This window comes from Gavia stellata, chromosome 1 (assembly GCF_030936135.1).
Source record: "Gavia stellata isolate bGavSte3 chromosome 1, bGavSte3.hap2, whole genome shotgun sequence".
Lineage (NCBI taxonomy): Eukaryota > Metazoa > Chordata > Aves > Gaviiformes > Gaviidae > Gavia > Gavia stellata.
In genome coordinates, this window is record NC_082594.1 from 116,728,793 (window position 1) to 116,800,881 (window position 72,089).

General features: G+C 44.2%; 1 protein-coding gene across 1 annotated transcript; it reads right to left on the bottom strand.

Annotated features, from left to right (window-relative positions):
* Window positions 1-12,158: 12,158 nt before the first annotated feature.
* On the bottom strand, window positions 12,159-51,087 carry PTGFRN (prostaglandin F2 receptor inhibitor). The gene is made up of 9 exons (XM_059820937.1): window positions 51,054-51,087; window positions 49,603-50,082; window positions 48,311-48,730; window positions 45,926-46,309; window positions 41,081-41,506; window positions 33,679-34,098; window positions 21,462-21,569; window positions 13,977-14,282; window positions 12,159-12,725 (listed from the first exon to the last, which is right to left on the bottom strand). The coding sequence occupies exons 1-9, from the start codon at window positions 51,085-51,087 to the stop codon at window positions 12,559-12,561; spliced, it is 2,745 nt and encodes a 914-aa protein (XP_059676920.1). The 3' UTR covers window positions 12,159-12,558.
* Window positions 51,088-72,089: the final 21,002 nt, after the last annotated feature.

Genomic DNA, 72,089 nt, shown 5'->3' on the forward strand with positions numbered 1-72,089 from the left:
AGACAACTCCCCCTGCACACTGCAAGGAGCCTGGGGAGGGATGGGGATAAGGCAGGATCACTCCCACAGCAAGGCAGAAATGCTATGGTGGAAGCTGTTGAGGATGAAGGAAGAGACCCTATGGTCAGTGTTGGTTTTTAGGGGGAACAGACTGCTGAGACCCAAAAGCAATTAGGCAAGCATAGGGGAAAGGCTACAGCCCAGATCCCCTGTCTGGCTATATGGCCCCCAGGAGCTCCCTCACCCTATTTGGGTGCCTTGGGTTGGGCAGCTGTGGTTTCCTCTGTCCACAGCCATCACATTCATTGCTGGCTTCTACCTATTGCAGCAGAGGGCACAGCCTACCCCACCTTCTGAAAAGTAGCAATGAACCCCACCTTCCAAAGGAAACCAGACCTCAAACCACATCTTGGGCAAATCCAGCTTTGCACAGGAACGGTTTTCAGGCACTGCCAAGGTTGCTTGCTCTGGGGAAAAAAAAACCCCAACTCTTAAAAGGGAGGGTTCCCCTATGAGCTTTTGGCATTGCTATGCAACATCCCATGTGAAAGCAAACTGCTCTGGGAGGAGCACGAGCTCTGGGGCCTCTGCTCAGCCTCATGGCTCTACCATCTCCTCACCCCACCCGAGCCAGCCCTCAGCAATGACCTACCTTCCACATCTCTACTCACACAGACAGCACCCTGGGGCTCCCTGAGCACTGAAGCACAGGTGGCAAAGGAGCTAGAGACTAATTTGAGGCAGCAAGGTCCCAGCAGAGAGGCTGAAGGAGGCAAAGACAACACAGCCCTCTCCTCCCAGCCCCTCCTTACCCTTCAGCTGGCATGACCTGTCCTGGAGCAGCGTGGATGGGAGGCCTGCTCCCCAAAGGCTTTTTGGAGGGGAAAGGCACATGGTGCCTGCTTGGCTGTAAACACCTCAGTGCCTTGCAAAGGGCAGCCACAGAGAGCTCCCTGCATTTCAGGCTGTTCTTGAGAGCGAACGGGGAGGGGGAATACAGCCCAGGGGTGCAGGCTATTAAGCAAGCTCTCCAAAAATGCCTCCTCTGCCTTTGCTTCACAGATCTGAGGAGGCATGTCCCCTGCCCAGAAATGCCATTGCCATATATCCACAGTGACCGGCGAGGGGGCAGAAGGACAGGCAGGGATGGAGACTGCAGCCTTGAAAGAGAGGGGCTGGCACCAGGCAGGATGGCAGGATGTTGGGAAGAGTACAGCATTAGCTGGGATAATCTGTCAGTCTTGGGGGACATGCCAGAAGCCTACAGATAATCAGGGGAGCTGGCGCAACAGACTTTGAAGTCTGCTGTCAGGTTTTCTCAGCCCAGCTCAGACATCAAAGGCAGCTGGTTACTTCCCCCAATTACGGAGTGGGAGCTGGCCGACTGCCTGGCTTCCCCAAGGCCGGTCAGCTCAGCCGCAATCTCCCAGGCATGCTCTCATGGGCAGAAACCTCCTGACAGAGCACAAATGCCCAAATCCTCCAGCTCCTGCCAGAGCCAGACTTGCTTTGCTGGGATCTTCCCTCGCAGCTACATGGGCTTTCACCTTGGGCTGCTGGAGCCGAGCGAGATCTCGGTGGATAAAGATCTCCCCACTGACATGCTGTCGAACCAAACCACCCACCAGTCGCAGGGAAACCAGACAGCCATGAAAACAGGGGGATGCCTAGCAAAGGTGAAGAAAACAGTGACCTTTTCTCATGGTGGTGGGACGGACTGCTTCCGTTACTCAAATCCTGCATGTCCTGGGCCCTTGGGGGACACAGCTCCAATGCATGGCAAGGACAGGGTCTTCATGAGCAAAACCCACAGCAGCACAGAAAGGTTGTTGCGCCTGTTTCGCACTGAAAAACACAGTATCGTTGGTACCGGAACTGAAACAAAGTAAAAAAAGCAACTGAAATCTAAGAGCCAAACAGGCTGGGAAGCAGAGAAACACCTGTCCTGTGCAACTGCAGCTTTCTAGGACTCTAGCCACTCTCAGCAGTGAGCAGACAGGGCTGGCCGAGAACGCCCACAGCTCTTTTTTGGTGAACTGGTGTTCACTCACGTTTACACCATCATTTCTACTGCAAAAAGCCAAACAAGAACAAAATTGGCCAGGGTACTGCAGAGACACCGAAAGTCCTTCAGGATAGTGGGATGGGTTATTCCTGCTTCACTGCCACAGCAGCGGGCAAACACACTTTGTTTTGAATCGGCTCTGCCAGCGGGACATAAGCAGAGCCTGAACCACATGCCTCATATACCTTATCCTATTAAAAAGTGCTCTTTAGGCCCCCCTCCTTAATTATTTTTTTTTTTTTAAATCTTCTACCCACAGGAAAGGGCTGAAAAGCCTCACTCCTCTATAGCCATAGCTCCACCAGTCTTTGTAGTTTGGGCCAACAATGCATTTCAGACATAAATCTCCTGGACATCTCACCTTCGCTGCAGGTGGCAGAAAGCTCAGGGAGGGACACAATGTGCCGCTGGGTGCAGCATTCCTCCTGGGCCCAAGGGAGCCAATTCATCTCCTCCCTGCCAGCTCCTCACAGCACCCCAGGAAGGAGCCAGCTTGTGTGGCACCTTAGCAAAGAGGCATCGCTCAGCAGCTGCCCTTTCCTGCACTGCATCAGACCATGCTCCTCTGGCTGCGGGGCTTGGCTCTGAGACGGCGCAGCCTGCCCTCCGTAAATCCTGGCACTCCCCTGCCGCAACACACGCAGGGCTCAATCACATCACTGAGCAGCTGGCAAGCGCAGCCGCCCTGCCCGGCTCCCGCATGGCACCAGGAGCTGCTACGTAACGCCCCTGGACCTCTCTGCTCTGGCATTCAAAGCAGCATCAGCATCTTTTAAGCAAGCATCATGGAAGACTGACTGAAGCAGAGCAGCAGAGGGCTGTGCCTGGTTGTTTCAGTTCCTCATGGACACAGCGAGGGCAGAGGCCAGGGAAGAGAAGAGGGAGGTTAAGAGAAGAAAAGAGGGAGAGCAATTGCAGCGGCCTGTTGTTCAGTAGGAACTTCTGGGGAGGAACACAGAACAGTATTACGTGTTGGAAGAGAAGCTAGGTTTTAATATTAAGCTGCTTATTTAGGTCTCTAAGTTACGGAGATGCTGCACTTCAAAACTAATTAGATTGACAGAGCTTGGATTCGATTACAGGATTTCTAGAAGCAAGTGGGTTTTTAAAAAAAAAAAATTAAATAGCTGCCCTGGAAATGTTAGCAAGGGAATTAAACAGCCATTCCTGCAGCCAATTGTTAAATATATCTAAGTTGGGAAAAATGACAACTCCAGCTGCCAAAACCCACTGCCCCAGTGGCTGCAGTAGGGAGCTGCTCTCTTAACAGGCCTGAGTGGAAGATGCACAAAATATATGCTTCCCAGTACTAAAGGTAGGAAGAGGGTCTCCAAGGCCCTTTTCAGGAAGCATAGGCCTGCCTCTGATGGCAGCGTGTGAATCTGAAAGCGCATGGATTTTTCCCCACCCTGAACCGGCTGCAGTGAGCAGAGCACCTGGGAGCCATAGGCAGGCAACTGCGGGGCTGGGGCTGAAGAGGGAGAGACTGCAGGTCCCACAGAGCAGCACAATGGTGGGGTTTGCCTGGGTAGTCCCCTACATAGACTGAAAGCCCCATCCTTACCCGCCAGGACACTAAGGCTATGTTTGCACAGGCAGAGTGGGGCCACCCCGGCACTAAGAACATGGGAGTGACACACAGCTATGCTCCTGAGGTGATAAAGCAAGGTAGCAATGGCAGAACTACACTTACAGCTCACCTAGCATCAATGCCTTTGCTCATCTACCCGAAACAATTCCCCCTTTCCCATTTCTCTGAGATCATGGGAACAGCAGCAGTTTCACAAGGTCCGATAGCAGAGCCAGAGCGGCCCTTCTTAAAATCCCAGAACTGCTAACTTCACTTCCTCTTGAAGTGCCTAAAGAATCCTTCATCTGTGAATACGAAGCTGCTCCAAGGACACGTACGCAGGTGTCCAAAGAAATTCAGCTTGGGGCCTGAGGTGTTGCCAGAGTGGGACCTTGACTCAAAATTGAGCATTAACATGCTGTTTAGTTGCCTGGATGCGTTTAGCTACCAGACAGCTGTACCTGGCCATGAAGTAGGTGTTCTGTTCCTATATGCCACCTTTTCACCCTCCTCAGCAATGGTTTGGGTAGAGCACTCTGGACACCACCATCCCATGTTGCCCTCATTGCCCCACAAGCATCCCAGGAGCCGAAAAGCAGAACACAGTGTAGGCAATACTGATGTTGTTGCTGCTGGTATCCTCCATTTGCACTAAAGGAGGATGTCTTGCCTATACTCACAGAAAGGCTAAGTTATATTTATGCTAAGCCAAACAAATTTCCTTCAAACAAAAGGCAGGAGCTGCAGTGAACTGCAGGGAAAGCCTGCGGGGCGCACAGCTTTGATTGAACATAGACGTCAGGAAGAGTTGCAAACGTACAAGCTAGATCTCACTTCTTTGTGCTCGGATTGTCAGTCTCAGTGTGAAAGCAACTCCTCCTTAATTGTTGCCTCTGAAGGGCTTGATAAAGGATGCACCCAGTACTGCAACATGGCAGCAGTTATCTCACTTCAGCCTGACACCTTCCATCTAAGAGAGCCTGCAGCATCTCCCCTGCTACTCCCAGAGACTTGGAGAACATCTCTCACCACTGAAACGTGGGTCTCAGTCAAGTTGGGAAGAGGTGACACTCAGATGACAGGCTGCTGCCACCACTGATGCAAGGTAAGGGAGGGTTTAAACACAGCAGCGCCATGCCCAAGGGTCCCGAGAGCCATCTTGTTAACATTATATACAATCAGGTCAAGGAAGGGGAAGTTAATGAATAGCAACTTACAAAAGACCTTTCTGGGTGAATGCAGGGGACTGTGGGAGACAGAAAAGAAAGAAAGAAAGAAAGAAAGAAAAAGATAATGGCACCAGGCAAGGACACCTCAGCACACACATGAAAGGCTACAGAAGAGCCATCAGCTTCAAAAGGACCTTAACATCTTATTTCTAAAGAAAACATATACTTCTGCCATGCTGGGACCTCAGAGCTCAGCTTCTGAAGGGGCTTTCCCTGAAACATCAGAGATGGACATTTCTGAGCTAGGGGACAAGGGGGCTAGCCCACAGTGATGGGGTGCTGGGGGGAAGAGAGTGGGCAGTGGCAGAAAATGGCTGGTAAGGTCTGTCCCTGTGGAAGAAGGCCCAACACCCAATAAAGTAAAGAGACATATTATTCTTTTCATTGCTGGAAGATTCACCTTATGGCAATGATTTTGCTCTAAATAAATACTTCAGGAAGCCTGGTGATTCACTATTCGCACAGCTATTAGAAGAGACAGCTTCAGAGGGACTGGACATTGTGGATAACACACCAGGGACCTCAGTATGAGACTTGGTTGACTCTACTAGTCACACATCAGAAAAGCTGCATGGCTGAAGACTAGGAGCCTGTGCAAGGATATAAACCACAATTAGAGTGGTTTGGATCCATCCTGACAACTGTAATCCAAGGACTATTCTTATGCAAAGGCACGAGATGTTATACAAGTAACAAAATAGAGAATAAAATCCATCCTAGAACTGTTTTCACAAAAACGTAAGTTACATGAGAATGGTTGTTACAGAGGTATTGAGGACCCACCATCTGTCTCTTGGTTGAATAATGACTACAGGTATCTGCTGTGGCTTCCTCCCTCCTTTCCTAGTCCATCACTAGAGCGAGCTGCCACTACCTCATTTCTCTCAGCCCCTACCTGCCTGGCCAATATTTTATACGTTTATCTTGCCTAATTCTCACGTCTTAGGTGAGCTGCGCTTTCCTTTACAGCTAATGGTGAGAAATGGGTACCTTCAGTTCTCCTTATGCTAAAATGCATGTCTCAAGTAGGTCAGATAAATCGCATTCTTTAGGTACCTGTTTCTCAAGTCTAGGGTGGCTAGTCCAGCTGTTAAAGATGAATCCCATCACAGTCACCTTGAGAAATTACTTTGCTTCGTACTAGGTACAATGTTCAGTACAGTGGTTGCTTGTCTGGAACTCATAGACACTGAGCAGCATTTGTGTTATGATAGCAAGCAGCCGCTCAGGAGAAAGTGGACCAAAACCATCTGATTTAGAAAGAAAATCTGTCCCTTCTGCTTTGGAAAGGGAATCCGAATGTCTCTTTGGAATCACTTCCCCATCACAGATGCTTAGTTTCCTCGCATATTATCTGGAGTCCTCATGAGGGAAGAGACTACAGAACATTTGTGTGCATGTGTGTCTGGTGCCAGCCTTCCAGATGACCTGTAGTGGGCACTGGCCTGGAGTTCTGCAGCTTGAGGTCTCAGCAGATGATTCAAGGATGCACGTCAACAACATACCCCTGCTCTCCCTCAGAGATGAACACAGAAGAGCATGGTCCTTTAGAGATGCAGAGACAAACATTGGTCTAGATAGCAAAGGCAAGAAGAGACTCCTGAAGGAAAGAATGGGAAATGAAAGAGGGGAGGGCAAAGCGAACAAAACATGAAGGAAATGAGCAAAGAAGGTTGGGCACAGAAAGAAAGAGGATGTACCTAAACACCAAAGGGGAGGTTAGTACTTGCATTCAGAACCTGCATTTGGCTGTAGCCATGTACAGCTTTCATGTATCCAGGCAGATGCTAAGCAGCATGGATATTTTCCCAGTTTACCATAGCCCTAACATCCCAGCTGCTGCACACCATGCCCAGGACCTTTGTAGAGCTGAAGTCAGCACAGGGGCAACGAAAGCCACAAAGGCAACACCAGTCCTGTCCTCTCAGACATCGCTGTGGGTTCTTGGATGCCCAGTAACTGGTATGTTCATATTGCTGGCTCTGCTGGAGCAGCTCTGGAAGCATCCTCCCTCCTCTCTAGCCCCACCCTTTAAGAAACTTTTGGGAACTTATTATCTTTGAGACTCTTTGCCATCTGTTGAATATGCCAAATGATTGGCAGGATCATACAAAAAAGGAACCAGAGGGCATGAGCCAGGTTAAGTTGCCAACAAGAAATAGAACTTAACGTCCATCTATCTGAAGCTTCATTATTCCCTTCTAAAGCCAGCAGAGGTGCACTCAGACTAAGTCTGTGGTCTAGTCTAAGGCCCAGTACATGCTGGAGTTTATAAAATCCCACATGAACAAAGTATGATATAATACTAACTTGCTTTCACAAAGTCTGCTTTGGAAAGTCCTGCCTTTCTACCCCCTTGGCAGAGGTCAAAGCAGACATGCACTTACACTTCTGGTACTTTGTGGAATGCAACTCAGCTGCCAGGGAGAAGAGAACAGTTTGTCTTTGTGGCAGCTCTTCTGAGGGACCTGGAAATCCACAGAACCTTCCTTAATAACCCAGGCATTCCCCTAGAGCTCAGTATCAATCATCTGCTGGCTGCAGCCTAATGCCATTTTCCCTGGTAACGGAAGGAGATCCCTGGCAAAGAGCTGTCCAATAGAAGGCTCCGTGCTGTATTTAATGTGTATTTACCTCGCACAAGAATGAGCAGTAGCTTTTTCTTCAGTTAGCATGTCCCACAGCTTGGATCAGTTGCTAAAGGCTCTTTCTTAAAACACCATCTCTGCTGTACAGACCTGCAATCATAGAAATGTAGAAAGTCCCACTGAAAAGGCAAAAGCCATACATTTCCTTGGAACATTTGCATGACGAGCTTCACCTTCACATGACAAAGAGGAGGCAGGTCTTCTCATGCATCCTACTCAACTCCAGTCAGCTTCAGCCCAGTAGAGGTGTTAGGACAGGCCTGGGTTCTGCCGTGGAACAAGCACAGCCAAAAGCATATTGCCTGAGCCCAGTGCTATAGAAGCAACTGAACACCCAGGCTCTGGCACAAAAGTGTTTTTCAGGCTGTCTCTATGACACTAGGCAGCTAGGTACCTCTATAGGCAGGTAGCTGAGTTGAACCCATGGCAGATACAAGGTGATACTGCAGACTTGGTAACTCCCATCATTGACTGCAACAACTCAGGCAGTTACTTGAAAGTATCCCCCTTCATCTCCAGACTTCAAACTTTGGCTTTTATTTTCTTAATGATAAAATCCTAGCATGCTTTGAAGAACTGTATTAAGATCCAGGTCATCCCAGGGGGTGTGGGAGGCAAGAGGATTTCATAAAGCTAATCCAAACTTACCAGCAAGCTGTAACCTGCACAGCTAGAGGCCAACAGCTGCTGTCCCACAAGCATGCGACTCATGACTTGTGGGCCCGTATGTGTTAAACATCTGCAGCTGCCAAAGGCTCTGCTGAGGGATCAGAGACCATTTATGACATTTATCTGTCTCAGCTGATGGTCTCTGTCACCCCTTAAGAACTTACAGCTTGGTGCCACCTCCCAGCTTCCTGTAAGCACACTCTACAGAGGATATCTTTCCATGCCAGCTGCAACACCACCGTCTGGAAAGAAGCCAAAGGTACACACTTGGCTGTCAACTGGCCTGCACTGTAACCATCTCGGACAGAGCATACACCAGTTTGATCACAAACCAACCTTGCCAAAGCCTGTCTTAGCCTCCCAAACCCACTTCTGCCTCAAGCAACTTCTTGTTGGAAAGCAAGTCACCTCTTTGCTGTACTATCGTGGTGTCCTTACATGGTTGCTGGAGGGAAAAAAAATTCAGCCATTGGCAAGGTAAGCAGGAAATTTACTTCCAACACTACTGATTTTCCTCCTGGTACCTTGGAAATGAGAAACCTCAGGAAGGGTTCAAAGAAGACTCAACATCTAATGCCCAGGTTTTACAGCAGATATTGAACATGCACTCCTAACTGTGACTCCTGGCTCTAGGTAATCAAAAGGAAACTTGCCCAACAAAAAGGTTGACTTACAGTGGGGTAGAAACAGGACAGACTCAGAAAACAATTACATTACTCAATTCATCACACTAATGTAGGCAAATATTTAAAACTTACTCTAAAATAGGGCTCATGCTTATTTTACATGGTAAGCCGTGCTGGAAACAGGACTGTAAGGTTTACCTTTGATATCCTTGCTTCAACAATAGCGTCTGCATACATGCAAGGTACAAGGAAAGAATGGCCCATAGCTCAAACATCCAGACACACAGCACAGACATAATCAAAAAGGCTCGCTCTTTATTTTAAACATAAAAAGAAACATTTTACACAGCATTGTTAGAACTATTCGGTACCTGCATTCCAGAATTGTGCCAAACATTTTATTTTGTAACTTTGAAATTAAAACAAAAGAAAGAAAATATCTTGCCCTTCTGCTATTTGATGTTCAAGCTTGTCCTGGATTGTGCCTGGAGGAATTTACCAGCTTAACCAGGAGATGTGGCAATGCGAACAGAGGAAGATCAATGTGAGCCCTTAGGATACTTTGACCATACCACAGGTTGCAGCAGGGAGGATACGGATGCTTGCACTGCATCTCGGGCAGCTTACTCTCCTGATACTCTGCAGGTTTAATAGACAACCAGATGCACACACACCCCCACTCACACAAACCCCGGTCACACAGGAAATAATAATAATACTAAAAAACATGAAAAGTGACCTAGATTATTTTTTTTCGTTAGAGATAAGATTCCCACTCTATTTTAAAAAAAGGGGATAATACAAAATTGGCACAAGTAGAAGGAAACCTGGGGGGTAGGTCTAGTCCCTCAGCTTCTAGCCTTCCAACTACAGCAAATACAGGGTGGAAGGGGATGCAGCATTGCCTTCCAAGGGGCTGGCAGCAGTACTAGCTAGCAGCGAACTTGCTTCACTTGGAATGACAAAGATGGTTTGTTATGGGCCATGAAGGAAGGTCAGCATTAGCTAAGGACATGGGGACCTTTCACTAGAGCAGGGAGCTCTGACCAAAATAACCCTGAGATTTTTCCAGCAGGGAGAAAGTGTGCTATGTTGTGTGCTTGGGAAGAGCTGGCAGTTCCCTGCTCATTCATTCCCTAATTATTGCATTACAGTCATGATCCTCTCTCCCTAAAACTTAACCAAGAGCACATAAACAAGGAGTCAGTCTGTAAGGACAGAAAGTGACTAATGCTGTGCTTCAAACTTCACCACCACTACCACCCCTCCCAAGATGCCCCAATGCCACAGGCCTTCCGTGAAAAAAGCAGATGTTAATACAGGGAAGAAGCTGCTAGATCAGTGTGGGAAGGACAGCCAGCATCCCAAACATCAGAATGGTGTTTCATAACATCCAAGGAAAAAGCAAGATATCACTACAGCAGACAGGAGAGGAAGAAAAATTCTTACTGTCAAAGTAGTATCTGAGGGAATCCTTTCCTCAACTTGCTTCCTTTGGAAAGCATCGCTACAGATCTCTGGCCTTTCACAGCAGAAGCTAGAGACTGCTTCTGCCCTATTCCTCAGCAGAGACAGATATGTCTGCCTGCAACATAGGCCTTGTCAGAGCTCCTCCAGAAAGGAAAACATCAGGCCAGAAAGAAAAGTTGCTACGAATGTTCACACCAGTCTTCCAGAGGTTTATAGGTTTTGGGTGTCCCAGTTTTGGAACTCTACATGAAATGTCTTAGAGAGTCAAATAAGTTGCAAGCCCCAACTCTGCAAATCAAGTCCATTTTGAAGATGTCTCACATTCAGCTTCCAAAAATCACTGGACACCTCTACGCATACATATATATACATATATGACTGCAGGAGTGTTCACATGTGGGAAGCAGAACAGCCTTCTAGAAAAAAACCTCATGTCAGCCTCGGAACAAAGGTCACAATGCAAGACAGGAAAAAAAACCCACACAAAGAAAACTTACCGCAAAAAAACCTGAATTTGGAATAGTGACCGCGTTGAATGCAAACTTCCACAAACACTAATGTGAAATGAAGCCTTCATAGCACAGATACTAGACCTGCAGCTCCCCTGGAATGTGCAGTGGGATGAGCTATTAGTGAAGCAGACCGAATATGTAATGAATGTCTAGATTGGCAACAGCACACCACAGCCACTACCTTCCGTGGATATTCTCCTTTAGCATCTTTTCTTTTATCTTAAAAAAAGTTTGGAAAGCGTTGATCCCTGGCCTCAACTGTACATTTCTCACCCTTCTTGATGTAAGCCAAACCCTGGCTGTGACGTCAGGTTGCGGTACAGTCCTACTTCATTGTTTGTTTATACACAGTATCTTCATTCTGACTTTTATTGCTTAAAACACCAGCTGTGCTGGGAAGACAGAACTGCCTGGAAAAGGAGCTGCTCCCACTCAGGAGCCAGGTCAGTGTATGTGGAAGACCAAAGCAGGACTTCTATACTATAGCACCTAGGAATAGGTCTCAAACCCATGGGGAAAGCCCTGCTGCAGGCCCATGCACAAGACCAGGATCATTGGAACCTGAAGGATTCTTGCTGCCCTCTTGGGCTTGCTCCTATTCCTACCCTGAGCTGCACTTCAGCCACTGCAGATCTCAGACTCTGCTTACAGGTTCAAGGGTTACCACTGAGTGACTGGCAGAAGCAGCACTGGAGTGTGATCTGTGAATTTGGTAATTCATACTTTACAAGTCTTCTCTAAACATGATCAGTTGGTCAACTGCAGATAAAGATCCATCTCATTTTTATTTTTTTTTTTCCCCAAAAGTCACACCATGACCAGTGGGGCAAGGTCTCTCACCTCTCTGCCGAAGCCAGCAGAAGGCTGGGCCTTGTCCCTAGACACCATGTGCCCCCCTGCCACAAGCAGAACAGGGTCTCAGGCACAACGTGAGCAGCTGTAATGGGGAGAAAAGAAGGTAGAAGGGTGGGGGAGAAGGTGGCCATAAAGCAGACATCCAACAAATGCTTGTCTGAGGATTGACTCTTCAGGGTTGCCAAGTTACCCCCTATTCAGCACAGCTAAGAGCTCTGATCACTGAAAATAAAATAAAAAAAAGTTTTTTAAAAAAAGTGTCTCAAAGACCTCCAGGCAAGTTATGTTTGGGGTTAACTGCAAACTCCTTGAAAGCCGTGGAAGAGAAGGTATGCTGACAACTATAAACCAATTCTTTGCTGGAACAGTCTCATGAGGCACCAGCAGAGGAACCTTCTCCAGCCTTCAATCCAACACAGAGAAGTCTGTGAGATACCAAGTTGGACAGAAGAAGGGAACAGGATGCTGTGATGGGGGTAGAGGGGAAAAGTAGATTGGTTAATACAATGAAAGTTTAACACGTCTACCAGTCCCTCTCACACCCATCGCCCTGCCCATCATGCTTTCATACAGGGACATCTTTTCAAAACCAAGGCAGGGGGAGAAACACCAAACAAAACCAAAAAAACTTTACTGAATTTTGTCACAGGGCCCTGCTGAAAGAAGGCTCAACAGTTTGCACATTAGAAGGACATGATCCCTATGCAGAAAGTGCTGCTGGAAAAGAACTCCGAGTCGCTAAATACGGCCTGAATTCTCTCAGGACATGACGTGTAACAAGAAGCAGCTTGAGGTCCAGGCTGAAATCAGAGAGGAAATGCACTGTCTTGTCTGGGCCTGTGAGCAAGTGTCTCAGCACAATCCAAGAGCCCTGTGAGTCTCTCCCAAAATGCAAATGTGGCTGGCTCCCATGCTCAGTCCATCTCCATCGACATTAGCCGGCGACGCTCTCGTCTTGTTTCCTGCACTTCCTTCTTGCAACACCAACGGGAGCTGCAGTAGCCAATGAGGCAGGATAAGAGTCCAATGACAGTGGCCAGACCAATGCCAATCAACAGGGGATACTTGAAAGCATTCAGAACTGAAAGAGGAAGGCAAAGTCATTAGATATCACTGAGAAATTCAGAGATCCCCTTTATTTGTTCTTGCCTAAAAAAGGAGAAAACTCCACATTATTCAGTCATGGGCAGATTAATTATTTCAGAAGGAAATTACACTAATTTTTGTTCTTGATTTCTGTTTTTTGAGGTTTGGAAAATTAGTCTCTTACTGGACTCCCTTACCTCCTCACCCTAATTCTTCCTCCACCATTTCAAAGCCTTAGGGACGCTGGAAGCACCAGAGGAACCTTGGGGTGAGACAGCAAAGTAGAGCTAGTTCCAAGAGGTATTCCATTACCTGTTCCTCCAAACAAAAGCCTTGCAAAGTTTCCCCATCAGAGGCAGACTGTGGCTGCAATCTTTATAATATGTTTCCAAATGGCAACGAGTGGACTCCTTTATGCTTTGCTCAGTTAGAACTATTTATACAGTATATTCACTGCCACTTGTCAACCCTGCCTAATCAACCTCCAAAGTTAGTACCTAAACAAGAAATTTGATTTGTAGGCACCTACTGCTCAGTTAAAAGGCAAGGTCAAGAATAGTAAGGAGTTTGGAAATTACAGTTATAATAGTTATCTGCACAGTAGGGAGAACAAAAACTTCTGATTCCTTTCAAGTTCATGGAACCTCCCAGTATGACCTTTCCTGGAAATACTGCAAAGCAAGCAACTAGTTCAAAACCCCTCCTGCATTAATCTTCCTCCTTAGCTACGTGCTGAATGCAGCATCTAGCGTGCAACTTACTTCTTACGAAGACTAGCAACACTTGCAACTCAGGTTGGAAAGCAGACAAGGCATTAAGTGCAAGAAGCAGCATGTCTTGTGGGTAGGAGAGGGAGGAAGGAGTCAGAGCTCTGACCTTCTGTTCTCAGCTTTGACATCAACCACAAAGTGACTCTACTTCAGCATGCCCCATCTGCAAACCAAGGCTTCCTCCTGCAGGCAGCAGAAGGGTTAACACTTGGAGAGAATACTATGCCTTGATTGAAAGATGTCCCATCACCAAGAGATGATCAGGAAAAAGAACACTCCAGTCTTAAGAGTATGATCTGTTCAGGCCTACCTAGTCTACAGAATCTGGAATCAGAAGTTGCAAACAATAGAAAAGGATAACAAAAGCTAATGAGATTATCACAGGCACCTTTAAAAATAGCCATGGGGAATATTTGTCATGCAAAGACATAACAAGATTAAAAAAATGTTGCATAACACATGTTGCAATCTCTTACCATCCATTTTCACAGATAGAAAGATGGGTTTGGCTTTGATGTCAGGTTCCCGCTGCCATATGCCGGTGGCAGATCGCACCCACGGGGTCACTACGCAGTAGTGGTTCCCAAAGTCGTGGTCCTCACAGCCATGCACGCGGAGCCGGAATTCCAGCGGGCTGATTCTCTCCAGGCTGAGATCACTGCTCCCATTTCTCCTGCTCTGTGTGACAATCCCTCTCCGGTCCAGTGAGGCCAGGAAGACAGGCTCTCTGTCCAATGCAAAGGAGCGCACAGCAAACCAGGAGACATCAAAGGACATATCATCTGCATTTGTGGACAAAGAAGAATTTGGACATGTTGGTGAGCTCCGAAGAGTATTCATAGTGCCACTTCTCAGCAGAAAGATTAATCTGCAAGCAGCATAGCCAACACTGGTCTGACAGTGGGGAAAAAAAAAAGAAAAGAAAGGAAAAAAAAAAGAAAAGAAAGAAAAAAAAAAGAAAAAAGTAAAAAAGAGTGCCCGGAACATGTCTTTTCTAGGAGGATTCAAGCAGTGAACTGCAATGAAATGCACTGGCATAAAGAATGCAGCCGTACAGAAAGGGTGACTTACTACAGAGATGACAAAGAGGAGATTTCTTGCTATCCTGCCTGCCATTCTAAAATTTGTATTTCATCTCTGATCTCAGTTTTCACCCAGCAGGCCTAGTGTCATAGTAAGTTCTATAACTATGCTGAACCTACACTGAAAAGGGATTGGAAGTGCTAGGTATTTGCTAGCAGAGAGTGATTTGCAATCACTATCTTCATGCAGGGCCTACACAACCACGAAGTCAGAAGGCTTTCCTGAAGACTCCTTCCTTACATTTTGTCTGCCTAAACAAATACAGAGATTCTATACAGAGCACAAAAAAATTACCTACAAAAATACAAAGCATTCAGGAGCAAAGCCTGACCACGATGATTTTATACATTTTTTCCAGAGTTGTGGGTTACTGTCACGCATCATCAAGCATCACGCCTTGTACAAGTTTTACCACCCAAGGAAACAGTCTATAAAATGCATTTACAACACCTTTAACATTTAACATGGCTGACAGGTAGTCAGAGTTCATCAACACATCTAGCTCTTTCTACGTTCATGCAAGATCCTATTGATCCCATTAGCAGATCTCAGTCTTAACCCTATTAGGCTGATGTAGCTGAGTATCTACTTTAAAAATCACTGCTATTCTTTACTAGCATGAGCCCAGCAACACCTGTCAGAGTCTGAAACCTGGCATGACCTAGAGCACAGACAGGAAAGCCTGCTCACTTGTTTCATCAACAAATCTTCCTTCCTGGCACATGAGCAAACTGATGGGCCCAAACTGGAAACAGAGGTTACTACCGCTGTCCTGAGTTCCGGGTACTGGTAGAATGTGTGCACAGGGCTTAACCTTTTCACACCTAAGACAGTCCCAGGGATTTTGGTGATGTATCAAACCTCCATTTGCTAGTATTGAGATCTCTGAAAAATACAATATTAGCAACCTGAAATTTAAAACTGATCTTTCGTCTAATTGAGTTTGCCCTTCTTTAAACTTCCACATTTGATCTCCAGGCTAACGGAAAAATAAAAGCCCTAAACCTGCTGCTGTACTCAAACTCTTTGCAGATATAAGTGAAGACAATTTTTAAGCCTCTATCAGGCAAGCTAACACTTCAGGAAGGAAGGGAACCTTAAAATAATATTTTAAAGTAAAGTGAAGTAAAGGGACATCCTCAGCTCTGCTACTTGAAGTATAGCATCAGCTGGCCAGGTAGAACATTCCCCCTTACTGCAGACAAAAACCACCCACTGTTTGGGGTATAATTAACTCCCCTGTAAGGTGCACTGGTTTTACACACATCTTCAAAAACAAAACAAGAATATGAGAAAGCAGATGTTACTACCAGAGACACTGGCTGATCAAACTGTTTTGAGACATCAGCCAGTTTCCTGCCCTGTCTGCCATGGCCAGCTGCTCTGGGTGACAGTACAGAACCTCAAGAGAGCACTTGGCCTGTTTTGCAGCCCTACAGCAGGAGTAGGTTTCCCAGTTCTACGTGGGAGTCAGCATAGGTCATATGGACCAGAAGCCTTCACAACAATCACTCTTGCCTATCATACTACAAATACTACTATTAGTTACTTGGCATAGCACTCGGACCACTTCCCTTGAAAGCAAAGTTAATAAAAATTACCATAAACACATGTTCCGCTAATGGGACCAAACTTTGACCTCTGCTTTGTGTACTCATCTAACTGTCTGTGGAAAACAGGGCCTCTCCTGGAGAGAGCTCTGTTTCTATAAACTACTCTTCTCTGCCTGTTTATGCCAAATACCATAACAGCACCGGTCCACAGGCAGTCACGCTGCGAATGACCAATTCCTTCCAAAGATCATCAAGACTGCCATTAGCTCTTGTGTTTCCAGGTACTGTAGGAGCATATGGGCACCTTCCAGGATAAGTCCAACTTCTCTGAACACACCATTGCACTTGCTAAAAAAGGTTTAAACAATAAATTTAGATATAAAAAAAAAAATCTATTCGTCAGTTTCCCAGGCATCTTGCTACCTTTGAAGAATTCCTTCTCTTCAGTATCAGTTAATTTGAGGTTCCCTTCCCTCCACATACAAAGATGAGTGCAGGCACTTGCTGTCATTTTGAAATAGCTGAATCTATCTTCTGTAATTACAACATGGGACAACAGTATTATGCCAACATATTTCATTAGTCAGTATACACAGTGTGCAATTAGTGACTCACTACAGACAGTCAGAGGGAGGATTTGGCTCTGAGTACTCTCTCACTATCCTCCTTGAAATAGCTTAATACAGCAAAGTGATCTGATCCATTTCTGTGTATCTGTTTTTCATGCAATAAAAACACAGGGAAATTTAGCAAAACCAGGACATAAATCAGGTGCTCTCTAAAGATCAGTGATGAACATGCCTAACAGCTCCCAAGTACTAATAAATATGTAGTTTTACTGACATAAAATGGGTCACACACTAGGCTTCCCAAAAGCATCTGTACCATTCCACACACACCTTGCATCAATGTTGACAAGTGACTCTCACAATTTTTGTCCCCAATCTACAAAAAACAAACCCAACCACAAGAACCACACTCACACTTAACACTACAAAGGTTTCTTTCACTGGTTCCTTCTGTGTTCCACAATGTTGTAAGCGGTGTGGGACATCTGGACAAGGTACCCCACATTAGAGGAAAGCATAACATCCCAGTGCCAAGTTCAGAAGGCCATCAAGGACCTCAGTGCCCCCAGGTCATGCAACTCAGCTGCTTTCACAAAGGAACACAAAATACTGGGAGCTGGACGCTTCAGAGCTCTGTGAGCAGAGTAATAGTGATGCTATGCTTCCTCCCCATCCTTAGTGAGGATCATCAACATGTAAAGCACATCTTTATGCACATTTCAATTTGACACACAGGACTAAGCTGTCTGGGTCTTAGCTGCTTCCCTGGCCAATCACTCCTCATAACAGGGAATCCTATTTCTAGACCAGCTCTTAGGAACCATACACTTCCACTGCTTAGAATGGAGCTCTCTCAGCATCTTGTTACAGTGCTGAATCACAATTTTGAGACCCTTTTTGTTTACTACATTTAAATGAGGTTGAACAGGGCTTCCTAGAGAGCTGAGCAAACCACTTCAAGCCGTACAAGAAGTAAACAAGCTGGTTTTGTTAAATTCTCCAGAGTGCCCACTGGGTCTGTCTGGAGCAGATAAAAAAACATCTCCTTTTAGGCACAGTAAGTAATACTTTTAAATCCCTAAGCACATAGCCCAAGAAGGGGTGATCTGGGAAGTCTAGAGAGATCATTTGTGAAAATGTGTATTCAACAGAAATATCAGAAACAGCTTTTATATCTTCAGGGCACAGAAGAACTACTATTCCCCCTGACACACACATACTCCCCTCATATCAATTCAAAACACTAACTGCAGCTGCCAAGCCAAAGGAGCACTTCTTTAGATGGAGCAGTTGCTGCCATGTACTGAGCTTAGTAATACACACTCCATTTCAGCAGGGTCTCAAAGAAGCAGAGGAAATTAAAGCACGCAGCAGTCATGCCAAAAGCTTTTCCACCCTTTTGAAAATTTCCCACAGGATGGGTACACACAAACACACACATAGAGTATTGTGAATTGCCTCTACCAGACCAGAGTCCAACCCATAAGTAACGCTTCTAGAGACAAATGGATCAATCTAATAAAGAAGGGCACTGATAAAGATCATTGGTCATTTAACTTTTCCTCAGCTCCTTGGAAGTACTTTATTTTTCTGATTGTACATACAAAGAGGGAGAAGAGGTGGCACCTGACACCTCAACTTATTACAGGAAGCATACATACTAATTCACATGCATGCTTGCAAAGTTGAGTGCCTACGTGTACAAAAGCAGAGCTGGCTGGCATACCAAGTGTGTTCAAAGTGTTCTGGATGCACATTTAACAAGACATCCTATCAAACTCCTCGATCCTTCTTTGTTCACAAGAGGGCCCAAAACACAACCCTGCAGCAGGTCTGACACCAGAAGAGTAGATGGCCTTTGAAAGCCACCATGCCCCTCAGAAGAGAGTCAAATGCAATTGCTCTGCTCTCCTTTCTCATCACATTCCCAAATGGAAAGACCATGTCTGTAGTGCTGTCATCTGTTTTCTTCTAGGAGATGCTGGCAACTCTTGCTCTATTTATCTGATTACCTGGTGTAGGCTTTCCCTAACCACATGCCTTATTTCCCCACTGAGGTGAGAAAGCCCTCTTATTTTCAGTCTGCCTAATGTTTGGCACTCATTTAAAAAGCAAGTTCTCCATTCCAGTTGTGAATTAAACTGTGATACGGACTCAGCATAGAGACAGATCAGAGATGGGATACAGGGGAATAAGGTTACTACTGAGGAACTACATCTGTTTGTTATCATATGAGCCCTTAAGGCCCTTCTTCACCTAATCTGCTCCATTACCCCATCGTTCTAGTCCCTTCCATCTCTCAAGGCCAAGAAGGCAGACTGACAAGGGAAATCTGCACACCCCACAGCTGTTGCATAGATTCCAGCTGTTCCCTGCAGCTCTTCTGCCAGTCTCATCCAGAGGACCAGCAAGGACTGGAGAGGGGCCAGCTTCTCAGGCTCATATGAAAGGCCCAGATGGGGTTTGTCCACACAGCATGGCTGGTTAGACCCCAAATCCTGCTCATTCAGCAACTGGAGGCTCAGAGCATGGACTGAAAGGTTCCTTCAAAACCTGCCACAATGCCACACTTTACTCCATTCTAGGTGTATCTGTTGCCTGTGCCTCATCTGCCCCATTACGGACTCAAAAAAACCCCAAACAACCCAAAACAAAAAAAATAAAACCACTGAGGCAGAGATCTGCCATGTTCCAGATGACATTACCCAGCTATGGAACAGATTACAGTGCTGACATTTAAAACCCTGCACTGGCTGCTCATGACCGCTGGAAACAGCATCATTTGCAACTCCAGGCATCATCTATGAATTCAACAGACATCCATGAACACTTATGAAGTTGCCCAGTTAAAATTTAATTGTGCTGATGAGCAGCTCCTTGAAGAGGACACCTTTTTACTTCGATCATTTTGATTACCCTTATCCTGTCAGTGCTTCTCCCAGTCTCAAGCTACCAAACACACAAAAAACGATCACGAACCCAACTGCAGCAGAGCACTGACAGGAGAGCCCCGCTGTTACTACTGAGCACTGTTACTTAGCATCCCAGTCTGTTTTTGACATCTTGCTGACATGAAGGAGCAAGTACACAGTAAAGCAGCTGTTTGCATAAGAAAATCTACTCTTCCTTTGCACAGCTAATTGATAATCTTTGTCATGATATTTTTTACTGTTGAATAACCCATAGTTGATAGTTTAAAATCAAGCTTCTCTTTTTGCAGCCATCCTTTCTTTTTCTTTTGGCTTACAGCAGAGCTTTGTTCAAAAGACACCCCTATTTGTTAAATCCTGTCTATCTTGCTGCTCTTGTCGAAGGTTGTGTGAAATTTGCTGTCTCTTGCCTCTTTTCAAGTTTTAAGTGAGTCAGGGATGCTGAGGCCTTTTTCACAAGGCAACCCCAAGCTTATTTTAGTTGTCGAACACCAGCAGCAGCAGCTGCTGCTCCCTGCCAGCAATTACTGCTTTGCAAAGGAAGCCAGCTGCTTTGGGTACTGCCTCACAACAATACCTGTAAGAGCTTGGGCACACCTCAACTTAGAAGAGGCTTCCTGCTGAGCAGAAACCGCAGGACAAACTGAGGTATACATACAGGCATATGTCACTGCTTACTGTGTCCAATATCCCAGGCTATGAATCTTTTGACAGCAATAAAGTTTACTCAGTTCTTCCTCCCTACCAAGCATTTCAATAATACAATCTACATGTTTCTATCAGGCAGCACACAACTGTAATCTAGCAAATTGCTTCCCTGCTACACTCAGATTTAATGTAGGACAGACATCTTGGAATTTCAAAGTGATGAGCCTTTACTAAGCTTGGTTATTTCATCTCATCAGCTACTACATTGTCAGTAATATTTTCTGCACAGCACCTGTTTTGTAGTGCCTTATGAGTAGATTTCTAAGTTTCGCATGAATCATGACATCTCCATACTTAGGTATATACATTTATATATTTATATTTACATACATATTTATAGATGTATTTTAAATAAATTTTTATATTCATATATATAGAATGACTTTTAAAAAAGCCAAACTCACTCCAAATGCAAATTTTGCATATAATAACCAGAGTTATTCTCACAGCATTTTGACGAAAAGCAGCTCAGGCAATGCCTGGCAAGCAACTAGGTTTTGAGCAATTCTCTGAACTTTTCAGCTCTTCAGAAAAATTTGCCTTTAAAATGTCTGCTATCCTTTTCACAGCAATTAGGTACTGTGTCTCTTTCTTCTTCCACACAAAAAAGGAGGCTCACTTCTGAAGGCATCAGCAATAAACATTAATTTTTGGCATTTAGGCTGCAGTAGTCCATTACTGTGATTTTTTAGATTTACATTAAGCCTTAAATTCACTCTGAAGTGTGAAGCTGACCAGGCAGGTGACTTCAACATTTATTTACAGATAACCATTTTCTCCTAACAGGTTTTGCCAATGGATCTCCTTTCCAATTAAAGGAAACAGGAACAGTTTTCATGGCCCATCTACTGGTTGTAGGGTGAGATTGCCAGCACTGGGGGGTTTAGCAGTAAGAACACTTTTTTCCCCTCCCCTCAAAATGTGAAACAAAAAACCTTGTTTTAAATTGGGCTGCGTAAAGCAAACATGCTCTCCTGTATTTATCTAGTTCTATAGGATTTTCAATGCTGGTTCTCAATTCTCCAGCCTCACTCAAAGGACATAGGGTTGTAACTTCTGGTATTATTCTGCCTGGTGAAGGCAAATGAGTTACAAGTAAAATAATGTTTCCAAAATACCTGGCTCAAGTGCCATTCCTTCCATTGTGATGATACACAGCAAATCTGCCAGTTCACCCTGGTAAATCGTCGGGTTGTCAGAATGCACCGAGACATTAAACACAGGACCTAGAAAAGAGTAACCACAATTATTCATGACAGGCTTTTCTTCAGTGTCCAAAACATTTCTTGCATGTTTTTGAAGTATTCTCTGCTAGTTTGTGGAGACAGAGCTCTGAAGTAGGGATAAGCAATCATGTAAGTTCTTGCAAAATAGTTATCCATTTTTAGCCATTAATTCCTGCACTAAGACAAAGTACCCAAACTGCCAGACCTGTCCTAACACGGAGACTGCTGAGCAAGTCTGCCTTGTACTGTCCTGCACAAAAGGAGCCGGTCCTCCACCGGTGACTCCTCTAAGAGCACAAGAGTTCAGGTCTTCAGGCTAATTCGGCATGGATCTTTTTGGCTAAGGCTGTCAATAGGAATTCAAGTTAGAGCAAACCAGTATTTTAACAATACAGATGGTTCTGTTACAGAACTGAAACACAGACAATACAAGAAATGCATCTGGTAACACTTTTCTGGGGGTTTTCCTTCAGGCTCTGCCAGAGATAGCTTCTTCTGTAGAAGATGTCTCAAAGCCCAAGGGTACAGTAACTCCTTCAGTTGCAAAGTGGTAATGATATTGATGAAAACCACTAGGCTGTTATGAAATGCTCAGACACCATGATATGTGGTGTTTGACTTCTGAGGTACATAAGTTAAAAAATAAAACTTCACAGAATCACAGAATCATTAAGGTTGGAAGAGACCTGTAAGATCATCAAGTCCAACCATCAACATAACACCACCATGCCCACTAAACCGTGTCCCACAATGCCACGTCTACACATTTTTTGAACACCTCCAGTGATGGCGACTCCACCATCTCCCTGAGCAGCCTGTTCCAATGCTTCACCACTCTCTCGGTAAAGAAATTTTTCCTAATATCCAGCCTAAACCTGCCCTGGCGCAACTTGAGGCCATTTCCTCTTGTCCTGTCATTAGTCACACGGGAGAAGAGACCAACACCCACCTCACCACAACCCCCTTTCAGGTAATTGTAGAGAGCAATAAGAACTTCCCCAAATTTTGACATCATCTATACATCTCTGCTGCAAAATTAACAAAACCACAACTCCTCAGATATGCCAACATTGCTAGTACTCTCTACTTCACTGGGCGGAAACTGAAGAATGTGTCAAAATACCCTTAGTGATTTCTCTACTAAACAAGGCAAAGGAGATGAGTAGGAGGAAAGCTGATGCTAATGATGGCCTCTGGGATGGCTTTGGGGGAAGGGGCCAGAGAACCCAAGAAGGAACCTGGGATTCAGATTAAGTAGTCACCCTTTTTACCCTGCCTGGACTCCATTAGTTGCTATCATTACCTCGCTCAGCTACCTCTAGGACAGCAGCAGCAACAACAAGCATAGAAAGGTGGTTTGGAAGGAAAGAAAAGCTGTTGGAAGATTTGCCCTCCTCCACTCTTACATGCTACTGTTTCAGTACAGGAACTGTAAATTTCAAATCCACTGAAGATCAGTGGCAAACAATGCTTTTGATGGCGAACATTGAAGGAAATCATCCAAGACAACCCACTTGTCCCTTGCCCTCCCAACAGGTTTCTGCGGAAAGCTATGCTCATAACTCACTACACTACACACACTTATCACATCACTTCCAAACTGAGGTTCTGGAAAGAAACTTAGATGTGCTGTGAAGCTAGAGCTGTCATTTTTGGTGAAACTATTCTAGACTACAAGGGCCTGGCCTGTCTTGGTCAACAGAGATCACACAGCACACTGAGAAATTAATTGCAATTACAATGCAAGAATTACTTCTGCAGCTTCCAAAATCCGCCCCCACAATTTCCACTGGGCACAATGTGCTGCTCTTTGTTATACCATAAATTTCTTACAGCCCTCTTCTCTGCCCTAGAAGCAGTTGTACTTTGTACACAAGGGCAGTATATAGACATATAATCCCAGAGGTTTGTACCCATTTTGACACTAGAAGTCCTCTCTATTAAAAATTAAGATTGCAAGTTACCCCACAAGCAAGGATAAAAGGGTGGTAGAGATGCAATAGAGATTACATGTGGACTACCAGCCAAGACTCCTACATACTTATGCTAGAACATACTTAAGGAAATAAGAGACCCTTAAGGAAATAAGAGATCCTTTTTGAGGAAATGGAGAGACATTAATCTGACTGCTTCCTCAGCCTCTATCCAAACTCTTTCTGTGTGAATTCAGTTTGTTTCCTGACATTCACACACACACCCCCAACCATATTCCCCTTGCAGCCTATTCGATTATTTGTCTTCAGATAAACCAAGACATTTTCCATCATTTTCTTTGGAGTTGTGCAGACAGAAATTCAAGGTCCTAGGGGACTAAAGGCAGCATAGACCAGGGCGCTCCAGCCAACTGTAACCAGAACAGTCTCAAGCTGTGTGTGAACTGTCACAGCAACAGAAACAAAGAGACTGTCAAAATCTGCCAGGAACATCCCTGCATTCCCAGCACATACCCTCTGCTGCACTGATCAAAGGCAAAACACCACCATAATAATCCTGGTACTGTCTATAGCTCGCGGTCTATCCTAAGTCCCAGCAGTGAGTGAGATGACATCATGTCAGGAATATGGGACATGCTCTACTCCAGCAAACAGGCTACATGCCGGCAGGGATTGAGCAATGGAGATGAACTGCATGATCCCAACTTTGTCAGGCTAAGGACGGGCTGCCTTACCCCTGCCCTGGCAGGGTAAACGGGGAAAGACAGAGGGTACATATAGACAGGACTTTTCAGGCCTTATTTCTAGGTTGAAAGTCCAGGCACCTACTGCATTCAACAGATGCTGGCTTCAAACCCTGGCACGCCAACAAACCACTAATGCAGAGTGGAGTCTGAGCACTCCTGGCCATTAAGTGTCACAAGGGTAAAAGCTAAGCTTGTTTGGTCACTCAGCCAGGAAAGGTCCTGTATCATGGTGATGCAGCACTCCCTACATAGTCTTCGGTTCTGGGTCACCAAGCGCATCTCTACCGATGAGGAGTCAAAGCTTCCTGGGCAGTAAGAAGGGCGCTAGGCAGCAGCTGCTCTGTCATTTCATGACCATACTTCCCCCCTTGGTAAGCCACAAACAGTTATTTCCCTTTGGTTATTTCCCTACCAGGGCACATCTGCAAATTACCATCTGTACCTCCAGGGAGAAATCACTGTCCTGTGGTAGAAGAACTGGATTTCAACAGAGAGTTGAGAGATGTGTCAGGGGTTGTGCTCTTCCCTCTCCAGCTGAAGAGGGAAAACAATTATTTTTTTATTTTCTGAAACCTAAGCAAGATTCATTGCAGTGAAAGCTTCTTAACTCAGTCTTGAAAACTGTGTGGTTGCAGCTTCCTAGGAGATGCAGCTTTCTTCTTTGGTAGGATCTAAGGCCTTCTGCCCACATGCCTCATGCCCTGGGCCTCAGGCTGCCCTCAGGCATGAAAGGACAGAATAAAGCATCTTCACAGCTATTTCCCCCCCCCCCCCACAAAACCTGAAAAGGCAGGAGGCTGTTTTCAACAGAGTCCCATTAGCCCTGAGCTGGACCACAAAGACCATTTAATCCCTTACCCTCCACCACAAGGTACACTTGAGTCAGAGTTGTAGTCACTACACAGCCTGGGAAAGATTCACAGAAGCTGACAACATGGCTCTAATCCCTCGTTAAAAGTCATCTGCATGCCACCCTTCTCTATAGAAGGGTTCTGATCTTGGTTTTGTTCAGTTTTATTCTAAAAAACCCACTGACCAGTGCTTTCAACCTAATTATAACTTGCCTGATTTATGTCCCCAGCTTAAACAATTCTCTCTAGCTTCAGTTGAATCTGTCTGGAAACAGGATGGGAGAAGCAGGAATGAGCTTCATGCCAATCTCAAACAAAAGCAGCAGCAAACCAGTGTTTGGTAGTGGGTTACAAGCAAAACCATCACCTTACCTAACTGGACCTCTGCTATACTGCAGGCTCAAGAAAAGCACCTGGGCAAAGACGAGCACCACAGCAAACACGCGATGCTTCCAGACACATTGACACACAAAACCTACGTGCTTTTCTTAAGTTTTTGCCCTCCAAGACAAAAAAAAAAAACCCACCCTCAACCCCAAGCTTACAGATGCAGGTATGTGTTAACGGGCAACTCCCAGTAGACAATGATGACACTGACGATCAGGGTCTCGGCATCACCACACTCAAACACTTGCCGTGTCACAGGAAGAGTTGGGGAGGTGACATGAACTCTCCTTTGATGAGATCCGAGTTCATGCTACGTCAACACTGAGAAAAATAGAACTCTACAGATAACAGATGATGTGACTCTGCTCACCTTGCCAACTGTATTTAACAGTTTGAAATACTGTTATTGGCACCTACTAGTCACTTGGGAGAATAAACAAACCAGAATTTAGTTTCAATTGCAGGGTTGACAGATCAAGCATGACCTGTAAAGCTCATCAAGAACAAAGCAAAGTTAAGTGTAGGAGAGCTGCTCAGGAGTTTGAAAGCTGAGAAATAATTGGATTTTAATAATGTCAGGTTTGAAGACAGGGTGTCATGCCCTCAGCTAATTCAGAAACTAAAGAGCACAGATCTACAAAACAAACCAGCATTCCCAATTCTAAGAGCTAAGCATGAACCTTCCCCCAAATTACCATCTTCTGCTGAGACCTTTGATTTAAACTAAGCCAAAATCTCTGTTCCTCACTATAGTAAGGCCATATGTAAGCTTAGATACAACCCCTAAAAGAAGTTCTCTTCTTTAATAAAGTAATAACAATTTTATATTTAAAAGCATCTGCAGTCAAGATAGGAATAAAAAGTTTTCAGAGCATTTCTTCACTTCTGAATGCTTGAAAAACACTGTATAATTTTAAACAGAAAGTAGAAGAACTGAGGTCAGAAGTTTACTAGTACAAATCTAGAAGTGCTTAAAGAGAAACCAGGTTCCAGGATCAGGACCTGTTTGGTGTAATTTCTTCTGAATGTCCCCTTTTATGACAGATCTCATTGCTCAAACTGTTGATTTCATGCAACCCAGGAAAGAAACTCCAGGACCCAAATCCTATAGTGATACAGTTTTCAGCTAAAACGGGTATTGCAAATTCTTCCACATATGTAAATGAAACGAAAAGTGTTTATAAGCTGCACCAAATTTGGTTTATTACTTCATGCTGTATTGGGTTTGCATGGCAGTGCTTTGGTAGCAGGGGGGGCTACAGGGGTGGCTTCTGTGAGAAGCTGCTAGAAGCTTCTCCTATGTCTGATAGAGCCAATGCCAGCCGACTTCAAGACAGATCTGCCACTGGCTAAGGCAGAGCTAATCAGCAACAGTGGTAGCACCTCTGTGATAACATATTTAAGAAGGGGGGAAAAACCGGGAAGCAGCAGCCAGAGAAGAGAGGAGTGAGAATATGTGAGAGAAACAACCCTGCAGACCCCAAGGTCAGTGGAGAAGGAGGGGGAGGAGAGGCTCCAGGCACCGGAGCAGAGATTCCCCTGCAGCCCGTGGTGAAGACCATGGTGAAGCAGGTTGTCCCCCTGCAGCCCATGGAGCTCCACGGTGGAGCAGATATCCACCTGCAGCCCGTGGAGGACCCCACGCCAGAGCAGGTGGATGCCCGAAGGAGGCTGTGATCCTGTGGGAAGCCTGCACTGGAGGACCTGTGGACCCGTGGAGAGAGGAGCCCACGCTGGAGCAGGTTTGCTGGCAGGACTTGCGATCCCGCGGGGGACCCACGCTGGAGCAGTCTGTTCCTGAAGGATTGCACCCCATGAAAGGGACCCATGCTGGAGCAGTTCGTGAAGAACTGCAGCCCGTGGGAAGAACCCACGTTGGAGAAGTTCGTGGAGAACTGTCTCCTGTGGGAGGGACCCCACGCTGGAGCAGGGGAAGAGTGTGAGGAGGAAGGAGCGGCAGAAACAATGTGTGATGAACTGACCGCAACCCCCATTCCCTGTCCCCCTGCGCCGCTCGGGGGGAAGAGGTAGAAAAATCGGGAGTGAAGTTGAGCCCGGGAAGAAGGGAGGGGTGGGGGGGAAGGTGTTGTTGTTTTTTTAAGATTTGGTTTTACTTCTCATTATCCTACTCTGTTTTTGATTGATAATAAATTAAACTTATTTCCCCAAGTCGAGTCTGTTTTGCCCATGATGGTAATTGGCGAGTGATCTCCCTATGTCCTTATCTCGACCTACGAGCCTTTTCCTCATATTTTCTCTCTCCTGTCCAGCTGAGGAAGGGGAGTGAGTGAGCAGCTGTGTGGTGATTAGTCCGGCTGGGCTTAAACCACGACACATGCTCAATCAGATTCACACCGAACAGGCTGCAGGGTGGAAAAGAGGAGTTCAAGTTTTTTTTTTTTTTATTGAGTTTATTTACTCAGCTTAAGGAATTACATATTGGAGAAAAATAAAAAATCTTGAGCCCTATTTACCTGATGTCACCCCATTCTCCCTGATTTCCTTCCCTGCTCAGTAATCCAAACACCTTAAATCTGCAAGAAAAAGAAGGGGAAAAGGAGGGAGAATAACCAAAAGCCAGTTAACATCTAGATTTACAACAGAAGAGATCCTAATTATCTAGGTCCTAGGTGACATTTTGGCCTTTTCTATATCATTTTAGCCAGTACTTCTGTGCAAAAATAAGGTATAGTCTCCCCACAGACATGAGTTACCTTTATTTTCCAGACAAGTAAAGTAGAGCAGAGAAAGGTCAAGTAACCTTACTGACAAGAGAGATCCAGAGCAGGCCGTTCCAACCAAGAAAGCAGCACCCAGTCCATTACGCAGCAGGGAGGCTGCAATCACTGCATACAGCTTCCCTACTTGCAATCAGCTAGCTAGCACCCTGGACCACAACAGGGAAAAAAATTGATGCAACCCAGAAGTTATCTGTCTTCCAAAACATTACTCATCTCTGCCCTGGCACCAAATCTTCACTCTTGCACTGAGAATCCCATGACCTGCCTCACTCCAGACAATGAGCCTACACTATTCCACCTCTGCCCTCTCCCTGCTTCTTCATGGAGTTGTTCCTTAACAAGTTTTACCCTGAGCCTCATAACAGCTGTTACTGGAAGAAGACCCCAGTAGTTTAGTCTGTGGTTTCTACTTCCAGCTACAAATTAATGCACACAGGCACAAAAGGCACACAATGACAAAGCACTTCCCTGCCCATTAACAGTGGCTGGAAAATACCAGCCTTTCTTGCCAAAGAGTTTCTGCTGTATTGCTCTTCATTCATTTCCATGATTAAGGTTTATTTCCTTTAAGAATCTTTCTATTCTCCTTTCTTGAAACTGAGTATCTCTCGGGGTCATTGCAGGACATAATTTCATTTTAATTGCAAGTTCAACATCAATAGTCAGCTCGTATTTCAGCAGCTCTCAGTTTATCTCAGCTTCTTCCAAAGCGAATGATAATACATTGCTGTGCAATGAGCTCACATGCAGATGTAATCCAGAGCTGAAGATTTCATTGAGATGCTTCCCTTAAAGTTCTCTTTTATTTTTGCCTCTCCAGAGCTTTCTGCCCTCTGCTGAATGGCACAGGGGAAGCCAGCTCAGAGCACAGCCAAGCTCCAAATGGTTCTCTCTCATAACATACTTTTCAATATGAGATTAGAAGCTTTGCTTCCTTCTCCCTGCTTCCCTTGAAGGAAAGGAAAATAAGTCACTTCTGTGGAAATCCCTGTGAGTGTATAGTGGGCAAAGACACTCTAAACACTAACCTGGGTTGCTGGGTTCAGGGTAAAACCGATAGAAAATTAAAGGACGAATGCCAAAGAAGAATTTATGACGCCAGGCTAAAGCAAGTGGATTTCACAGACACCAGGTGCCTCAGCATTAAGAAAACAGCTGCAGGCCAGCTGCAGCCATTTGAACCAGATACCGGTACACAGACCTGCATCAGATAAACACTCTGATCTCAAGCCAGTTCCCAGCTATTTGACTCCCATCTTTGCTGGCCAGCTCAGCTAAGGCTGCGGGCAAAGGGCAGCACAAAAAAAAAAAAGACAGCCTCATCCGCTGCTCAGCCCTTGCAGTGCAAAGGCATTGCCACTGGAGCAACACCTCCAGGATACCAGAAGACAAGTGAGAGATTTCAGGTTGGGTGGGTAGGATCATAAGTCTTACAAGAAGCTGTCTTGATACACTAGCTTCAGAAGAACAGCAAGAAACAGAAGACAGGTGTGTTCCAGGCTGAAAGAAAGGCTATGTACACATACATCATCCCATAGTTCAGGAGGAGAGAGAATGCATTTGAGTTTCAGCAGAAATGATGCAATGAAATTAAGAGAAAATTTCAAGACGAGCACTGGCAGCTGCTTTTGTCCCTCGCATTGCTGGGCAACCTTTGAAAAAGAGACGACAGAACTTCTAGGCTGCAAAAACCAAAAAGAAGCACTGAAGAATAGTAAAGTCTTCATGTGGGATAGCTTCCCCCTGCCCCCCAAATAAGCTTAGTTTGCTTACAGTTACTGGACATTCAGCAGGCATTCATTTTATGAAATTAGTCTAGTGATCCATGTTATTCATAAGACCAGACCAGAGGATTCACAAGATCCTCCCTGGTCTTAAAATATATCCAGGAGAGAACAATCTGCCATTGATAGAATATTTGAAAACTAATGACCTATTAGGCTCCTCCTCACCACCACCAACCCCTGACTTCCAGTTTATATAATTCCATGGACAAAATCCACATTTCCTTTTTTAGTTCAGGAAGTTTTAAACAAATGCCTTTACATTAACATTTCAGATCATTAACCAAAGGGAATAAATACATCCCTCTGCAACAGCAAGTGGAGAAAGAAGAGAGGAGGTCTCTGCTTGTAGCCGGCAAGTTCTGCCTTGAATGGAAAGAATCTGAGCAAGACATTTTCCACAGATGTTCATGGAAAAACATTTCAGAGCACTGCCACATTTCAAGCCTATTGTGGCAGGAAACACTGAAGTTTCATGTCACAGTCCCCGGCTCATATATAAAAAGCTTACAGGCCTCCTGCTGTTCAAATAGATCACATTGCACAATGCATATGCACACTAAAAACCACTCCTTGAAACATCACTCAACTCAGAGAGATCTGGGAGGGAGTCAAACTGGGAGAAAGGATTTCCAATCCCAGCAAGCCTCCCCACCCCCTATCAAAAAGCAATCAATAAAAACAACTGAGAAATAAATTCTCCCCGTGACTAAAAGATTCATGCAAAACCCTTTAAGGGCTTCCTTTTGCTGAAAATGCTGCTTCCGTATTGATCACCTCCCCACTTCATCCCTCATGGTGCAAGCTGAAAAATGCTGTCAAAGTCCAAGCCTTCAAAGTAGGGAGGAGGCTGGAATTCCTTCTGTTTTTCAAAGTTGTACTGCCTTATTATAGCCCCTCCAACAGTCACAGTTAAAATGCCTTTCTGTTACACTTTGAGAACACCAAAAGTCAGGAAAACTGTTTATGAGTCAATTGCACTATGAGGGACAAACACACTCATAAGCTACTCATGACCCATTTAACTCAGGATTTAGCAGAGCGGTGCCCTCCAGCTTTTACAGTTACCTGAAGAGCTGCGTGCCCCTCCGCTTTTTCTGACTCTTTCCTGTTAGTATCTTCCCTCCAATTTTGGGGAGCCTCTCATTCTCCCTAGAAACCACCAGCTACCTCTGCAGTTCTGTCTTTCACCACTCCCATTACGGAAAATTTGGCACCAGCTTCTTTTTCTGAAGAACAAGTTTGACAGCTGCCTGTACTACAGGATGCAAGACAAGGGCGTGTTACCCGAGCTGTGCTTTTATAGCTGCTCCACAACTTTGCCATTTACCTCCGGCTCCCTGACTCAGTTAGTTTGGATCAAAGACAGTCCACCTCAGCAAACAAAACCAAAGTAACACATCCACAAAACATCTGTCTCGTATACGTGAGTCCAAAAATTTTTCCAAATAATAATTCCACAGTTAGTCCATTCTAACTGTGCTCATCACATGTCCTCATCATACCCAGAGATGAATGTCCAGCAAGGACATCCGAGTAACTACTGAAGGACGTGAAGTTCATCCACCAATCGAAGAAAGGAAGGTATTTCAAGCCAGATTTTGCAACATGCCAAGATTATTTTGGGAAATAGCTCTCCAGTAAATTGTGCCTGGGATCTCATTTCTCTCTTCATTCTTTTGTAAAGAATGAAAGGCTGACAGGGCTTCAGGACCATCCCTCCCCCTGCTCCAGCCTTGCTACTGGAATTCACACATTCCCAGGGCAGTGCTACAGGCTGCCTCCCTTTCTTTGGCCTATGCGCCAGAAATCCTATCTCAGTGAAGAGACTGGGAGCAGAGAGTGACAGCAAAAAGAAGTCAAGACTGCAACATGCACGCTTTCCTCCCTTGCATAGCTCATAGGTTTCCCTCTGAACCACGGATATTAATAGCATGCCACCAAACTTTTTGGATGGGAGTTCAAAGTGACATAACACAAGCAATGTTGGGAGAGTCACCAATCACCACTTCCATGCAGGAAAGCCTCCACGTAAGAGCTTGGAGAGGAGAGGTTTGGGACAGATTTCATTCTTGCTGGTTTCTTGCATCACCCCTTTGCAAATGCTGCTCTCCCACTGTGTCTGACCCAGATATCAAGAGTAATACAGCTAAAACTATAGCCCATTAAACCATATTGAGAAGACAACAAATCTACAGCAATATTCAGCTGTGACAGTGCTGCTCTAAGAGACATTTGGAATATAGGCAACTAAGAGATTCTTTCCAGAGCAGTAACTTACCATAAAACTCAACAAAAAGCCAACCAGAAATTACCTAGAACTGAGACAAGCACTGAGCTGAGTCTATGTCCTCTCTCGGGCCAGCTTAGGTCAGGCTGCATCTTCATTAAGGTTTATATGAGGATGCTACATTTCAAAACTTCTTACAAAGTGATGTCCTCATTGCAAGGCTGTCCCCCTACGCTCAGCCCTTGTCCCAGTGTGCCTAGTATAAGGAAGTAATTTTTAGAAATCACTTTGTAGAGAATGATTACCTTAGTTATGGATGCAACCAGAAGTCAGGCTGCTCTTGCCTAGTCACAGACACATCTTCTAAAAACCCTACAGCCCCACTATTAAAAGCAGAATAACTCACATGAAGAACAAGGGATGTGAGGAGAGACCTTCTCCCAAGCTGTGCTTGTGAATAGGAATGGTGGAGTGCAGAAAGTTTGAGATAAAGCAGCGAACTAGAGAGCTCCAACATAGGATGCACCTTTGGGCTACGCCGAAAGCTCTTCAAAACTACTCAAGAATTCACCAGCTTGGTTTATCAACTCACGAGATGAGCCCCTCACTCGTAAGTGCACCACCATTATAAAAACAACTCTGTGGTACTTCCTACCCACACAGCATGTTAGGAAGTCAGTGTAAACATGCATCTCTGATGATTCAAACCAACCCTGTCCCCCTCTCCCTCCCCCCAACAATATACCAAGACAGGCATGCTTCTCTAAAAAAAAAATTCTCAACAGGCAGGCTATGTTACAGCTAAAGCTGAGGGTTTCAACAAGGATGTGAGGAACAGGATGCACTTCTGATACTGAAACTCATCCCAATTTGTGGAGCTTTGTAGTCTAGCTACAAGGGGCCTCTAAGGTCTTCCAGTGGCAGGATACACTTGCTGAGATGGCTGAAATGTTACCATTGCCTTGACCTGACCATTTTCTGCAATTACATCAACAGGAAGGTGTGCTCAGGCAATTTAATGCTATGCTAATCGAGTCTGTTTTGGAACAGCCATCTCGTTTATATTAATGTTCTTGTAGAGCAGCCACTACCTAACAGCAATCTAGTGATAAAGCTGGGAAATGTGGCAGCAGTTATTCCATACTGAGAACCAGCTCAGAGCCTGCAGGACCATAAAAGCTGCATTAGTAAAGAAAAACCCAGGGGTTATGATTACAGCCAGTTCATTAAACATCTTTCTGTACACAATCAATAGCACAAAGGACACAAATACCACCAAAGGAGACAAGAAAAGCTCTCAGCCATCACACCATTTGGAGACCCCTTCTGTGTTCCAAAGAGTAGGTATTCCCAGAGACAGGGAAACCACTGGGAGAACATCAAAGAATGCTCTCCCTTTCTGGCTTAGACACACAGCTGCCAGATTCTATACCAACCTGATGTCTGAAAGTCTATCTGGATAGGGTTGGATAAGCCATTCACTGCTTCACGCCACATGCCACCACCACCTGGAGACCAGGCAGTCACCACACAGCGATACAGCCCAGCATCAGAAATCTGGGTCTGATACATCCTGTAGCGGAACTCATTCTCTTGGACCTTCTCCAGAACCACGCCGTCCACACGGGTCTGGTCCGTCCAGTCTTCCAGCCGCACTACTGAATCCTGGTTCAAGGAGATTATCCGAGTGGTTCCATTGGGGTTTGACTGATCTGTTAGTGGCTTCTCAGCTGTAATGAGGACAGAATAGCGTGGCGTCTTGATGTTTTTTGAAGACACTTTGCATGTCATCTCAAAGGTGTGGCCTGCTACAAAGAATGGCTTCAATTTCACCGCCTCCACTGTAAGCGTGTAATCTGAAGAGGGAAGGAAGAAGAGCAGCAAGAGAGAGGTTAATAAATAGCTGCAGATATTTCTGCAGCACCTTTCAATCTAGGAGATTACAAATAAAAAAAGTACTTTTTTTGGAGAGACAAATCCCAGCACATTTATCTAAACACATATGGACATCCCAGAATGCTACTCAACAGAGCACACATACCAGTACACAACAGTTTGTGTCAAGGTGCAAGGATTCAAATGAACACCGAATACTGAACAGATAATGCAATACACAGGTCATAGTGTGACAGGACCTCCAGGACTTCATTTTATTCAGGAGTAAAGATGTTAGTCAAGACTCAGAGTCGCAGTTTTACACTGGATCTGGAAAAGCACCCTCAGCAACAGGGTGCTGAAATACTCATGACTAGCGAAAAAAGCTGCTACTAACTGAATCGGCAGGACTTAGCGTAGCTTCTTTTATTTCCCATGAAAATCCACCCTAACAGCAATCCAGACACATTCAGCTGAATTCCCAAGATCAGTTGAAATTGCACGACAAAAAAGTTGGTGGTAACATGAGTGGTCTCCATCCCCAGTGACCCCAAGCACACACCTCTGTGTTGAAAGAGTTCGGTATACCTCCGCTTCCACGTGTGTTCTTTTCCCTTGCTTCTCATGCGTTCACCTGAGTACAAGCCTACCAGAGACCTCGATGTTTCCCAACAGCCCATTTGGCATCAAGAATGCCAGCAACACTTACTGCTCAGTTTCCTTTCCTTTCTTCAACATTCTCCAAGGCTGCCGGCTCCTCAATCCCAAGAATCCCTTAATTACAGGGTTTGGGAAAATTATACATCTAGAAGCACAGCCCCAAGACACAAAAAATACAAGCTCACAATAAGAAATTGAGAAAATGAGGAGTGACTGAAATCAGAACCAGATAAAAGGAAAGGGAGTTGCTAGTTTCCTGGCACTGTGATGAAGCGACATCGCACACACTCAGGTTCTTCTTAAGGAAGGGGTGCTGGGGCAGAACACACAGCTTACAGCTACTTCCCAAAGTAGCAGTATTGCAAGAATTCAGTCAGTCCAACTTTCTGGACTTACTTTGCTGCACCATATTCTCACCTTCCCCACCCCCTCACCACCACCCCACTCCCACCCCTAAAAAACCAGGTGTAGACACGTTAAAAAATAAACTACACAGATCATCTTTATGCAAGGTGAAACTTCTCAGGAAAAGGGAAATGAGCAATGGTGAGATTGTTACACATTCCCCAAAACTGAACTAAATGCAGTAATATTTATGCCCTCCCCACAAGAGCAACAAGATACTTGTCAAGATTACATTTTGCAGTGTTTTGCCTTCAAGCAGCAGTTTTCACAATGAGTAAACACAGCCCACAAGATGAGAAACCCGGTATGACAACTTTAAATCAGTACTGTATAAAGCAGATCACAGTACAAAGCTATATAAAGAAGCAGCAGGAGCAGGGAAGGCTGAGCTGCTTCCTGTGGTCTAGTTGAGCACAGAATTACTTGATACTCCACACCAACCCCACACACACATTTCCACCCGCTAAGCAAGTGGGAATACGAGAGTTGAACATTTAGGCACTCAGGGTACAATCACAATTGAAGTTGCACACAAGGAGTCATTCTCTGCTCCCTTGGGTGAGAACTCATCATGCATCTGATTCTAGACTTCAAATCCATTTCCTCATTCTGTGTGCATGAGATTCTGGTATCACCCTCTTCAAAAGGTTGCAGCACTTAGGAACCCAGCACCGACCAGCTTGCCACATATGTTAGGACTCTAGTAGACAATTATATTTTTGCCCCAGAAGCAGAAGTATTTGTGCCACATTTTGCTGCTTTCTAGACCTTGTGAGGAGGCTCTGGGCAAAAATCCCTCCCAATACAAACATTCTTTCTGCTGTTGATCTTCATGTCAGAGCGCTGGGTCCCAGACACCGAAAAAGGTATCTTGCATTTGGTCTCTCATACATCTACTTGAGACAAATACCTTCACATGATCAGAGCAGTACGGACGTAGCTGAGAAGAGACAACTCTCCCTACTATCTGGGCTCCAAATGCCTTACACTTCCAACTATTCCCTGAGCCACAGGTCAGGCAGCAGAACACAAGGGAGTGCCTTGTCCCCAGTAAGGACAGAGCAAACTTTGTTCCTAGACATCCTTTCTTGACTTTCCATTTGAGGGCAACAGAAAATACTGCTTTTACCAATTATTTTTGCTACAGAAAAGGAGAAAGCATTGGTGGTAGCATGGGACAGCAGCAGAAATGTCATATGTGGAGTTTGTGGAATAGAACATCTGAGGCCCAGAGATGCAGCTGGAGAACAGTAGTAGAATTCAAAAGGGTTAGAAATTAGGATGCTAAACAGAGAACAGGAAGATACATTCTTATGGAAGTCCTTCCAAAGGATTTTTCTACCTTTTAAAAACCCCAAATTCCTTAGGTTGGATGAATACAGAATGCAGAGGCACCTCCTCTTATGTGAGGCCATAAGAAATGCAGACCAGAATAGGGAAGGGGACACAAAAACCAGCAAGAAAGTCAAAAAAGATCAAAGGAACATTTCTGAAACAGCAATAATAGAGACCTGCATATGGAGTTAAGTAAAACAACAACAAAAAAAGCCTCATATCTTATCAACTAGAAAAGCCTGCATCGCCATTCTTAACAGTACAGTTCTGTGCCAAAATTGTTCTCCTTCAGTAGCAGCAGATGAAATGTAATTAGCACTCCATCACCCCCACCTACAAAAGCATGTAGTTGTCTCTGCATGTAACAGTGCACATTATGGGAAAGAGGAGAAACCAAAGATTTGGCACTTAGGTTAGAAACAACAGTAATCTGCAAGAACAGTTAAGTGGGAAAGGAAAGTTTCTTTATGTTTCCTATGTTAACAGAAACTACTCATCAGGTCTTACAGCATAAGATGGGCCAGAGAGGTCAAAGAACATTTTCTTCCAAGAACTGCATTGTAAGACCGCATTTCTAATCTTCCAAGAATTGCCAAGGAGGCAATGTCTATGTCTTGACCACTACCCTGCACTCTTGCCCCTCCACACACATACCTGCAATCCCATGCAGAGTCTCACCTCCTTCGTGTAAAGCTCCATGAATTAAAAGCACGATAAACATGCCCTGGTCGGTCATATACAGGAGGCTGCAATCGGCAGAGTTTATGTTGGAAAGCGGTAGGGGAAGAGATCATAAGCAAACCATACACAAAGCTTATAACCAGTTTCGGCGCTACTCCAAGACAGAGGGCTAGCAGCAGAAGAAATCCTAGCCAAATGATTCAGATAAAATTTGAGTAATAAACTGTACTTTGGAGCCTGGCAGTGCATGCCTCTGCCTTCCACCACAGGCCACTCCAAGTGGTTAAGCCACTCTATAATTCTCTTGCTCTCTACCACAAAGTGCCTGCTCAGATTCAAGAGTACTTCCTGGGTAGCGACCAAAAAGAGTTTTCACCTAATCTAAGCCAGTCAAATTGCTACAGAAGCCTAACAGCTACAAGGGCAAGGAGACTTCAGGAAACAGCAGACACCTTCCCTGCACTCCACTGACTCTGGTCGAAAATGCACCACAATGGCCACGGCTAACAGTCACCTTAGAGCCTAACGTCTCGTCAGCAGCTTCAGGTAACACCATCTCAATATTCATAAAGGCTTCTTCATCCCCCAGCGCACTAGCTAGATTGCAAGTACAGGGAATGCAACAGACATTAAGGTAATGACAGCTTTGCCTTCGTAGGAGGAGGAAACTATACAATGCCCTGAGGTACAATTGTAGCCCCAGTAGCTCTGAAAATACAGCAGGAACACTAGGTCCGCACCACAGCCTGACACGTGTCTATACAACGCAACAGCTCTCCCCACTGCTGCACACACACGACTAGACCACCCTCACTGGCCTGCTCCCCTGCCAAGCAAAGAGCATAAACTCTTCACCCTCACACAGCCATGGCCACGCGGAGGCCAGCCACCCCTACCTGGGGCTCGTACACCTAACTTAATGCACTTTCTTGTTCCTACACCCAAACTGGCGCGTACACCTGGCAGCTTGGTGCCACGGGTATGGGAATTTCTTTGCTCAAGAGGAGCTGTATGTCTGTACTACGCAATGTCTATTACACACCAGCAACAATAAAGACAAGCAGGTGGCAGAAATATCACCTGTTCTCTCTTCGCAGGACTTTCTGAAAGATTAAGATGCCCTTCCTCACAATTAAATGTGATGGGAGGGCCTGGGCAAGCATTTAGGACAAGCAACATTATGTTAAATACAATTATTTTGTAAATGAAAGAGAGAAATATTAACAAAACCCCAAATAATAGTACCTTTGGGATTTGGAATTTCAATTAAAAGATAATGTTCTCTTTTGCAAAGAATTCCATGCAGATCCAAAGTTGACAACACCGGTTTAGGAAACAAGCACCAATTCTGCATTCCACTGCAAACAGCAACCGTGTTTTAAATATAGGCAGTACTCACACTCAAATTAATAAATAAAATTATCTCTTAAACTATCAAACTTTTTTCTGGGTTGAAAGTCATCTACAGAGCCAGTCAAAAAAGGTTTCCTCCCTTCCTTTACCCCTTTTTACTGCTTGGAATTTGTACTCTACATAAGCAAAAAATAACAATATAATTGATGCTTTTCATTTTTGAGGTGAGATAAAGATGCTTTCTTTGTCACCTTGGCAGGGGAGAGAGTAGAAGAAAGAGGGGAAGAAACAAATCAGGCAGACCATGTCAAAAACAATGATGATCTATGATAGTGATTGGCTGCATTTGCAAAGCTGAGTAAGCAGAAAGACATGTGAACATTATTGGTCCCAACAGAACAAAACAGAAAAAGAAGATAAAAAACCTCGTTAAAATGGGCAAACATACAACTTATTATACAACACACACAAAAAGGACTTTGACATCTTCACGTGATGTTTACATTTTAAGCAAAGGCTTCCTTATCCTGAACACCCTTCTCTGCTGACTGACCCACAGACACAACATAAAACCATTTCTCCTTTCTCAAAAACTCAGAACAACCTTTTCCAAAGTGGGATTTCTCTGAAGTCCTCTCCCCCGAGCACTGCTCTGAAGTTAACACAGATGATGCAACTAATGAAATAGTTGGAAGAAAAGCCTCTATATAGGCACAAGCTATCCAAGGAAGAGGCAAATTTCTGTTCTCTCCTCAGGCAAACACGTGGGACTCTAGCCGGTCGCTTTTATAAGAGCTGGGAGCAGTTCGGGACTCAAATCACAAGAGATACTTGTCAAAACAATAGTCAGAGAGCAGAGGCAGCAGCAGATTAACTCCTTCATAGTTGCTGGCTACAGCACTAGCCTCACAGAGGAGCCTGGAGGGGTGCAAGGCATGCAGAGAAAGGCATCTGGGGCTAGACTGCTGAAAGAGGCGGGGTGGGGACACGTGAGGGGTGGAAGGGAAGAAGGGAGAATCAAACCTATATATTGTCCCCCCCTCCTTATATACATGCTTTTTCAGTAGAGAAGGTGTTTCTAGGAGAGCTCACTTTCACATCATAAATTCCCCAACTCCAAGTTTTGCCAACAAAATGTACTTTTCAGCATGGGGACTATAACATTTACATTTCTGTTGCAAAATTAGCAGAGTTTTTGGAATAAAACCAGAAACAAGGGAATGTTCACACCTGTCACGGTTTGTTTGCCCTCAGAAATGTCAACACAGGCTGAAACTTTTCAACTCCAGCTGGTCTCTCTAGCTGCTCCAAAGGCGATGATCCATTACGTTCACATGCACATACACACACACACACTCCGTGTTGTGGCATAACAACTGAACTAATTGTGACCACCATTCACCATTAATGAGAGATCCAATTCCTGCTGGAGTAGCCAGCTTCAGCAAAAAAAATTACCTTCTTGCGGACCACACGTGGTTTGGGGATGAAGGGAGTACTGAGCAAGCAGCCCACCACTACTTCCTCCACTGAAGCAGAATCACAGCAAAAGCTCTCCAATTTGCTGTTTAGGGATTATCCCTGAACAACTTTAAACTGATTTCAAACTACTTGTCTCTGAAACATAGTTCTAGGCCTGTGGCTGCCTCAGCTAGACTGTTAAACAAATCTATCGGGATAAATGCAAAATGCAGCTTAGCTCAGCACAGATTTTTGCCACAGACGTTACATCCTAGGTTATCCTATTCCTTCTATTCCTGTCTGACAGACCCTCTTGCATGACCTCACACCTAAGCCAAAACGCTATCACTCTACAGAACATCCAGGATACACACACCCATTTTAAACCAGTGTTAAGCAATTCAGGTAACTATTCAGCTTCCAAGAAATGCTCCCAGAGTCAGTTTAAATACTGATCAGAGCTAGTTCACTTCTGCCTAAAAATGGCCCAGATCCAAGCAAATCACAGAATGACTTTGCTCTGCCACCCATTTATTTTTTGATACTCTGATACTACTATGCCCATGAGCTTCCTCAGCAGTGCCTTCTAAACACGGACTTGTAGGAGAGAGGAAAAAACCTCTCAAACTGGCAGACAGAGAAGACTTGAAGTGAGTGACTTTCCTCTTTTCATCTCAAGACAACCCTGTTGCTAGCAGGAAGATGCATCCTAGAGAGACCAAAATACTCCGAGTCATGAAAGGGGGCAATGACCGCAGCATCGCTGCTGGATGCCACCCCTGCCACAGTGACAGCCCGGCTCCTGGAAGTCTCAGCACGGTTTGACTGATATATCTCTGCTTTGCACTTCCACTACAAACTGTTGCATAAAACTGGTGAGTGCTGTTAAGTAATTACTTCCCTCCACAAATAAGAGGCCTTTACACAGGGTAATAGTGTTTTTCCCCTCTTCATAACACAGAACCCCATTTCCAAAGCCCATTAGCAGGCTTTCGAGCTGACGGGCCTACTCCAGAGAAACCCATCTCAGCTATCCAGGTCTTTCAGCGAATAGGTGCAGGTTCCTACCTTGTGTAGCCCAGAAAATGCTGACAGATGCAGAAGTCACATCTTTGCTCTTTACCCAGCTGTTGTTGCGGTGCCTACTCCACGCAGAGATGACACAGAAATAATCCCCTCTGTCACTTTCTGAAGTCCACTGAATTCGTAAACTGAAGGTGTCAGCAGCCTTTTTAGAGAAGATTATTTCCCCGTTCTGAGTCCGCTCTCTGCTCCTGTCCCCAAGCAGCAGAGTCCAGTCTGCATCCATCGTGGCCAGGAGTTCCTCTGTCACCACATCGTCACTGCGCAGGCGCTGCCTGTAGTACCAGGAAACTGTGAAGCGGATGTTTACTTCGGTGTTCTGTGCGTTTGTGATCCTACAGTTGAGCTCTGTGGGGTCATCTGAAAACTTGGGTGTTTTAGAGGCATTCAGAAACACCTCATAGTCTGGCTCTGTAGGAGAGGAAACCCAGAAGAAAGAGGTTAGAAGCTACAAGCAGAAGGGAGAAAGTGCCAGAGCTTATTAAGAGATACTGCTAATGTCTAACATCCAGTCTGTGAAAGCACCTGAGCTAGAAGCCAAGTGCCAGAATATGCATTTTTCTTACAAGACCTGGGGACTTGGAACTTGGACTCCAGCTCTCAGACTTGCACCAGTCTGACACAAGTACCCCTAGGTCTGCATTTTCAAACAAGACCTTTCATTTCGTATGTCTAGTCAGACCATTTCAGAAAAATCAGGACTAAGATTTTATCGAGCAAAATCATTCCCCCTTCTTTAGGCCTGGCCCCAGTAACCCACCATGTGGGTTCAGTTTCAGCCCAGCCAGCCACCTTTTGCACCTGTAAAAACGCCTGGACAGCCTGCAGCAACAGGAGACTGGTTATTCTCTAGCTTTGACTGACCACAGACATCCCATTTCCCCAATTTCTTTCCAGGATAAGAGGACATTTCCCATCCTGAAATGCCTTCTTTTCCACACTTAACCATCCCATCATGTCTCTACAATACGGTTTAAGAATGTTAAAAAACAACCCAAAACCCAAAGCACCTCACCCAGCCAGACACCAAAACCAGGGGGGCATGGGCACCACCACTGGCACTGGCCACAGGCAGCACCAATAGCAGTGCACAGTAAATTTCAGCAAGCAGCATAATAAATACTAAGCAGGTTAAGAGTTGAAGATGCGTAGATTAGAAGAGCTTCACAGTCTGAATAGAGACGTACGTGCTGTACAGCTATGAGGCTGGAATACCTCAAGCTTGAAAAGGAGTGCCTGAAATTCATGGGTTAAGAATGGGGCTGTTGTATTTAAATCTGAAATAGCTGGCTGTCCAAAGCTTAAAAGCGATAAGACAGCCACATGACTATTTTCTCTCAGACTACAGAGATAGTAAAGGAAAAAGATTACAGCAAGAACCTCATACCACAAAGGAAATACATATTTATTTACTAGTGTTAGAATATTTTTCTGCCTTGCTGTCTACTATAATTCAGAAGAAAGACTAGCTTTCCAACTGTTCGGCCAATACTCATCACATGGCTTTTACATCGTAAGTGTATTCAGTGCTCTATATTTATTTCTTGCTTTATGTTTTATTTGGCATTTTGCCCTCCCTAGAAACAATTAACCGAAGCTGTAATTGGGACAGAGAAGGCAATCCAAGGCTAAAACTCGGGCTTAGCTCACCAATAAGCCAAGATAATAAAGCACCTTAATAGAACTGCTGCGCAAACTGTGTGTGCACATGCACTTCTGGACTTCGGATGCCAAGGATAAAAACAATTCTACCAAGCAAGCTGGCTGCTGCTACGTCAGCTTGCAGAAAAGATCTCTCACCATTAAGTGTCATGCATGCAGTGTCCTTGCATCTAGCAAGAACAAGGGCGTTGATACTCTAGTGTCTGGTGTGTATTTAGTGATACTGATGGTGAGTTTCTGCAGTGTTAGGCAACACATAAGCATAAAAGTACTGTTTACATAAGTCTGTAGTACCTACTATCAGTGAACTTAAGTGCAGATTTCTGAACATTTTCAATATAAGGCAAAATAAAAAGAAAATGCACAGAATTCCTCTCCTGCAACCAAGGCATAGATTATTAATGGTGGCCAAAACCCACTTTTGGTGTAAGTCCCCGTAGATCCTACAGCTACACTACTCTTCCTGTCTCATTCACAGAAAACTCACCTTCTCTGGGGCCTCATGATATATTGCTCACGCGCCGTAATTTTCTTATGATTCCCCATCGCCTCCCCCTACCCCCAAAAAAAGAAGGCATTCAAGACCAGTTAATATTTTCACAGCAACAAAGACTTTGAAAGCAGAAACTTTTCTCTAGACAGGAACACAAGAAGAAAAAGCTGCAAGAAACTCATGTTCTTAGAAAATGTCTTCAGGTTTGTTGTATTTTTGGGCAGGGGAAGGACGGCTAAGAAGAGAGTTTTGGCTTTGAAAGCACCACTCCAGATAGGCACTTCACCCTGACAGACACTCAAACAGAGGATTTAGAAAGAATAAAAGGCTGGCTGGATAAACCTCATTCCTCCACTCTGTCAGCTGTCAAAGAACAGCCTCACTGACAGTTCAATGACTTAATACTCCAGCAGCTCTTAACTTCCATTAAGGAGGAGGAGCTGATGAATTCTGGATGCAGTTGAAAACCTCAAATGCTGAAAATTTATTCTACTTTCCCTTGCCCTAGCAACCAAGCAGCTGCTGAAGAGCAGATTTTATTTTCTCCTGTTCCCAAATAATGCCAAATTGGAATGGAAAGAGTAAGGAATAGTCCTACAGGTAAGGACAGTTCAAGAGAGTACCTGAGCATGCAGTGCACCTGTGCATGCATGAACAGGCGTGCATGCATGCACACGCACACAAGTGAGGCTTCCCAGCACTCACAAGTTGAATGTGCAATTTGAATGGCTGAATGAGGACAGGAAATGAAGACATTCATCACTCGTGCACTTCTAGCACACATTACAAGTATGCTTGGAAACAGCCACGGCTCAACTGCTCTGAACAATGCTAAAATGCAAAATTTAAAGTCATTGCCACTGGGATTTAACCTTGTGACACATCTATTTATTTCTGAAAACCAGGCTTCAGAGTGGGCTCTCTATATGCTGGCCTCATTCAGTAGTTTTATGTTGGAGGAGTTCTGCCTTTGTAACTGGACAGTACCACCAGTTTCTGATTACAAGAGGCTCTGAAACGGATTCATTGAGAGGGTTTAGGCCCAGATACTTGCATCCAGTCAAAGCTGGGAACAAACACCAAGTACTACAGCTCTGCCAGTTCTCCCCCAGCTCACATCTATGCTCATTCATGCTTCCAACACAACCAATAATTTGTGAATTTCAGCAGGTGCAGATACCTTACCTACAGCATCCTGCAACACCATCCTGAGTTTCATTGCTTATAAATTGAAGCTCTTCTCTCCTCAAGATTAAACTAGGAGACAGGATGGGTAGGCTGACATATCTAAACCTACCCCTAAAATGACAGGCTTTTTAGAAGTTTTGTTGGAGTTTAATTTTTAGCATTTCTCCCAAGTAACTTTACTTCTAAGGATATCTGCATAGAGAGATCTCCAAAACTTAAAGAGTTCAGCTGGCATAATGCAAAGCAAAAGCTTTACGATCTGCAGCATGCATGAGAGACAATGAATCTCCAAAACAGATTTGTCTTGGAAAAGGGGTGTAGGGAAACATACCATCAGCCTGCCCTTGTAGGTCAGGTAGATCAGATAAGCCTGTGGAATCTCTTACCTACAGCTTCTGTTCCTCATTCAAGTCAACAAATCTTAAATGAACAACTGTTGAACACAGCTGCTTCTAACCAGCTCCTTGCAAAAAAATGTCGACATTGATTAAGAAGGGAAAACCACCAAGAACAACTGGGGAATAAAGGAAGGAGAGAATAAAGAGATCATCAAGTTTCTGTTTAAGTAGATTTTTTTCCTCCACTGGTAAATTAAAAGAACTTGCTGCAGAAATGCTGAAGTAACATATGGAAGCCGTAACTTCAAGTGCACAAACAACCCTTTGCTTGTCCAAAAGGCTAAAAATCCACTCATCTCTAGGACTGAATGATGAAAAATGCACCACACTGAGTGGGATGTTAAATACCTCAGGAAAATCTGTTTTAGCGGCCACTATACTAATCAACACTGCCAGCATTAAGTTAGCCACAAGCCGAGTCTCTCACTCAGTCTCATTACTCAACAGCTATGTGACATGGTCTTGTAAAATGGACTTGTGTGTTGAGGGAGGAGAATAAAGCAGTATAAATGCATGTTCCATTCTAAATCCACCAGTAGAATGTGGTGCCTCTACTGATTAAAACAACAAAACAAAAACCCAACTTTGAAAGCTATTATTATTAGTTCATTATGAAGTTTCCATTATAAATAATTTTTATGGTATATGACTCAAAAATCAGGGGAAGCATCTGATATCATGGTGTTCAGAGCTCAGAGAGAATGTCTGTTGCTGGATCGCAGCGCTGCTAATGGTATGAGGGAGGTGAAAGGGGACAACATGACAACAGCGGCAGCTTCAGCCCCTGGAAAACAAGGTAGCTTTTAAGTTCTATTTCCCAATTGGAGAGTGTTCAATGATACCAGAAAGTGGAGTGCATGGGTGCGACGTGTGGTAGGAGATCCTAAAACCCTATAAAGTACAAACCCCAAACCCCATAGGATAGATCAGTATTTTTATATGTGAGAGAGATACCCTACATATAGATGATAGATGCAAACGAGAAAGAAACTTGCACAGAAAAGATTCTGCAAGGTCCTCCCCCTTTTCTGATGGGACCAAGGAACGAGTGGTACATTACCTGTGAAGTCTGAAAGCAGAATCACTCACCTAATGCTGTCACCACCACACTGACTGGTGCAGATGTCCTCTCCACCACCTTATGCCAGCTCCCGTTGTACAGTGGTACCCAGACACCTGCTTGGCAGAAGTAGTAGCCAGAGTCTTCCACATTCACATCACGCACCAACAGGCGATAGGAGTTCCTATCTACATGGCTCAGGCTGATGCGAGTTGAATCACTGACAACAGAATCATGGTCCATGCTCAGCAAAACCTGAGCATCTGGTAAGGTATCATCAGGTGACACAGAAAAATACCACATCACCTCTGCTTGGAAAATACCACTCCGATCTGTTGTGATATTGCATGTAAGATCCAGGGAGTCCCTTTCGGTCATAGAGACATTGCTTGTTGAGATGACCACATCTAGAGCTTAGAAATGAAGAGACAAAAATTCAAACAAAAATAGTAATTTTTTTTTTTTTAAAAAGAGTCCACTGTAAGTTATCCAGGACTTCACATTCTATTACAGAAGCTTCTGAAGTAGCTCAGTAGCCCTACCTTCAAATGCCTATTGGATATTGAGCTGCATGATCTATTACAAGGGAAGTACACATTATCATTCAAGCAAGGGATGCATGATGAGGGTGGGGGGAGGAAGGGAGGGAGAACAGGGATTTTATAAGTCAAGAGCAACTGGTCCATGAAGACTTTGTTCCAGTGACAGACCCACACGTCACCTTCACACAGCAGGAAAACGTGTACAGGATTTTCCATTCTCACAAGAGGGTCACGGTGTTTTGGGACTCTCTTCTCAGAAGAGAAACTGTCCACTGAAATCACTAGAAACTACATTAGAACTCAACTTGGTTTCTGCTGAAATGGTTTTGAGCTCCTCTAACAGAACAGATTTAGGTAAGAAGCAGCCACGGCCACATGTTTGAGTCCTGACTGACCTCAGGTGTGTTGCAGAAACATGAACTGGAAGCAAATGGAAGGCAGCGGTAACTCCTTATACTGCTAACTCCTCCACTTACTGCTCTGACCAACACACACTGGGGACTTGAAAGCAATGCCAATAGCCCCTTAAAACACATTTAACAAACTCCTCCACTGGCCAGTGAATATTTTTAATATACATAACACATATGGTCATAGCCAGCATTCAAAGAGGACCTTCTGCATTCTGTAGGTTACCAGGCTGGCCGTAGCTTTGTTAAAAGAAAGCCATGGGATAAAAGTGTCAAGACCAGGAGTAGGAAAAGCTGGCCTTAGTTACTGGTGAGAGGTGAACCAGGGGTGCTGTCTGTGTTGTTTGTAAACTTCAGTGCAAATCATTCACCAAGTTACCTGGACACCGCATGTCTTCACCTGCTCATTCCACATTGCCTACAGATTAGATCTGGATCTCAGTGCACCACCGTTCCCACAGTGTGTAATGCAGCTGCTCTTAAAAGTCTCAACTGGGGCCAGTAGACAGGGCTGCTACGGCAGTGGCTTTCTCAGCAGATAATACAGTGATTAAAGGATTAAAAAAACGAAAAGATGCCTTACTGTCTGAACACTTCTAAAATATAGTCATAATCTCGCATTTCTGAGGGACCATTATTGCCTCTTTTTCCACCTACTGAGTGACAAGATGCATCACTCCCCTCTTTCCCTCCTCCAACTAGCAGTGGTAATGCTAATGCAATTAAGTGCTTAGGGCATCTGCTCCTGAAATCTATATGGGCAGGGATATCTAGATATCCCCAGCACAGCACTGTATGTATTTTTGTCTCCTTAGTCAAACATGCAATGATGTGTTTAACAGAACCATTACTGTCCTAGACCCCTGCCAACACAGTGGAACGATCAGACCAGTGATCCAGTGTCAGTAATTAAAATCACTGGATAATTTGTCCTGTTAAATTATCAGTGCTTTCCTCCTTTCTCTTGATCTTTCCATGCTATTTTAATAAACAACATACAGAAAAGCTTCACATCTGTCAGTGAATCACAAGCCACTTTTACAGGCGAAGTGCAGCTGTTTCGTCCTATGGGACAACCTTATGTTAATGAGAGAGCAGAGGGAAGGTTTGGGGTGCTCAGGGGTTAAATACAATGTTTATTTAAGAAATATAAAAACCAGAAGCAATCTGAAGTGAACTAAGGATGAGATAAAATCTAGGTCTATGCATGTAAGAGGTTCCAGTCAATCCTTCCATGCCATCATCCCTCTTCTCCCCAAAATAAAATCTAGAAAAATTATGCCAAGTGTTTTCTATCGACTGAGATGTAAACAGGCCAGCTATCCAAACAGCACTCTAGGTTCTCCTGGAATGTATCCTCATTTAGTTCAGCTTACCCAATTTCTGCTCTCAAAGTATCACATTCTGGACACAGCACTACTGTAGCTACGAGCTGTGACCCCAGCCCATCAGTAACACTCACCAGTCCTTTGGATTGCCACACTTGCTATCTCCACGCTCTTCTCCTGAATCTTCTGCCATGAGCTATCCACCCCTCTCACCCACTCGCTCACAAGACACCTGTAGGCACCCCCATCCACCGAGGAGGCCTGGGATACAGATAACTGATACGTGTCATTCGCTCCTGTGTCCAAGCGGATATCTCCATTATGGTAGCGCTCTTCATAGCGAGGACCTGGCTGGAATTTGCCCTCATGAGTCAAAGACAGGATGTCCCGCCAAGTCAATCCACTTTTGATCTGCCAAGTCACATGCAGGTGAGTATGCTCTGGTGAGGTGGTAATTGCTGAGCAGCGCAACTTGAAGGAGTTACCCTCAGACAGCCTGAGAGACATTGAGGAACGTGCTTTTGAACCACTCACCGATAAGCCATCGGAAATCACTATTTAAAACAAACAAACAAAAAGACCAAAGACAAAAAGACACAAGTATCATAAAATGGAAGCAAGAAGAGAACACCCACACTGATCTGTTCAGATATGAGGCAGTAAAACTACCACAGAGCAACACCTGGCCAATCATTCCTTCTTCCACACATAAATATATACAAGGAACAAGAAAATTCAGCTGAAAATCCATTAAAGGAAGTGCTCCACTTTAAACAAGCCAAGACAAGCATTCAAATTAATTTATCCTTCCCCACGCTTCAGTTTCTCATCCGAACATCATCATTCTGACTATTCCCATCCAGAACCATCTTGATTTTTCATAGGAGTAAAAGATAAGACACTGGAAAAAAATAGTCTCCCAAGTTATTACCAAAGAACCCTAAATGAGAGAGCAAACCTAAGGCATGACTGCAGTATCAACATGCTAAAGGGAAAAGGAAGATTACCTCTTTCATACAGAAAGATCCCTAAATGACACTATAAATGAGAGAGAAGACAGGCTGTGGTTTTTTTACCTGAAGTTAGCCTCTCTACCCAGAGGCTTAGGGACATTAAATATCTGCAGATATCTTCAGAAAACCCACTGCTTAGTTTTCCCATTTTTATTTACATATTTACTAGACCAAAAAAAGGAAAGCGGTGTTTATAGTAAACAGCCCCTCTTCGCTTCTTCACCTCACATGCCTTTGGTATCATACTTCCCAATTTTTGATTTTGGCTTTAGAATTAAACACAAACAGGGAGAAGAAAAAGGAAAAAAAAACCCCACAATGCTCACAAGTAACAGAAACTCAAGATTCATAAGAGTACATCTAAAATCAGTATCAAAAACAAATTTAGAGCACACCTCACTCTTCAGAAATACCTTTCACTTGGACCTCTGCATCATAATTTCCCTGAACGGTGGCATCAGTGCTGGGCGTGGAGCATTTGTATCTCCCTTGGTCAGTTGGCTGGATGTTTCTAATCACAAGTTCCACAGCATCGTTGCTGCTCCGTCTCAGTTTGATATCCCCGTGGCCCACGCGTTTTTGGTACTCCTCAGAGGTGAATGTAGAATCCCAGGTACTCACTATCCGCACGAAGTCAGTCTCCCGGGAGAACTCCCAGTCAAAGTTCTGTTCACTGGGTCCGTCGTAGTCACTAACACTGCAAGGGATCACCACCTCTGTGCCCACGACTCGAATAAGAGGACCTTTGGGCACCCTCACAACACGCCCTCTGCAGAAAGCTAGGCAGGAGAATAAAGAGAGAAAGAACACACAGTTAACAAAGAAAGTACCAGGATAGATTTCGACCAAAAAAAACAAAACAAAAAAAAAAGAATAAGGTTGGCCACCCCACTCTGCAGAATGCTAGAACTAGCAAGAGCAGTATTTCCCATTAACATTTAATCTCACTGGAGCAGGAGCCTCTAAACACACCATTTTTAGTGTGGGCAATCTTTATTTCATTGCTTATGTAGTAACCACATTAGACAACGAAATACTGAAGGAGAAAAAATTGTAAGGAGGAAAAAAACCCAAGAGAACTAGCCATAGATCCAATGGGTAGCAGTTTCTCTACTACAAGCCAAGTGCTATGTGAGACACTTAAACAACATTAATAAGTGGTTTTCATTACTGCAGTGAGGGCATAATCTAATGAGGCATTTTTATAAGTCTTCTGCTGACATCAGTAGAGGGTTTGATGTAGGAAACTAACTCACCCCTAGCTTAAGGGCCATAAGAATGGTAAGTTGACATTCTTCAAAAATGAGCATAGTCACTTCTGCCCTGAAGGGTCATGGCTTCTCCAATACAGGTGAGCTTCCTTGCCTTCCCAATTGATTTAAAAGGAAGAACTGATTTCAACAGACACAGTTTGATTGAATGGATTTCTGCAACCACACTTGTTTCTAGCACGCATTTCTTCTTTGGTAGAAGTCCAGGATCATGGGAGCACGAGCAGAAAAGGCTCCCTCCAAAGCAGAGGAACACACAGTGTTCAAACCATGTTTTCTGGGACTGTCTTGCTAGAAGGATGGAATGACTACAGGAGTTCTCTGCAGCAGGCTAGCAAAGCAGCATATTATGCTCCAGACAAAACTGTGAACCACTTAAACTAGCCAGAGGACCTGGCAAAGACACAGCAGGAGACTTTCCTTGTTTATTCGGCTTTGTAGCCCAAAGAATAACCCCAGCAGCTGTACATGGATTTTGGCAGGTTCTCACTTCCCAAGAGCAAAATGCTTTGATTCATAGTTCCAACCAGAGAAATCTTTTCAGAAAGAGAGGGGTACTACCTAAACTCAGTCTCCAAACACGAACAGCCTACTGTATCCCACCAGCTCCATGTCCATAGCAGCCATTTTAGCAGCCAGGTAGAACAGGAGAAGCCAGAACACTGAAGGACAGATCTTGCTAAAATAAAACCAAGTAGATGGCCATAACAACATCAAAAGCAGTTGGACCAAAAGGTTGATCTGACCTACCACAGAGGCAAAGCCAAATTTAAACAAACAACCCCCCAACACACAAAGTCCAGCAACCCACAACTGCTCTAATTCACCAGCTACATTGGGAAAGCCACTAGCTAGTGACACAAACACCAATATACTTGCTGAGCCTTCTCCTCCTATTACTCTGTATGTCTTCTTGCTGTAGATTAAGACCGCACTCGCTGGCTCAGAACCATCATGCCAATAGGTATCCAGGTGTGGGCAAAGAAGTTAGTCTTGTGGAGAGAATCCGCCCACTGGAGAACCTGTTATAAAGTGCAGCTTGTCCCTCCAGAGCAGCATGGAGAAGGATGTGTTAAAGAATCAAGATTTCTGTGGGCGTTTAAAAACTACACAAGCAGCTGAACACACTGAGCATAACTACAAGAGAAAAAGCATCTTTTTTATCCCCAGTTACAGTTCAGCAAACAGTTGAACCAAGGACTGACACTGTCATTACCTCTGCAGTTCGTAATTCCAGCATGCTGTTTGCTTTGCAGGCTGTTCACGTGTACAGGCTCAGTTATAACAGTTCAATCTCCTCATCGCCATGACCTCCTGTATTCAACATTAGTACTTCATTAAACTTATTTGTAATGCAGTCTGGGGTTAATCTCTTACCCCTTATATCCCTCGCAGAAGATGGTTATTATGTACCTGATTGATCAGTCCTAATAAGGAAGCTGGACTTCTCTGCACCATTCACATATGAATTGGAGAGAAAAACTACCACTGCCAACGTATTGTTCCACAACCAGATGTCTTCAAGGACATCTCTCTAAACATAAGCATGATACAGTAAAATCATTGATATAGAAAAATAACCAACAAAAAATAAAGAAAGCTACAGAGCTCCGATATATTTCCTCACTAGGTCTTAAGTTCCAGCCCCATTCAATCCTTCAACTTATCCTCTTACAGAAAGCGGTCACAGCAGCAGGTAAGCTTTAAAGCATTGCCTGACAGCCAAACCAGCTTCCAGCAGACCACTGTGAGAAGTCAGCTCAGGATCCTGACTGAGAGCACTCCTCAAACGCTGATGTCTCTCTAGAAAATACTCTCCTGTGACACTAAAACAAGCAGACAACACTGTTCTGCATGTGTCTTCAGCTGTAGATCCACATACTGTGCACTCCACTAATCCAGTCTAGAGGTGACAAAGGCATGACTAACGTGGCAAGGGCTGCACATTTGTGTTTGAGATTAGCACCGACAGCTCAGTTTCTCTTCCAAGGTCACTACAGACCCTTTGACACTAAATGAAGGCAGGGGGTGATTAGCACCTTCGTAAGAGAGAAGGCAGGCCAAAGGGAAAGACAGGGGCACAGGGACTCCTCAACAAATCTGTTCGGAGTCTGTAACCTATTGCTGTAAAGCAGCGACTATCCCCCTCCTCACAGCACAGTCCCACAAGCAATTTCAGTTTAACACAAAGTTGGAAGGAGGGCAGTGGAACAGGCTGCAGGAGAGAAGAGGAACAGCCTGTAACAGTTGTAGTTTTATACTTTGCAAACAATAACATTTCTTACTGCTAAGATAAATTAGAATTCTTGTAAGGCAGCAGCACACAGAGACAGCATGACAATATAAGAGAATGAGAACTTCCTGCAGAGCATCTGCTGTGCCCTGCCCACAGGTGAGGAGCATGCATAGGGTAGACACTTGAAGGGTGAGCTGCATTTCTAGGTGACCCATGAGGCTCAGTATCTAGCAAGCTGCGAATTCAGGGTTCTGCCTTTCGTCCTGCAGCAGTCAACAGCAAGAGTATCCCTAGCTACAAAACAAGGTGTTACGGTCTTTGCTGTGTATTAGGGATTAACATTTCATGTAGCTGTAGCAGAAGGCACAGAGCTACAGACACTGATCTTGGCAAGAGGTGAGCTCCATTTTACTATGGCAGATAAATGAGGAGCTTTTACAAATATTTTATTCTTGCAGTGCCCTGTGTTACTCGCATACACCACCTCCATCTTCCCAGAGGAATCGAAGTTCAGCTTTCATGATATGAGAGCTTCAAACTCTGTAAATTTCTTGGAAACATTTATTTTTCATGACACCTAATATATTTCACTGTTAATATAGGGTGACATGTTCTTAATGAATTCATTTGAATCCCATTTAACTGTAGAAACAGAAGGAGCAGGACAGAATAGTGTATACACTAGTGACAGAAAACAACAGAACTTTGACGATTCAGTATTTTTCAGTATCACTGAGACCACCAAAGATGTATATTTAGTAGGAACTCAATAACTGGCTCTGTGTTATAAACTGCAATGCTGGACATCAAACCTGCCTGAGCACAAGATTAATTGCCTAAATACAAAACTTTATTTTTATAGAGTTACCAGACCACCAGCTGAAATTGCAAGGAACTATTTTCCAAAACAAAAGGTAATGGAGCCCCTGTAAAGAGGCCAGCACACAAACACAAGGGACAGGACTTGTTCCTTGCGCTCAGGTGACAGGACTACCAGGCTACACTGGTGCTTTTGGAGGGCTGGGTCAGAAACACCCAAAAAGTAGGGCCTTCATGACTGTTTGTCAAGCACTTGATGAGAAGATTGTCCCAAGGGAACGCATGAAATAGTCCACCAGGAACACAGGCAAAGTGTGGCTCAAGGTAGAATAATGAACTGGGGCCTGCCATATTAATAATAGAGGCAAGATAGCCCAGACATAGCCTAGGCCGTTCTGAGTTAGCATTTGTTCCCTAGCAATGGTCCATGAAGTATTTAAATTTATTTGTCCCATCACCTAGATGCAACATCTCATTGCTGTCCTTATATGAAATAATTTCAAAGAGGAGAACAAGGAAAGCAGATGACTGAATAGATAGGTTGTGAAGTCAATCCGAGTACATTAAATAGAAACCTGTTATTTTTAGGATAACCAAGAAAACAAGGCAGCAAAATTGTGCAAGATCTACAGAACAGGTGTGTCTGTTTAAACTCTCAACAAGCTACACAACTCCTCAAGAAAAGGGCTGGTGAGGATCTTCTCTTGCATTAGGGACATTACCTCTTACATTAGGTACCCAGCCCCCTGTGATGGTAGATAGTGATGGGGAGCAGAATGAAGCTCCTACAATACAAGGGGAAACGGTTAGCGACCTGCTGCACCACTTAGACACCCACAAGTCTGTAGGACAGGATGGGATCCACCCAAGGGTACTGAGGGAGCTGGCAGAAGTGCTCACCTAGCCCTTTTCCATCACCTACCAGCAGTCCTGGCCAACCGGGGAGGTCCCAGTGGACTGGAGGTTAGCAAATGTGATGCCCATCTACAAGAAGGGCTGGAAGGAGGATCCAGGGAACTACAGGCCTGTCAGTCTGACCACAGTACCGGGGAAAATTAGGGAGCAGATAATCTTGAGTGCCATCACGCGACACGTACAGAACAACCGGGCGATCAGGCCCAGTCAGCATGGGTTTATGAAAGGCAGGTCCTGCTTGAATAACCTGATCTACTCTTATGACAAGGTGACCTGCCTAGTGGACAAGGGAAAGGCTGTGGATGTAGTCTGCCTAGGCTTCGGTAAAGCCTTTGACACTGTTTCCCACAGCATTCTCCTGGAGAAACTGACTGTTTATAGCTTGGATGGGCACACTCTTCGCTGGGTAAAAAACTGGCTGGATGGCCAGGTCCAAAGGGTTGTGGTGAATGGAGTGAAATGCAGCTGGCAGCCGGTCACAAGCGGTGTTCCCCAGGGCTCAGTATTGGGGCCGGACTGGTTTAATATCTTCACCGATGATCTGGACGAGGGGATCGAGTGCACCCTCAGGAAGTTTGCAGATGACACCAAGTTGGGCAGGAGTGTTGATCTGCTTGAGGGTCGGAAGGCTCTGCAGAGGGATCTGGACAGGCTGGATCAATGGGCCGAGGCCAACTGGATGAGGTTCAACAAGGCCAAGTGCCAGGTCCTGCACTTGGGTCACAACAACCCCAGGCAACGCTACAGGCTTGGGGATGAGTGGCTGGAAAGCTGCCCTGCAGAAAAGGACCTGGGGGTGTTGATTGACAGCTGGCTGAAGATGAGCCAGCAGTGTGCCCAGGTGGCCAACGGCATCCTGGCCTGTATCAGAAATAGTGTGGCCAGCAGGAGCAGGGAGGTGATCGTGCCCCTGTACTCGGCTCTGGTGAGGCCGCACCTCGAATACTGTGTTCAGTTTTGGGCCCCTCACTACAAGAAGGACACTGAGGTGCTGGAGCATGTCCAGAGAAGGGCGACAAAGCTGGTGAGGGGTCTGGAGCACCAGTCTTATGAGGAGTGGCTGAGGGAACTGGGGTTGTTTAGCCTGGAGAAGAGGAGGCTGAGGGGAGACCTTATTGCTCTCTACAACTGCCTGAAAGGAGGTTGTAGAGAGGTGGGTGCTGGTCTCTTTTTCTACATGACAAGTGATAGGACAAGAGGAAATGGCCTCAAGTTGCACCAGGGGAGGTTTAGATTGGATATTAGGAAAAACTTCTTCACTGAAAGGGTTGTCAGGCATTGGAACGGGCTGCCCAGGGAGGCGGTTCAGTCACCATCCCTGGAGGTATTCAAAAGACATGTGGATGAGGCACCTAGGGACATGGCTTAGTGGTGGACTTAGCAGTGTTAGATTAACAGTTGGACTTGATGATCTTAAAGGTCTTTTCCAACCTAAATGATTCTATGACATGAGGAAAGTCTTCTAGGAGCTTCATCTTCACACAGGTTTTGCATCTATGTATCATTTATGAAAGAACAAGATGAGAAGTAATCTGTGCAGTTGCCCACGAGGCTGAGAAGGTATTATCATTGCAAAGAACAAACTTCTGCTTCAGCACTCTCTATACAAGGTGCTTCCTCCAGCCTGCACTAGATAGCTCGCTCTAATAAGAAAACATTTTCTCTTAGCAGCCCAGAGGAGGTTGACTCTCTACATTCGCCAGCCAAAGGAAAATGCAATGTGACATGCAGTAGGAAGCCAATTAAGCCAAAAAACTAAGAGCTGCAGAATGACTAAATTGACTCAGACTAAGCACTCGAGCCTCTGCATCAGAAAGACTTAGAACACACAGTCCAGCTCCTCAACCAAGGCAGTCACAGGAGACACAGCGACAACTTTGCTGATGCCTTTCATCTCAAAAGAGCTTTCTGAACAAAAGGTTGTTTCATTTGCCAACTAAACATTACCATGTCTGTGAAGGAAATACAGCAGCCCTTTTTCAGCCCAAATTCATTACAGTTTATGACAGGAAAAAATACTGCAGCCAACTTTGCAAGTGGTGGTAACGATTTTCCCTCCCTGAACTCCTCCATTTATTTTCAGTCTAGGCATCACTTTGCTGCAGCACTGTGTAAATGAAAGGGTTGAGGAGGGACAACCCTTTTTGTGCCACACTAGAGAATAAGCAATGAACTCCCCACCATTAAAGCTGTGCACTCTCCCTCCTATTTCTAGGAAAATCTCAAATCTCTCACTTCTGTACTGCACTGCTTAACTACAGTGTTTGTCATGCATGAAACCATTTTACAAAATGGAGAAAAAAATTTTATTTTTGCATTTTTTTTGTCCCAAAGAGACATGTCCACACAATCCTCTTCCTCTGTTTTGAAAGAGAACTTTCCCAGCACCCGCTGGGAGGCATTCAGCGACTTTCCCTAGCGAGCAAGCAGGTGAAGGGACCGACAGCATGCCACACATTCACAGGCTCTTCTCTGGGGAAGGAGAACCAAAGCATATCAGCATGGGAGATTACAATCCTTATCTCCAATCTTCCCCTTGCCTCTCCTCCCAGCTCCAATTATCATCAGGCAGCTACACATCAAAAATGTCATCTGCAACTATCTGAGAGAGAAAGAACAAGTTATAACAAACATGCCTACAATGTTTGAAAACCTTTCAATACTGTTAACATAATTTTTACTTATTTTTTAATATATAACATGATTTTCCTAGAAGTGGCACATTTACACAAACAGCATGTTGCTTTGGGATTTTCCTCCCCTTTTTAAATGCAATCAATTAAATTTTCTATCCTACACTGTATATGCATGAGAGGAAAAGTCAGAGATTAAGCAGAATAAAAGGAATTTCTTTAAGTACCAGAAATGCAGCTAACTACTGAAATTTCTTTACTGGTCTCAGAAAGAAGAGAAAAAAATCTAAATAAGTGAGATCTTTTACGATTCCTGCTTAACACACGACAACATCATACTCTTCTTCCCAGTGCAAACACACAGTAGGGGCTGGGATCTCTGCTAAATAAAGTGGTAGGCTCTTGCTATTCTTTGCAAATTACAAAATTTACATCACCCTAATCATCAGAAGCAACTCACACCTTACAACCAGACAGCCTGCACAGGGAGGGAACAAGGGGCTCCTTTAAAAGAGACCAAATTTGATTCCTTATGTCAAAGCTGTAATCACCAAGTAGCCTGGAATCATCTGAAGCACGCAGGGCTCCCTCCATACCTTGCAAGCCCACAGTACTGTTACACCTCCCTGACAGCAATACTCCCTACCTAAAAAAAGACTGATAGATTTTTATGGCTTGAAAGATCTGCAGCATATCATCTGAAGATATCAGAGAAAAGCGAATGAAAGAGTCCATGAGAGAGACATTTACATTGTTCTTTCCCAGGCGGCTAGGATTCTTTTTTTAGATAATGTAGAGCTCTTATCAAAAGGAATTAGCCTGGGTGTAATTGCTTAAAACCCATTATCTCTATCAGGATGAAGAAACGCATACTGCATCTTAAGTGAAGCCTCAGAAATGCTATCAAACTGCAAGGCTGCTGGATTGCTCTAATCTCTGTGCCATCTGAGATATCTCAGAAAAGCCACATCTCCAGCACTGGGTGAAAAAGCAAGTACCTTCCCCGCTGGACTCCATCTATACCATGTGGATTAAAATTCATATGAAAGGATTAAAACAACATACGTTGCAGCACAGAAATTACCTGCTGTCTTCCCCATTCACCCCCGTCACCCACCACCCCCAAGAAAAGGTATTTCAAATGCACCTAAGCAAACCACAAGGCTTTCACTAGGACACAGTTCTTAGTTATCACAGAACCACAGAATGGTTTGGGTTGGAAGCGACCTTTAAAGATCATCTAGTTCCAACTCCCCTGCCATAGGCAAGGACATTTTCCACTAGATCAGGCTGCTCAAAGCTCCAGCCAATCTGACCTTGAACGCTTCCAATGATGGAGCATCCACAACTTCTCTGGGCAACCTGTTCCAGTGTCTCACCATCCTCATCGTAAAAGAGTTTCTTCCTTGTATCTAATCTAAACCTAACCTCTTAGAGTTTAAAACTGTTGCCCCTTGTCCTGTCACTACAGGCCTTGGTAAAAAGTCTCTCTCTGTCTTTCTTATAAGCCCCCTTTAAATACTGAAAGGCTGCAATATGGTCTCCCTGGAGCCTTCCCTTCTCCAGGCTGAACAACCCCAACTCTCTCAGCCTTTCTCCACAGGAGAGGTGTTCTGGCCCTCCTCTGGACCTGCTCTAACAGGTCCGTGTCCTTCTTGTGCTGGGGGCACCAGAGCTGGATGCAGTACTCCAGGTGGGGTCTCGTGAGAGCAGAGTAGAGGGGGAGAATTACCTCCCGCAACCTGCTGGCCACGCTGCTTTTGATGCAGCCCAGGATATGGTTGGCTTTCTGGGCTGTGAGCACACATTGCTGGCTCATGTCCAATTATTCATCCACCAGTATCCCTAGTCCTTCTCTGCAAGGCTGCTCTCAATACATTCATCCCCCAGCCTGTACTGATATTGGGGATTGCCCCAAACCAGGTGCAGGACCTTGAACCTTGTCTTGTTGAACCTCATGAGCCCACTCCTCAAGCCTGTCAGGGTCCCTCTGGATGGCATCCCTTCCCTCTAGTGAATCAACCACACCACTCAGCTTGGTGTTGCCCACAAACTTGCTCAGGGTGCACTCAGTCCCACTGTCTATGTCATTAATCAAGATATTGAACAGGACCAGTCTTAATACAGACCCTTGAGAGACATCACTTTTACTCATCTCCATTTGGACACTGAGCCATTAACTGCAACTCTTTCGATGCAGCCATCCAACCAATTCCTTATCTATCAATAGTCCATCCATCAAACCTGTATCTCTCCAATTTAGTGACAAGGATTTTGTGTGGGACTGTGTCAAAGGCCTTACAGAAGATGACATCAGTTGCTCTTTCCTTACCCACCAATGCAGTCACTCCATCATAGAAGGCCACCCAATTAGTCAAGCAGTTAAGTTGTGCTATGGTGCACCTTTCCATTTCCAGGAGTCCCTCTGCATAGCTGGTAGATGTTTGCTGCCTTATATGGCTCGTTACTTAAGCTCTATCTGTCATCAGTGGAGAGAAGCTCTCTGAAAAACTTCTCTCCCACTGCTGTTTACAGTTAGAGCCTAGGGAGACAACCACCTGAGCTCAGCAGAAAAACTAAACAGATTTTCCATGCTTCTCCCCAAACCTTTTTAAAAACAATTTAAAAAAAACCAAAACCCCCACCACTCTAAATACACAAAACACACCAGCACAATGGGCCAGATGAACACCCAGTGAGTCAGACCTGATCTGTTCCACCCAACACAAGTGTCTGGATGATATTACTTTGGATAAATAGTAACTGGCAAGTTCAGATCTGGAAACAGCAGTCAGAAGGCTTTGTCGCCTAAAAAGACAGGGACAGTAGGAGAACAATACTTCACCATATAAAATACACTATATCACTGCAGATAGTCAGCAGATCATCTGATCACTGCCCAAAAAGATCTGTTTTGGAGAAACTTCACTGAACTGTCTCACAAGAAGGAAAGCCTCCTTCCTCTGCCATGTCTCTCTGCTAAGGCAACTGCAACAAGCAGAACTGCCTCTCTTTGCTTTCCTTCGGCTATCAGGAATAAAGCACTGTTCGCCTGTTCAGCTCCACCCTTTTGAAGGCCAGCTGACTGACATCTCTTTCACCCAAGCACACAACCCATTTCAATTCTCTGCCAAAATGAGCCACGGGAATTTGCCGTAAGCGCTTCTGTGGATTATTCCTGCTACAATAAAAGGAGAAGAAACCAGTTAACTACAGTGGAAGCTTGTAAGGCAGAAACCAGGCTGCATATGCAGTGCTAATTAGAGTTTAAAACACTATAGCCAGCTTTTGACAGCACAGATCCCACTGTGCATCGCTGCTTCCCAGTCATGGGGAGAGGTATGCTACTGAAAGGTAGAGCAAGGCATACGGCAGGTAGAGGGGAAAGGAGAAGCTATACAAACCTTTCCCAGCTGTGCAAAGCAGAAGGATAGTTTGTCAAACAGAGCAGCTCTTGGCATGCAGAGAACTGTGGCACCACTGGTCCAAACAGAACATCTAACAGGCAGAGATAATACTAAAGATCATGTTTTAGATTCCTCTGGATGTCAAACAACTCCATCACACATGATCTCTATTTCCTTTCCCTACCATTGACTGACAGTTGAAGATAAAAGGCTGTATCTAAAGAACTACTTTTGATAAGTCTCCAAAATGCAGCTAGGAGCAAAAGGGGAACGAGAGAAGAAAACAAGGAAATGCAAGAGTCAACATGCTGCTTCTTCCTGGGTCTCACCTGAAATACCTGTCCCTGCTAATGACCTTCATTTACTTTCTTCCAAATAGTCCCGTAGAACTCCATTTTTACCCTCCTCTGCCAGAGCAGCCTGTTTAGGTTACCTGGTGACACATGACCCAAAAAGTCCAGGTACTCTGGAAGGGGTATTTAGACTGCCACGCAAGACAGGTGATTTTCTGTTGTTCTGCCTCAGAAGCAATTTGTGTTGCCAGAGGAGAGGTTCAATATGCTACACGCAAAGGAAAACAGTTGACAAAGCAGTAAAGCCCACAACTCAAGAGGTGAAGAGGTAGCACAGTTGGAAGCAGGGCTGCAAATATTTGCAGAAACACTGTATCTAAAATATCTTCACACTTTCTCTAGTGGGGAGGAAGGACACAGGTTAAAAACTGTAATATTAATTCCAACTCAAGAGAGTTTATACATTTGCCAATATTTTAAAAAGTCCTCAAACTGGAATATACAGAATTACAATCAGTGCTGTTCTGCAACATCATTAACTTGCACTTATCTGCTATCTTAAATCTTTCCCAAAGCAGTTGGAACTGAGCAGAGCAGTCCAAATTCATTTGCTCTGTACTGCAATTTCCTCTGGGCAGAGACTAACCATTTTCTTTGCTCTATGTGGAATGCAGCACACCACTAGGATTAAACTGAACTTTCTTTGGATTCAACTGGAAAAAACAATCAGACTAGATTAGGTAATTTCTAAATCTGCATCTACACCAACTAAAATCATACACTGAGTGTGAAAATCCAAGACAACAAAAAATCCAAATCCCAGACAAGATCATGTTAAACTCTAAAAGGTAATACATTTTTCAACCAGCACGATTTTAAACATGACATAGCACCTAGCAGAGGTGAGAAAGCTGGAAAGCTAGGAAAAAGTATTTTTGTAAAAAGACTTAAAAGACACACAAATAGCAATATCCATGTGTTTCACAGATTTGTAATTTCAAAAATTATACATTTAGAAAAGGAAATCCTGGAACACTCCCTCCTCCCCTCTCCCAAAAATAATTTCCATTGTTATCATCCCCTCTTCCTCCCAGAGCAGAAAGTATTGATTTTTATTGGTGGGAAGTAATCATTTGTTTTCCAAGTTATCATTAATGTTAGGTAATATCCAAAAAACACTCAAAATGCTTTCAAATATAAAAAGTGCTGAATCAAATATAAAGTCTTTTACTTTTCATTGACAACTATACCAAAAACAAAAAGCAAAACAAAACCCCCACCAACAGCTGGTTGGGGTTTTTCTGTGTGGTGGTGGTTTTCTACAGTGGTTGTTTTGCTTTGGTTTTTGGTGGGTTTTTTTAGTTGGGGTGGGGTTTTTTTGGTTGGGTTTGCAGGGGGCTTGGGGGGGGGGGGTTGTGGGGGTTTTTGTTGTTGTTTTTTGGGGGGGGTTTACCTACTTAAATTTGATGGCACTCATCCACCTCAATTTAACCCAACACCCCATCCATACCAGACGAAGTCCTGTCTAAAGCCAAGGTAAGTCTAAAGGGGATTGGAAGATGAGATTAAAAAAGCCACATGCTTTCATAATCCAGATATTATTAATCTTAACCTGCATTTCCCCAAAAATTGTTTTTAGAGATCATTTCAAATCTCAGTACACAGAGACTAGTTTCCCAGCAAGCGTTCCACTGGATGAGCAAAGGCAAAAACAGCAATAGAGCAAAGCCAATAGCCACAATGCCGAACAACCCAACACACACGTGGGGCTCTCAGACTCTCTGGTTGGGATCCTGAAGGGCAGCTTCGCTCTGTTTGCATCTGCTGTTGTGACAGATTACAGAAGGAGGTGGCTGGGCAGCAAGGCTGCTGGAACTGCTGAACAAGGCAGCATATGGCACTGGCCCACCTTGGCTCCATGCTTGACAATTGATATGCAGCCATAGAAGCCAGTAGAAGGATGGATCTCAGTGTTTATAGAGTAATCATTTTCATCTGTAATTTAATTATCTAATAGTCCCATCTTCACCATAAATAACCTCCAAGCAAGTGGCCACATTAAAAATGCCAACAACAGATGCACACAGAATGGGTGTTACGGCATGGGAATGAGTGGCCGTGCCTCATCGGCATATGCAGGTAAGTGCAGTAGCACAGGTATTGCCAGCTCTTTTGCTGCAGAAGATGTACTTGGACAGATTCACCGACTAGACCAAACTCACACAGTAGAACAAGAGTAGTTAGCAATAGATCACAGGCATTCCTGGTTTCAGGCTTAGTGCTCATTTCACTGTATCACACTGTTTCTTTACATAAAAATGAAAACAGAAAAATACATACAGTTAGACAAAGAAGACATAAGCAAATGCAAAGCAGACAGTTAGTGTGTGCTCTATCAACTGGTGCCCCTGTAGCTCAGGAGCCCCCCGAGCACTTCATTTGGGCACCTCTACCACCACCATATCCATACTGCTGTCTGCAACCTGGAAAGCCAGAGACCAATGTTTTCTAACCCCTTCTCTCAAAGCCCGTAGATCCAATTAGCACTCTAAAGCCAATTTCAGGTCATGCAGAGCAATACTGTTTAGTATGCTAATCTCTACGGAGCCTGCATGTTAGGAGCACAGATATTTTTCTCCTAGACAAGAAGGAATTGTACGCATGCGTGCACACACAGTGTATGATTGAAGAGACATCAGGGCTCTTCCTCCTTTAATACAAGATTTACATAACTAATTCTGTAATTGAGAACAGGACTGTAAGGTATTTACTGTACTAGTTGCTGCTGAGCTTTTATTATTTGCTATGGCACTGACGATGAGAAACTCCCTTGCCCCAGAAAAGGCAGCTAGTCTGGTCTCTGGCATAAAAAAACGGACACATGAAATTACCGCTGTTTCAGGAAGAGACATTTTTCATTACAGTATTGTTTCCCTCTTGCAAAGGAGAAGGTCAGCGGTTCGGAGCGAGCAAGAGGAGGAAAAGAGGTCCAGATAAGGAAAAAGATGAGAGGTCAGGGACATAAAACAACATCTAGAAGGCACAAAGGGATTCCAGCCAAGGTCTTTAAGAGGGTCTGTGTAACCCCCACACAGACCATTAAATAAAATTACCCCCAGATGGGTCTGCAGAACAGCTGGCTTTAAAAACAGGCATGCCACAGCACTCTTCATTATTTGAAAGAGACAAATACCAACACAGACAGTTCTGGAAACATGGGGAAAAAGCTTCACAAACAACATTCAAATCAATCTGGTTGATTGCATTAAGACTCCTGAAAATTGAGAATAAGGTATTGGATCAGTAGATGGAACTCAAGACAGCCTGCTTATTTACTTCACTAATATTTAAAAAGCAAAAAAGTTTATCCCCCATCACATAGAAATTTAAGACTAGCACAACTGTCTACTTTAGCACCTGGCACAGTCCAAAAGGAGAAAAGGCTGTAGAGGGCAGTTGGTGCTGAGGCCCCAAGAATCACACTATGCATGTTTGGGGGTTTGCACTGGACCAGGTTCAGTACCATAGGTCAAAGACCCAAGGGCACCTGAAGCACAGCAGATATTCTCCTAGAGTGACACTTCTGGTTCAGCTACATCCAAAGGAATCCTAATAGTACACTCAGATTGCTTCCCAGTAAAAAGCAATGTGCAGAAAGCGGGACAGTGAGGAGATTCACCTCAGACATTCAATCCTCACCCCAGCTAAAATGCTATTGAAGATGCAGCCTGCATGCTCTTAAAGGATACTTAAAGGGCTGTTCACATTTAACTTGAACTTCAGTGTGGAAATGGGAACTCTTCTCAATCACAAACATGAGCTAAGCCATGAACAAATGTATGGTTAGGATATGAAATACACCCACACTTTGTGGCATTGCTTATCCCTGCTCAACAAATTTAAGAGCCAAAATTTTCAAAAAAAGCATGCAAGAGTCAAAAATCTGCTGGCATTCACTGCCTCCGCGAGTTTGAAGGCAAATTAGCTGTGTAATTAGCTGCCCGTGCCCCTAAACTCTACCTCTAGAAAGCTGTTATCACATGTCAAAGGAAATATTATTGTATGCAGCTGCTGTTTAATTTACTATAAGATTAATTTTACTGGACAAAGAGAAGAGACTTTCTGGAATGGGTGGGCAGGTATGTGCATGTGGGCAACACACAAGGGATTCAGAAACCAGCAGAGAGCTGAACTACCTCATGCAAGACATGCACCTGGTACAACTCCACTCCCAATTACCCCAGCCCTGCAGAGAAACAAACTCCTTTGTACTTGCACCTTCTAGAGCAAGCAGAAAAAAAGGAAACACTCCACTCTTGTGACCAAAGTTAGCTAGTTCAAGAAATAAAGAGGTTCAATTTTCAAAAAACCCTGAGCATTAACCTTCTGGGAAACCAAGTCTCTTTGTAAAGTTTCAGGCTCACAGCCTAAAGCCTTCCATCACCTCCAAAAACCCTGCCTTGTATTCAATGCAGGTATTTTGTGATCTCCAGTAGCAGAACAGTAAGGTTCATCAATTTAGTACCTGGCTGAAGAACTCCAGCAGTCTTCTCGTGTTCCCAATCACAAATTGAAAGTCTTTTCTCCCTTTAGATTATATGTCAGCAAGTTTTCGCTGTTACCTGTTTTGATTAACTTGCAGCATTTGCAGTAGTATCTACTCTTACCTCTACAACCAATACTGAATAGCCTCCCCAGTATACACAGTAACACACAGCACTACAAAATGTCACACACAGTTAAGCTTTTGGGGAGACATTTGAGAAAACCCATGTGTAGCCATGTAATAAAAGACTGCATCACAACATATTACTGCTTGGAGTCTTAGTATTTGGCATTCAGCCATTAGCTACTAATTTTCTGATAAGCATGCCTAAATACACATCTTAAAATGTTTCCTGTTATTCCCACTTTTAAGAAACGTATCTCAGAAGTATCTACTTTGCTGCTGTCATTGGCATGCTGTGTATAGGAAGGTCAACACCACAGGTGGTGAAAGAGAAAGGGAAAGTTAACACACAGTCAGAGATCAGCTAATATGCACCATCACCCAGAACGTTTCAGAAAATGAAACTTCAAAAGGTAGACAAATGCAACACCCATGAACCAGCAAACTCTTGGAGGAAATATCCAAGCTGAAACACGAGGATGCCACCTCTAACTTAGGAAGTCTCCAAGCTACAGATGATCATGAGACGATACACTAGGATAGTTAACAGGGCGTGCTCACTCTTCCCTAGGCATCTGCTCTTTGCCACTGTCAGAGGCAAGACACAAGGCTGAATGGGTCTTCGGTATTAGCCTTCCCTCTCTTTCTACAGCTTTAGGAAGTAGGAGCTTGGAGGAACTACCCTTTTACTGCTGCTGCTCCTCAGTGGCACCCAGGCTGGTGACTGGGCTGTGCCCAGCAGTAAGAAGAGACAAACAAAGGAATGAAAGAACACAGAATTGTCAAGTAACTCTTAAAAATCAGAAGACAGGGTATCCTTTTGAGCATGAAATGAGAAAGAAAGGTGGGTAGAGAACCAACATGACATTAAAATAGCAAGAGGAGGAGAATACAGTTTTTGAAAGACACCCAGAGGGAAAATGCTTAATTGCTTCTTTTCTGCTCCAGTCTCCTTGCAGAGCTGTTCTAGGTTACACTATTTAATAAGACAACATACATACAAAAAATAAGTAGCTGTTAATATTTGGGTGAAACTTGGATATCCCGAAATTATTCAGTAACTGACACTTATAATCAGCTGACATTGAAACAGACAGCTGATTGCATTCACCCTAGGCATTCTCATGTTTGCTACATTGGGAAGAACAGTTATGTCCCATAGTACAACAGAACAAAAGACTCTACAGCCAAGCTTCATCCCAACAGAGAGCATGCCAGCTGTTTTCTGGATCCTGTACACGGATGTAGCATAAGAACTAAAGACAACATTGCAAGTTCCAAATACCCATTGCAAAAGCACTAGTGCACTGCAGACCAAGTCTCAGAAGTCTCTACCAGCCACTGTACTAACACAAAGAAACAATTTTAACATCAACTGAAGAGAAATGCTGTCTGGTGCAAATGCAGCAGCTGTCTAACAGCATACAATATAGAGCAGCATAAGAACAGAAGTGGAAAGTACACCACCAATTTAGAAAGTCACGGGTGTTAAAATTCACCTGGAAAGCTATAGATGGACTTGGCCACAGACACTAGACTTAGCAGGTCAGGTCACACTTTTAAACTGAGAGAAGATTCTTAGTAATACCTTTTAGGCACCTTTGAGATTTCTAGCTAATTCTCGCTAACAGGTGTCTCCCTGAGCTGCCCCCTTCACTCGAGGGCAAACGTCCCTCAGGTAACAAAGGATAAGTACTCAATGCACAGGGAGAGCTAATACTCCCCAGAGGTACTTCTGATTAGGCCCAGAAAGCCAGAGCATGAAACATTCCTGTCCAATGTGCAGAGCAAGCCCTGATCCCTTTATCAGAACATATCTTGGAAGCCATGTCAAGTCAAGGAGACCTATTCACCCAGCACCAGAGACGATATGAACTGACATATCCTTCAGAATGCAAACACAAAACACGGACCCATATGTAAAAAAGCAGGAAGAAAACAGAAATGTGAAATACATTTGTACCACACCAACCTATACCCAAGAGGGGTTCATTTGTCACTCAGGCCTTGCACTCAGGCTGCAAAAAACTGAACTGAAAGCCTGATCTCACAAACATTAACAAAGAAAAGGATAAGCAAGAAAGGCACTGAATGCTGTGCAATATCAGGAAATTCCCTTTGCTCTCATGATAAGATCTGAAAAGATAGCATTGCTTGAAAAAGTCAGTGTTTTATCTAAGCCCCAGTGGGCAAAAGAAAAAGAGTTATGCCTTCATTAATACTCAGAAAGAGATGCAGTATACATGTAGTCAGACTTCTCACTGGATGGTTTAAAAATAAAGGATCCTCCTCCCAGCTCTGCATCTAGCCATGTCCAATGTCAGCAATACACAACAATTTTAAGAACCGTAACAAAGACTGACAAGCCCTTCATATATAAATACAACAAAACTGTTTATTTCTCTTTTAATTTCTTCATTGTTTGTAAATTCGTACTTTAAAGCTTCAAAGTACTATTTATACTCCCTTCTCACTTTTTATTTTATATCACAAAATCAACTGGGTTTAGCTCTCTTGTTGGTATGGCAATCAAATCATGTTAACAGAACTATCCTGTAACAAAGTTTGTTTATTATTAAAGAGCAATCAGCATTATTACTGTTACAAGAAAGTAACAAAGTACCTAGAAGGCACTCCTGATGGTAGTGAAGACCTAAACAGAAGAAAGTACATACAGCATTTACAGAGCTCTAGTTAACTATACAACTTTCCTCTTACCTCACTCCCTGCCTCCTCACTTAATTTTTCAGAAATAAGAACAGGTTTTTAGAGATTAATGATCTGAAGAGCATTTCCCAGGAGCTTAAAACGAGTTAAAATCCACAACATCAAATTAAGACATTTCAAAGAATTCAAGCAGAAGAGCACCTGCCATAAGGCAGTGCAAGAGCAGCCTACAAATGCCTCCACTGTTTGTAGTTTTATACCCTAAGCCTACCAAGAGTCAAAATGCAGGGTACAAAGCACAGAACTAATCAGGTTTTGCCTTTCCCCAGACAAAACACAGATTACTTCAAGATCTTTGTCCCTTTCACAAAGAATAAATAAGCCTTGGACAAGGGATTGCTACGAAGTCTTAAAGTACAGAAGTCCAGTCTGTCCCCAGATTGAAAAGAAACACTCTTTGCCTTTATCATAAAAAGAGATCCTCTTTGCCATAGAGAACTGGTGGTTTTTTAAAAAAATAAATCAGTTTAACACTTGAGTAATTATCTTCCCTGGGCAGTTTTGTTTAAGGTATTTGTATTTTTGCCTGCCCTGTTCACACTACTGTACTTTCATCTATTAGCAGTTCAATGCAAAAAATTCCCTACCTGTCCATCACCTACAGTTGCTCAGTGCAATCAGTGAGATCTCCCAGAATTCTCTGAGGTCCTATTGAAAAAAAAATATCTCTACTGATGAAAAGAACCATCTTCATTAATCCGCCTGGCAGATGTATTCTTCCCTTCTAATCATTATGAGAGTTTACAATTCTAATAAAGCTGTACTCACATCATGTTATTCAGATTACAAAATCTCTGGAAAAAGAAAGCTCTCGGGCATGGTGCTGTAAATCATCAAAAACAGTTCTTATTCCTAGCTGACAAGCACTTTAAGATAGGGTATGTACATAGCTGACTGCTGAGGAAGAGTCACAGCCATGGTCAGTCAACTGGTTATCACTGAAACAATCATCTGTTAAGCAGCAGAGCTCAACTGAGATTATAATCAGAACCCTACTTTCTACAGGAAGGATACATATTTATACACTGTTTAACCCAAACTTTGAGCAAAACCCACTCAAACAGATGTATTGTAAGCCAAGGCTATAAATTGCCTGCAGAGAGCCTGAAAAAACAGCAGAGGTAAAAGCTGCACCCTTGAATGTCAACACTGGAAGCTAATAAGAAATTTAGCATCACTATTGCGGACTGTTTCAGCATTTATATACTTTTGTGGAAATGCGCAACAGTTGGATGTTGAACTGCAGACATCAAAGCCAGACTAAGACCACAAGACAGTACCGGAGTTACAAGAAACATCCTGCAGGAAAAGTTTAAAATGAGGCTTCTTAACTTCTGTCTGTAAAAGGGAAGAAAAAAGGACAGACTTCCTCAGCCTAACTTCACAAGCTCCTGCTGCTAAGCCTGGATGTCACCCTGTTAAGTGTTTGTCCCTATTTCCTCCTTAAATGCCAGAAATGTCAAAGGACAAGGAAAGAAAATAGAAACTAATTGGAATGAGTTAGTATCTCAACATTAAAAAAACTTGTACAACAATCTGAGAGTCAGATGATGCTGGGGGCAAGGGTGTGTATCCAGAAATGGACAGTAGAATTTCTGTATGACTATCACCATAAATTCAAAGAATGTTCTGCCAACTATTTCATTTTTAGAGCTTACTTGGTTTTAAACTCCAGTTTTATTACTACTTGGGACTTATGACAGGAGCTTCCATGCAATGCATAATTCAGCTTGCATGTAGCAGAAATCATCATCAGAATTATAACTTCAAGTCACAGAATAACTGTATAATCTAGTAGCAGTATTTATGTAACCACAGTGGTCTAAGGCAATATTCTTTAGAGATCTTTCATTAGACCAGCTGATAACAGTCAAAAGAGATGGCATATAGGTCCTTCTTCTGAGACAGATGCAGTGAGGAACCTCTGTAAAGTTTCACATGTACAGTTACACCTTTACTATCATCCTGCATCACTGAGCTCAAACTCAGCTCAAGTCCCACGGCCTCTCACTGTTCTTCCCTACCAGAAGTATACACTCTGGTGCTTCTACTCATAGTGACTTTCCTGCAGAACACGACACTCAAGGTGACCTCACAAAATCCTTGCTGGCATTCATACTTCTGACGCTGCAGAGAAGACTGTTTCGGTAGAAGTGGATTCAAATGGAGGAATAAAGGCAGGCAAAAGATGACTTCATGCACAGAAACAGATGTTCTGAAAGATGGCAAGAGAGAGATCCCACTCTCCTAAAAATGCCAACAATACATACCACCAGATAAGCAGCATTCTGTCTAAATGAGTGCTATTCAAGTTTCCCAGCAGGTATTCACTGCCCTTTATCTATTTCAACCCAAAACATGCATGTCATCTTTTTCAAGAAAAAGGAGAACCACCTCAGCACAGGCAGGCTAGCTAGGAGACAATCTCAGGCTCCTGCAGCAGAGGCTACTGAAGCAGAGCCACAGATCCCTGCAAGCTTCCACCAACAATTCAAGCTACACTTAATGTATGAACCTGCCGTCTCTAAAGAATGCCACAGCAGAACAAGAACACAGGTAGCCATACTTGTTCCATTTTGCACATCTTTAGAGATTAAGTGTCCAAAAACAGCATGACTTACCTGTACGTATTACTGCCTCCGAGGAAGTGCTAGTGATCTGCTTTAAACAGGGTAAATCTAACACTCAGAGGCAAATTTTACAACAAATTACAGAGAGTGGATGCGTGCAATTGCCTGGGAGGAACTTAGGGGTCTTCCTAAACAGACAGGAACGATCATCAGGATATTTCCTGTCATAATCTGGTAGCATACATCCAGGACTACGTGGAGGTCTTAAAGGTAGGAGATTAATTACCGCAAGTTATAAATCTCCTTGGCTTTATGTATTGGAAGCAATCGTCAATTCATGAACCTTTCAAATTTATAATGCGTGTAAAACAACAATTGATGCAGAGGTGCAGAGGGAAGTGGTGATGTTAAATAGTACTGAGAAGCACTCAAATGAAGGCCAAAGTCCTTTGCTCACCCACCAAACGAAACAGTCAAGAACAGGGCAAACAGGGCTGTCCCCTTGAGAGCCTCCATATGCATGTGTCAGCCACAGTGGACACACATTCTGGCTGTTTTCTATCAGAAACGGGGTACTGTGCTCCCTCAGCCTTGTTCAGGGAGTGACCTTGCTGACTAGAATGCCACCCAGTACCTGCTATTTTGCTCAGGCCAGCAGATCTATGTTCACTCAACTGAAGCAGAACCAGTAATTCATTTTACACAGGCCCAGCAAAAGGTAGACACCAGGCTGGATTCATACCCACTCTCCAAAGCAGAAAGCTCTAGCTTCACATAACCAAACTTCCCAAGACTAGCTGTCCTCCATCACCAATTCACAATGTGGGTCCTTATATCAGGTACCTTTGTCCTCCAACAATCAGCACAAGGCTTCAAGCCCAAAGCTGTTCGTCACATTAACCCTGTCAACGTAAAGAGTTTGACACCTAAGCAAGGAGGTAGGGGAAAAGAATACCTAACCCACAATCAGTCTTCTCAACAGGCCTTCGATACATTTAATACACACAGATCCTAAGGAAAGGGTCCTAAGGAAGTCCAGCATGTGTCATTGCTAGATCTTCTATGAGCCCATGCCCCCTCTCCTCACACCCAGATAACCCAGGTGCCATTTTTTTCTTTTAACCCCCCCCTCCCAGTGCACCCAAGATCAAAAAAGACCTTACGCCACCAGGCCAAGATGAAAAAATCATCAGCATGAATTAAGTGCTCTTCATCATTATGCCATTCACAGAATCTGCAGCTTGGGCCCTTGCCTCCTCCCTGCCAAAACCTCCAAACATCTTCCCATCCCTGTGCACAGTCTGCTCTTCTTCAAGGTTCACCCTGTAGCTCCATGACTGATCATCTCCCAGCAAACAGC

Coding starts and splice junctions, on each gene's coding strand:
- PTGFRN (XM_059820937.1), bottom strand. CDS start 51,087: ATGGCTGCTATGGACATGGAGCTGGTGGGATACA. Junction 50,083..51,053: donor CATGGAGCTGGTGGGATACA/GTAGGCTGTTCG, acceptor AGCATTCTGCAG/AGTGGGGTGGCCAACCTTAT. Junction 34,099..41,080: donor CATTTTCTGGGCTACACAAG/GTAGGAACCTGC, acceptor TTCCCTCTTCAG/ATTACACGCTTACAGTGGAG.